Genomic DNA, 70848 nt, shown 5'->3' with positions numbered 1-70848 from the left:
CTATAAAGACAGAGGTTCAACTTGTGAAGCACACAAGGCTAAACCTAAGTTAGTGTGATTTGTGTTTTCTAAACTCTGGGTACAATCACTTAAGTGTATTTACAAATCTCCTTCTTGCCAATCTTCCCTTATATTCCCACAGCTACAATTAGAGTCATGCTCAGTATAAAGCTGGAGCTGACATTTCTGGCTGGTTATTTTCGTTAGTTCAGATCTGCCAGGTACTTTGGTTAGTTTAGTTTGGAAGTTGCGTTCTGTTGGGAGTTTTGAGTGAGTTTTTTGCTGTTCTGCCATTTTGCAGTTGGCCCTTGGGCCGTTTTGCTCTGTCTTGCTGGGATTGGTTGTTTGGGACCAAGGTGCTCCCTTCTCCAGGACTGGCTGTTCTGTGTGACTGGAGTTACATGAGGGAATGCACAGAGTGTATTTTCTTAATTTAAATTAATTTATTTTTTTTATATTTCATTTTAGTTTTTTATTTTAATTTCAATTTATTATATACATAGTAGTAGTATATTATACTATACTATTTTTATTATCTTATTAAAGTGCCTTTTCTGAACCCACAGGTTTCTCCCTTCCCTTCAGTTATCTTCTGTATCGCACTTAATAGGTTCGGGGACTACGTGAGCAGCTATTGTGGTCTTAGTTGCTGGCTGGGGTAGAACATTGACAGGTAAGAATAGTAGTGGCTCTAGAACTCTTGAAAATCACTTTCCAAGATGATGGCACTTTTTTTTTTTTTTTTTTTTTTTTGTAGTGGGAAACAGCACGAGAAAGGAAAACCATCAGAAACTGCAGCTCTGGAGGTCCAGAGTGGAGCTCAGGATAAAGAAACGTCATTCTGAGTGCAGTGCTGTGGTCATTCAGAAGAACTCTGGATCAGCCATGACTTTGTGTTTCAAGAACAGCTGGTGAGGATGGAGAGACAGCAGCACAGGTGGGGACACAGTGGGCTGAGAACAAGGTGGGGAAGCACATGGGGTGTCTGTAGCCTGTGGGGAAACAGCCACAGGCCTGGGACAGTGCAGGATGGACTGTGGTGGAGATGGCCAAGGGCACTGGCAAGGCTGGATGTCCCTGAAAGAGCCAATGTCTTTGTCCCCTTGGCTATGGCTGATGTCCCTGCCAGTGAGGTCTTAGAGGAGACACATGGTTGTCATGGCCATGGCACCCCATTGCCTCCTTGCATCCCCAGGGAGTGTCACACCATTGTCCTGCACTGGGCATCGCGCTCCCCACAGCCCCAGGAAGAACCTGAGCCACACGTGAGGGACAGGATCTCCCTTCCCAGGGGCAGGGGCTCAAGGCTTGGCCATTGTCCTTCATCAGACAAGCCAAGGGCTTTCTCAGCATCAGAGCTGCTGCACTTTGCCTTTTCCTGATGCAATCACAGCCTCCAATTATCTGCTCTAACGAGTCCCTGGGGAGGCTTTGTCAGTAACAGCCCTCAGTGGGGCCCATTAATGCTTCAAGGTACTTTGGAGTTTGTTCTGGCTTGGACTTCTTGAGCAGATTCTTCAGTCTGTCCTTGGCATCTGAGGTTCATGGACTCAGCACCAAATACGCCACGGGGCTCATTAAAACACAGAAAGCCCTAACGAGCTATGTTTCTTTCTGTAATTTCCTTCACATCTTCCAGACATGTAGAACTAACTGGTGAGGTTTCAATGGGACACTTGCTGATGAATGTTTCAAAGAAGATTTCATAAAGGAGGGTTTTTTCTTTCCAGGGTGTTTTCTATCATTTTCCAGTGTATAGAAGAAGCGACAGCAGCATTCTACACTGGACATTGATCCCGAGGGTCTCCTGAAGACATCTGGACAGGCAGGAGAACAGTCCTTGAGGCTGGACACTGTATGGACAACCTGGCTCCTCACCCCCACCCCCAGTCTGCCGGTTCCCTCATTGGCCACCAGAGATTGCATCACTTTTCCCACATCAGTTTAATAAACAGCAAAACACTTTCCTCAGCTGTGTGTGTAAGCTGGATCTGATGAGGTCCAGCATCCACAAGGGACACCCACACAAGAACTGGTTTAGACAGAGAGGTAGGAGAGGATAGAAATAAACACAATGAACGTGTTGACTGCCATGTTAATTAGAACTCTGAAGAATGGGGCAAGTTTGTAACTCCCTGAAGCTCAAAGCAGAAACCAGACAGTTGAGAGGCCACTGAATGACCAAAGAGCAAGTGGAGGAGAAACCTGAGAGCACTGGGAAGGGCAAACGTCCAGACAGTGCTGGAAAGTTGTCCTTGGGCAGGGACATTTAATCAGGAGAGGTGGGAACTCCTGAATGACGAGGGAGATGAAATCATAGAGTGCTGGTAATAGAAGTACAGGGGAAGGCCAGTATTTCTTCTCCTTCCCTTAGTACATCTTTCATCAGCTGTCTCACCATAAACAGCCAGGGCCATTTTAGGGCCCCAGTGTACCTGAGGTGCTGGCCTGGGATTGGCATCTCTCACACAGGACCTGGGGAGACCAGAGCACCTTGCAGTGCAGGTGGAGCCTGGGCAGGGGTTCCCGGGGCATCTACACTGGCACCAGGTGTTTGTGTCCCTGGAGCTGAAGACATTTGTGTCCTAAACCCATGCCCAGTTCTGGAGAACTCTTTCCTTTTCGAAGAAAAGAAACTCCCCTAAAAGGACCTTAAAATAAATAGAAAAATAAATAAATAAATAGAAAAATAAATAAATAAATAGAAAAATAAATAGATAGATAGATAGATAGATAGATAGATAAATAGAAATATGTTGACACCATCCTCTGCTTTGGATCTTTGTCTTCAGTTCCTCTTATTTTAATTTTCATTGACATTAACTGACATCTGATGGGCCTGCAGGCATGAAGCCAAGATCATGTTGTGTCTTGCACAGCGCCCCATGCCCTCTGAACCTTCCCTGCCCAGGACTCCTCACACGTTGCCCAGAGCGAGTCACACTGAGGTGTTGGCTGGTTCCCTGGCTGAGATGTTGGTTTAGATGGTCACCAACAGCACAGGTGGATCCTGCCCCATCATCACCTGCTCTGCTCCAGTCTGAAACAGAGCCCAACATCACAATGGGATCATGAGAGAACTGAGGTTGAAGGGACCTCAGGAGTCTGCAGTCCAGCCTGTCACCAACTGGGCCACACCAAGGTGTTCAAGCCTTGATTCAATCAGAGCTTTAGCAGGACTGGAGAAGTGATCAGCCCTTTGTACTGGGCACTGGTGAGGCTGCACCTTGAATCCTGGGGTCAGTTTTAGGCCCCTCACGGCAAGGAAGACATTGAGGTGCTGGAGAGAGTTCAGAGGAGGTGACAAGGTTAATGAAGGGTCTGGAGCACCAGTCTGACGAGGAACGGTTGAGGGAGCTGGGGCTGTTCAGCCTTGAGAACAGGAGGCTGAGGGGAGACCTTATTACTCTCTACAACTGCCTGAAAGGAGGTTTTATCATGGAGGGTGTTGGTCTCTTGTCCCAAGTAGCAAGTGATAGGACAAGAGGAAATGGCCTCAAGTTGCACACGGAGAGGTTTACATTAGATATGAGGAAAAAATTCTTCACGGAAGCCACCAGTGATGTTCCTTAGGACTCAGTCCTAGGGCCAGGTCTGTCCAATATTTTTATCAATAATCTGGATGCAGGAAATTAATGCACCATTAGCAAATTTTCTGATCATACCATCCTCGTAGGTGCTGATGATTATCCTGAGGGACAAGGAGCCTTGCAGAACGATCTAGATAGATTGGAGCATTAGGCAATAATCAACGGCATAAAATCTAACAAGTCCACATGCCGGATTCTGCACCTGGGATAAAGTAATGCCAAGCACAAGTCTAAATGGGGAGAGGATTGGCTGGAGAGCAGCCCTGCAGAAAGGAGCCTTGGGGCGCTGGTTGACAGGAGGCTCAACAAGAGTCAGCAGTGTGTGCCCTGGCAGCCAAGAGTGCAAATCCCATCCTGGGGTACATCAGACAGAGCAGAACCAACCGCTCAAAGGAGGTGATTATCCTGCTGTATTCAGAGTTGCTGTGGCCTCACCTTGAGTGCTGTGTGCAGTTCTGGGCCCCACGATTTGACGAGGATGTTGAAGTATTCCAATGTGTCCAGAGAGCAACAAAGCTGGTGACCGACCGGAAGGCATGTCCTCTGAGGAGTGGCTGAGCAATCTGGATTTCTCAGGTTTGGAGAGAAGGAAGCTGATGAGCAAGCTCATTGCCCTCTAAAGGTTCCTGAGGAGGGAAGTGTATAGGGAAGTGCTGGTCTCTTGTCCCTGGTATCCAGTGACAGGACATGTGTGAATGGTGCAAACCTGGGTCAGAGGAAGTTCAGACTTGACCCTCTACTGAGAGTGTGGTCAAATACTGGAACAGCCTTCGGAACGATAGGATGAGGGGCAACGGGCACAGCATAGGAGGTCCCATCTGAATATTAGGAAAAACCTCTTTACTGTGAGGGTGCCTGAGCACTGGAACAGGCTGTCCAGAGAGGTTGTGGAGTGTCCTCCTCTGGAGACATTCAAAACCCGCCTGGACACCTTCCTGTGCCATCTGCTCTGGGCGAACCTGCTTTAGCAGGTGGGTTGGGCTAGATGATCTCCAGAGGTCCCTTTCAAGCCCAACCATTCTGTGATTCTGTGACAGCTGGTTGATGCCCCAAGCCTCAGCATTCAAGAGGCATTTGGCCAATGCACTTACTACCCTGTTTTAACTTTAGATCAGCCTTGAATTGGTCATGCAGTGGGACTAGATGGTCATTATAGGTCACTTACAGCTGAACTATACCTCACTTCCCTTCTTCCCTTTCTCCTCCTTTCCCTAGCAGGGGGAAGCTGCAAAGCCCCCCCACCACAGCCCCACCCAGCACCCTTTGCAGGAAGCCTTTGAGGTGCTGGCCCCAAGGCAGTCCCGGTGCCCAGGAGTTCCAGGGGGCTGTCCCTGCCCTTGGTGGCCACGTGCTGGGCACAGCTGCTGGCGGTCCCTGATGCCTTCTCTGCCCTTTGGCTCTCCAGGACAAAGCTCCTGCTCTTCTCTCCAGTCATGGCAGAAACCAGCCCTGCAACCAAGAGAAGAGCCCTGGTAGCTGTCCCCTCTCTGCACCAGAGCTGATGTCCATGAGGCCCCACAGCGAGGAGGACCAGGCTCACAAAGCCTTTTCTGAGGGGATAACAGGATGGTTTCAACCACTGCAGCGTGGAGAAAATCCCCAGTGTGACCAGAGCCATATGCTGCGCTGGACAGTGCCAACAGACCGCCATGGAAATAAGACTCGCTTTGAATCCATTCCCAAAGCACAGCCAGGCAAATGATGACGCTTCCCAAATGAGCAAAAAGAGTCCATTGCTGCTACTGCAGTCATGTTTCCTTTTCTACCCAAAGCAAGATCCACCGTTGGCCATCTGTACAGGGGATGCAAAATGCACTTCAGCCGCAGGGTAAACCTTCCACACCTCCTGTGTGACTTGCACCTTTCTCGGAGTTATTTGCCTACCTTGATTGGTGGGAAGAGGTTCAGAACTTCTGGAAAGCCTTTAAGAGATACTCTTTGGAGTACTGAAAGAGTAAGGAAGCTACTGCCATTTTGGACATTTGCGTCAAAACTCACACACACATGGGATAGTGTGTGGTGTGTGACATGGATTTCTTTTTCTCCTTGTTCTCCTTTTTAGTAATGCCGAGATCTTTGCTTTGGTAAAAACGTACCTAAACAAAAGAATCTGAGAACAAAAGTCCTGATCAGAGAGAAGGTCCATCTGGGCCAAGACTCAGTCTCCAAAGCTGCCAGCCATCCGTGTCTACAGGGTCTTGGGGTGCTCAAAGGCCTCAGTGGCTGGGACCGGCCTCCCTGGGGACCATCTCCTGCAGGGGCCCAGGGGCCGTGTCTCAGCTCAGCCTGGGACCTCTGGTGCCTGCCTGAGCCATGTTGTAGGTGTGTGTGCCTGTCTCTGCCCCATCTCCTGGACGGGCCTGGGCCCTGCCCTGCAGAGAGCGGCTCTCCTGGATGGAGTCCTCAGGCCTGGCTCAGAGCTCATCGTGCTCCAGGCACAGCTACTGAGCACAACCATGCTGTGCTGTGCTGTGCTGCTCTGTTCTGTACGCTCACAAGGAGTCCAATAAAGATGTGACTGTTCGACTGAAATGCCAGAGAGGTTTTAGATCCAAAAACAGTTTTGGGGACACATACACAAAGGATACAACTGGAAATAGAATTTTTTTTTTTTTTAATATTTATTTTATTAAAATTACAATTTTTAATAGAAGAAGGAGAAGGAGGAGAGCTGGCTCCTGCTGCAAACTTGCCCTGGGAGAAAGAACCCGAGAAAGCCAGGGCACGAGTGGTGCCTTGGAGGGCAAGAGCAGTGGGCATGAACCGAGCCAAAAGGGCCCAGAGGAGCTCTGACAGGTGGTCATGCTCAATGCTGCAGAGGAAGGCAAAAAAACCCCGGGGACCAGGGCCAGTCTGCCCCGGGGGAAAATTCCTTCCTGACCCCAACACTGGCGATTGGCTGTTCCCTGAGCATTTGAGCAAGACCTGGCTCCTCGGCCCACAGGCTGGTCATGCCTCCCAGAAGACCACAGAATAATAGAAGGATAGAATGATAGGATGATGATGTCTTCTCTCTTCTCTTCTCTTCTCTTCTCTTCTCTTCTCTTCTCTTCTCTTCTCTTCTCTTCTCTTCTCTTCTCTTCTCTTCTCTTCTTTCTCTTCTTCCTCTTCCTCCTCCTCCTCCTCCTCCTCCTCCTCCTCCTCCTCCTCTTCCTCTTCCTCTTCCTCTTCCTCTTCCTCTTCCTCCAGCTGCCTCGTCCAGGTCTTCCTCCTTCAGGCCCTGTCAAGGGATTCCACCGGCTCCTCAAGGACTTCCTCTCCGATGTCTTCAGGCTGCCTCCAGGCCAGCTCTGGCAGCAGACACGGGACGCTGCTCCCTTTTATACTGCCCCGGGGCATTGTGACATCAGCATTGCCCCGTGGTCGCATTGTGACATGGAGGTGACATGGGCCCCCAGTGTCCCACCCCACCCACTGCCCATGCACCCAGCACTCCTTGGAGGAAGGACTTCGGGGTGCTGCTGGCCCCGAGGCTGTCCTTGTGCCCAGGAGGCCCAGGGCGCTGTCCCTGCTCTTGGTGGTCACGCACTGGGCATGGCTGAAACCACCTGGGAATGGCGGTGGCATGAAATTACTGAGGGAGTTATTCACATACAAAGGAACTTCTTCTCTTTGCCTTTAAAGTTACTAAAAGAAACTATGAAAAACAATCCTCTAGTACATGATGGTAATGAATTGCTCTGCGAAAGTTCTGCCATGGGTGCAGGAACCTGCCAGCCTACGTCTATTCCATTAAAGAATCTCAACATTTTGGTGCCGGCTCCATGTGTTTGGCATGTGGCCTCTCTCACCTCCTAGATGTCCAGGTAGGAAAACAGGTGGGGGAGCAGGTCTCAGCTAAACCCCAGGGCACCTGTTATGGAAAGCATAGGTGTGAAAGCATAGGCATAGCCTCTGGGCTCAGGCACCAGGTTCTGTGGGCTGGCAGATGGCTGCCTGACAGCTCAGACATGGTAATTATCCCTAATTCAAGCATTCGGGGTAATGCAAGGTGGTGCCGTGTTGGAAGCGCTTCATTAACTGCAGAAGAGTAAAGACATGCCCATGGGCAGATCCTCTGCTGCAAAGGGTCTTCACATCCTTTGGTCTCACCGTGAACCTGTGCCCTCACATTCTGGATTTAAGTGACTCTAATTAGACTTAGTTTAATTCTCCCTAGAAACAAAGTAAGACCCTACCCAGTCTACTCAGCCAGTTCCGCTGTCCTAAAAGTCCCCAGGCAGATGAATCTCCAAAACCAGAACATGGGCGGCTGCTCATCCTGTTGGTTATTTTTCTATCACATGCCATTTATTGCGTGTTATTGACAACAAGGACATTTTTGCCCCCAGCCGTGGGAACAGAAGCAGGAGAACAGTATGAACCTTACAAATCCTCTTCCCAAATTGCTGCCAAACTGATTCCCAATTTACATTCTCACTTAGTGATGTCCAGAGTTGACTAATTCCTAAACCAAAATTGAGATGGCGTGGTCAGTTCTTGCAATACTATCATGCATCGCGACATAACTTGTGATTTCCCTCCAGTTCGTATCATTACAAAACTAAGCATCTCTGTTTTCCTTACAAATGTGTTGCTTCCATGCTCACCGAGAGAACTTGCAAGTGTAACACTTTAATTTTTTGAAGTGAGTGGGAAAATGAAAACCAACCTCGTTTCTTATGTGTCTTATTTTTAACTTCAGGGGGATGATTTTTTAAGCTCCTCCTTTAGTGCATTCACTAATGACAGATATGGACTCACCTTGATGTGCTGATCAGGTGCTGGAAAAATTTTCAGCAATAGCACAAAACTTGGGGTTACACCCTCTGCTGTGTCTGCCTGCAAAGTGTCCTTTTTTTCCAATGAAAACTGCCCTGTGCTTGCACTAGATCTGACTTTTAATAGACCTATTTTCCCCTCCCCAGGCCACAGGAGGACATTAACCCACTTCCCCCTGAGCAGCCTGGTTTAGAGCTTCAACAACCCCTCAGCTGGTCTGTTTAGGAGACGCCCCAGCCGCGATTCACCACCCTCTATGAGGAGGAGATTTGCACTTGCCGAGATAAGTGCCTCTCACAAGCAAGCAAATCACTTTCTCTAGGAACTTTCTATAGATCAAAACACTTGAGGTGAGTCCTGAGAACATAAGACACAAAGCAAGACAAAGCGCCTGGGCTAATCCTGACGAGCAAGAGTTGCTCTGCACGGAGTAGTCTCTTCTGTCTTCGAGCAAAGGAAAACCCTACATAATATCAGCCTCATCCTAGACACTGGCAAACACTTTGCCAATCAAAAGCATGCTTCTGTAGATCCTTTCAGCATTTCTTCTTCCACCAATAATGCAACTTCCGTCAGGTAACTTGCTTATGCAGACTATGCACAGGGTTGCCTGGGGCTTTCCATACTGAGCAAACAAAAGGACATTCCTATTTCCATTTCCAGCAGCTGTGCAGACTCATGACAATGATCAAAATGTTCACAAGTTAAATTGTCCATTTTGAGATGTGAAAGACCTGCCTGGTTTAGATTTTTGTGGGGTTTTTGAGGGCGTATCGTATTTTCATAACACCCCCCCCCCCCGCCTCAACTGACCCAGTTGCGGGTGGAAATGAATCTGTGAATCTGATCCTAGATGTAACACGCTGGATCTCCAGAAAACAAGGAGACCCAAGTTAAGGTCGGTAAGGGAGAAGGGGAGGGGGAGGGGAATTCAAATTGTAATGGCTAGGAGGAGGGCCAGTATAGGGGTTATGATAAAAGGAATTGGAGAGGAGGTAGACGGGCGGATAGGCTCTTTAATGAATAGTTTAACACCATCTGCCACTGGTTGAAGAAGTCCAAAAGGCCCTATAATGTTTTGGCCTTTTGAGCTTGTATATAGCTTAGTTCTTTCAGTTCTACTAGTTTTAAGAACGCTACGGCGATTAGGATTGGTACTGCATATGATAGTGATATGATAAGGTAGGCTATGATCATGGAGGATAGTGAGGTAGGGAGAGGACTTGAACCTCTGGGTAAAGGGCTTAAGCCTTTTGCATTTACCGAACTCTGCCACGCTAGCGATCCTTTTCTAGGATTGGGTGTCGGGTGGGATCTCTTTGTAATTTAGTTGAGTTCAGTACTTAGGGAGGGGGTGTGCGTTGAAGCATTGGCCTCACTTTTACGGTCCTTTTGTACTAGGAAAAGTTCAACATAGATAGAAACCGACCTGGATTACTCTGGTCTGAACTCAGATCACGTAGGACTATTAATCGTTGAACAAACGAACCCTTAATAGCGGCTGCACCATTAGGATGTCCTGATCCAACATCGAGGTCATAAACCTCCTCGTCGATATGGGTCTTGGAGGAGATTGCGCTGTTATCCCTGGGGTAGCTTGGTCCATTGGTCAATTATATTGGGTCTGGTTACTGTTAGTACATTGAGGCGTTGCTCTTAGTTAAGAGGTGGTGTCTTGTTTTTGGAGGGTTTGTTTTTCTCCAAGGTCGCCCCAGCCGAAAAATGCGAGCCAGCATCTTGTTAGCGGTGAGCCTAGTGGGTTAAGTTTTGTTACGAGGTGGCTGCTGGTTTTTAAGTTCCACAGGGTCTTCTCATCTTATAGTGAAATATGTAAATCTTGTTGTAGTAGGAGTATTAGTTATCTGTTAATAATGCGTGGATGTAAGTTTGCGCTTGAGAGGGGGGTCTACCCTAGTTACTCATTTTAGCATTAACTCTCCTATGGATATAGGTTGACCTGTTAGTGAGAAGGGAGTCATATGAGTTTAGGATTTTTGTAGAAATGGAGCTTTGACACACTCTTTGTTGGTGGCTGCTTAAAGGCCCACAATTGTTATGTACAAGGTTGTTAATTATCCACTAGGGGAGGTTGTACCTTTTTTTAAAGGAGCTGTACCCCTTTTAAATTACTCTTGATAATCTTCATTGGGGTGGCTGAGGGTTCCTGGAGGAGATATCAAGGTTGAACTTAGATTCGTTTTACAGGTAACCAGCTATCACCCAGCTTGATTGGCTTTTCACCTCTACTAGCAAGTCACTCTTTTGCAACAGAGACGGGTTTACTCAGGCATAGCTGCTTACAAGTAGCTCACTTAGGTTTCGGGGTGGCAAGCTTAAGTCCGCTTTACTTGGTTGTTCTGGCTAGATCATGATGCAAGAGGTACAAGGGTTTATCTTTGCTGTTTGTTGCTTGGCTTTTTAATTGTCATTTCATCTTTCCCTTACGGTACAGATCTCTATAGCACCTAATGACCTTTCTATCACCTATACTGAGTTGGAAGAATGTTTTAGTGTAAAGATTTAGTAGATTTTTTTTATGCATGTCTGGTTGTGGGGGATTGGGCTAGAGTTGGCTTCAAGATGACCTGATGTGTGGCAGGCAAACCCCTGCACTACGGGACCCTCCTGGGCAGCAGAGCTTGTGTCCACATGGCAGCAGCTGCCTGGGCCATTGGGTTTCTCAATGCTCTGCTGCACACGGCCAATACATTTTCACTGCCCCTGTGCACAAGGTGCTGAACCTGCCTTGGCACAGCCCTGCACTCTCCAGTTCCTCCCTGCTGCTCCAAACTGGGAAGCTGCACACTGGCACACACCCGTGTGTGTGGGTCACACCAGTGCTGAACCGAATGGGAAGAGAACTGCAGGTGTCTGGGTCCCCACGCTCCTCCTCATGCAGCCCCGTGTGCAGCTGCCTTGTTCATGGTGAGCGTGCACCACGGGCTGGTGTGGGGACCTTGTAGTGCCCAGGCCCTTCTCCCCAGGGTCACTGCTCAGTGTGTCAGGTCCTGCTCTCTCCTGCCCCAATACAGAACTGGTCACTTTATCTTGTCAAAATTCAGAGCTTTCTGATGGATGAATGCCAGATTTTCTCAAGGTCTGGACTCTCCCTGGCCTGAAGCTCCATTTGCTCACCTGTTAATGTTTGCATGCAGTCAGCTTATCCTGATAAGGATTTCTCTCCCAAGATAACAACATGAGGAGTTACAGGACGCTGCAAATACGACCTCCTGGAGAAACCGTGGGGTCTTGTGCATCTGATACTCATAATGTCAGAGGTCTGGAGTAAGAGGAGAAGTTTCTTTTCAAGTGGAAGAGCAGCAGGAATGCGTGGAGCTCTGTCTGGGGGCAGACAATGTCACCTGAAGGTTGAGGAGTCAGCATGAGAGGGCAGAACAACATGGGCAATGTTGTGGTGACTGGACATCAGGTACAGACTCACTGATGAGGAAGAGGAATGAGATGAGGCCTCCTTCAGACAAATGAAAGAAGCCTCATGTTTCCAGGGCCGTGTCCTCATGGCAGACCTGAGATACCCCAATATCTGCACGGTACCGGCTATCCAGGAGGGTTTGGAGCCCATTGATAACATTTCCTGACACAGGTGACTGAGGAGTCAGTGGGGTGAGGTGCCCTGTGGGACTTCACACTTACAAACCAGAAAGAGTTGGTCAGGATGGAACAGTCAGGGGTGGCAAAGTGGAGCTGAGGCTCCTGGGAGATGAGAACAAGGCCAAGAGCAGGATTTCAGGAGAGCAAGCTTTGGCCTGCTGAGGGACCTGCTTGGGTCCTATGGGATATGACCTTGGTGTCTGCAGAGCTTTTCTCTCCCATCTCCTCCCTCCTCTCTCCCACCTGCTGTTGTGCAGCGTTTTTTACCCTTTCTCAAATACAATATCCCAGAGGTGCTGCCAGCATCACTGAGTGGCTCAGATTGGGCAAGAAGTGGGTCCATCTTGGAGCAGCTGAAATCGGCTCTGTCTGACATTGGTCAAACTCCTGTTGTCTTCCCGGAGAGGTGACAACTGTAGCACACCCACACCTACCCCCAGTTCCAAGACTTTGTCATGTAAACCCAATAGAGAGTGACAATGTGTTGGGTGTTACAAACTACATGATCATGTAGAAGAAATGGACAAGATCTTCTGTCAGCAACTCAAGGAGGAAGTCACCAGTCAATGAGCAGGTTCCTATGGGGAACTGTAATTGCTCTGACATTATCTGGCCTGGCAAAGTGGCAGGTGCCATCAGTCCAAAGGATCTTGGGCCAACTGCTTAACGTGTCTGCATTGTGGGCCAATGAGAGTGATGCTCAACTGGATCTGGAACTGGGAAACAAGGAAGAGCTGGTGAGGGATATGAACATGAGTGTCCACCTTGGCTGTTGTGACCAGGACACAGTGGGGTCCCAGGCACCAGAGGGGAGGGAGGAAGGCCAGCAGCAGAGCACAGGCTGGTGGGCTCCAGAGGAGAAGACTTTGACATACTGGGGGATGGTGGGCAAAGTGGTGACATGGAAGTAGGTCTGAAGGGTGAAGGAGCTCAGGAAATCTGATAATCCTTACAGAACAGCCTGCTCCAAGCACAAGAATGATCTCTTCAAATACCCTTGAAAAGAACCATTTATCTCTTGAGACTGTTTGCCTGAACTGTTGGAGCTCCAGGGCACAAAGGCAGCACAGAGGAGGTGGGGGCAGGTGAAGCTACAAAGGAGGAATTTAGAAACCTTGTCCATGGATGTGGGGATGATGCCAAAGCTGCCCTGGACTTGATACCTGCACAGGAATGGCAGCAAGATGAGCTGACAGAGCTTCACTTGCAGTAAGAGAATAGACAGGGTGAACGTCGTCCTGCTGCTGAACTTCGTAAGAGTAGAATCAGCCAGGACTGAGGTTCTTCATGGCTTCTTTGCCTCCATCTTCACCAGCAAGGTCTCCTGGGACTTTGTTCCTGAAGGCAGGAGTCTGGAGAACACCCAGCAGTGGATGGGGCTCAAGTCAGGGGTGACCTGAGCAAACTCAGACACCATTACAGAACAGGAGATGGGTCATTTGACCAGCTCCTGAACACAAGTATCGCTGTGCTGTGGCACCTGAGATTGCCAGGAACAGCCACCTCTTGGTCCAGAGGAGTGTGACTCCTCTTGAGGTGTCCTGGCCAGTCTCCTCACTCACATGGTGATTTAGGCACCCACTTTTCTGACATATTCAGTCTTTATCAGGAGATGCAAAACATTAATATGAACTGGAGGCTGCTGATGCCACCTGTTCTGGAAAGGGAGGGAAGGGAGAGCAGGGAATAAAACAGAAGAAATTGGTCTTTATTGCTATTTATTATGGAAATGCTCTCTGTTTGGCTATTCCTGAAATCTCTCTAATCATCCACACCTGACTTGAAGCCTTTAGGAAAATGCTGCACAGAGCCTTGGCTTGTAAGAGCATTTTAGATGTTAATGAGCCCTCTGGGGTCCTGATCCTGAACTGCAGATGCTGAAAGAATGAACAAACCTCTAGTGAAGTGAAAGGCAGAAGCAAACCCCAAGTTTCTGAGGGTGTTTGGACCCCATGAAGGGCCATCACTGACACAGCTGTGAAGGAAACAACCAGTGCAGGTCCCTGTCCCTGGAGGCTGCTGAAGGAAAGACTTGGAGACACTGGTTCCAGGTGGTGAGGGCCATGTGGAGGTGGCTCTGGTGCCATGTCAGCCCTTGATGCTTGTTCATCACCAGAATGGCTGAGCCCTGACCCCTGGGACCTGGTAGATCTTTCTCCAATGTTTTTCAAGGCTTTTCCTGTGGTCACTGTGAGTGTTTTGTGTTTTGGGGTGGGTTTTATGTCGAGTGCTGTTGCTTTAACTGGTTGTGTTTTTATGATAATTTGTGCAGAAAGGGCAGTCACAGGACAGCACCCCATATGTCAAAACTGATGCCCAGTGAAATGCCGTAAAGCCCTGATGAGTTCCCCCTGTGTCTGTGTCTCTCCTGGAAGGAGTCTGTCCCGAGAAGGGGATCCAGCTCCTGCCACTCTCTGCAGAGGCACATGAGCAGTGTCCATCACCTGGGGACACAAAGGGTGATGTTTGCCAGACCACCCTTCATCTCACCACCAAGAGCAGGGGCAGCGCCCTGGGCCTCCTGGGCACAAGGACAGCCTGGGGGCCAGCAGCACCCCGAAGTCCTTCCTCCAAAGAGTGCTGGGTACATGGGTGGGGTGGGACACTGGGGGCCCATGTCACCTCCATGTCACAATGTGACCACGGGGCAATGCTGATGTCACAATGCCCCGGGGCAGTATAAAAGGAGCAGCGTCCCGTGTCTGCTGCCAGAGCTGGCCTGGAGGCAGCCTGAAGACATTGGAGAGGAAGTCCTTGAGGAGCCGGTGGAATCCCTTGACAGGGGCTGAAGGAGGAAGAGCTGGACGAGGCAGCTGGAGTTTCTCCACTGCAAGGCCATCTCCCAGCAGGGCAACCTTCCAGGTTCATCTGATGGATGAACATTCTTTTCAGCTGGATAGCAGTAGCCAAATGGAGGGAATGCCTTCTTGAGGAGCACTGCAGAGCTCACCGTCCTGATGGAGTGGGGAGCTAGGGTCAGCAGCTGTAGGAAGTGGAATGCAGAGTGGTTTGAAGGGGGCCCGGTGCTCTCCCGGCCACCAGAAGGTAGATGCATCATTGGCACAAGGTGATGGAGCGAATGGGTAAGCAGGGCAAGGTTATTAGTGTTTGTCAGCAATTTCTTTAGCATGTACTGCTAGTGAAAGGAGGGAGAAGGAAAAGAAGGAGAGGGAAGAGGAGAGGAGAGGAGAGGAGAGGAGAGGAGAGGAGAGGAGAGGAGAGGAGAGGAGAGGAGAGGAGAGGAGAGGAGAGGAGAGGAGAGGAGAGGAGAGGAGAGGAGAGGAGAGGAGAGGAGAGGAGAGGAGAGGAGAGGAGAGGAGAGGAGAGGAGAGGAGAGGAGAGGAGAGGAGAGGAGAGGAGAGGAGAGGAGAGGAGAGGAAGGGAAGGGAAGGGAAGGGAAGGGAAGGGAAGGGAAGGGAAGGGAAGGGAAGGGAAGGGAAGGGAAGGGAAGGGAAGGGAAGGGAAGGGAAGGGAAGGGAAGGGAAGGGAAGGGAAGGGAAGGGAAGGGAAGGGAAGGGGAGGGAAATGGAGGGAAGGGGAGGGGGAGGGGGAAGGGGAGGGGAGGGGGAAGGGGAAGGGGAAGGGGAAGGGGAAGGGGAAGGGGAAGGGGAAGGGGAAGGGGAAGGGGAAGGGGAAGGGGAAGGGGAAGGGGAAGGGGAAGGAGGAGGGAAGGGGGAGGGAAGGGGAAGGGAAGGGAAGGGAAGGGAAGGGAAGGGAGGGAAGGGAAGGGAAGGGAAGGGAAGGGAAGGGAAGGGAAGGGAAGGGAAGGGAAGGGAAGGGAAGGGAAGGGGGAAGGGGAAGGGGAAGGGGAGGGGGAAGGGGAAGGGGAAGGGGAGGGGGAAGGGGAGGTGAGGGGAGGGGGAAGGGGAGGTGAGGGGAGGGGGAAGGGGAAGGGGAAGGGAAGGGGAAGGGGAAGGGGAAGGGGAAGGGGAAGGGGAAGGGGAAGGGGAAGGGGAAGGGGAAGGGGAAGGGGAAGGGGAAGGGGAAGGAGGAGGGAAGGGGGAGGGAAGGGAAGGGAAGGGAAGGGAAGGGAAGGGAAGGGAAGGGAAGGGAAGGGAAGGGAAGGAAGGGAAGGGAAGGGAAGGGAAGGGAAGGGAAGGGAAGGGAAGGGAAGGGAAGGGAAGGGAAGGGAAGGGAAGGGAAGGGAAGGGAAGGGAAGGGGAGGGAAGGGGAAGGGGAAGGGAGAGAAGAAGAAATCATCATCCTATCCTTCTATTATTCTGTGGTCTTCTGGGAGGCATGACCAGCCTGTGGGCCGAGGAGCCAGGTCTTGCTCAAATGCTCAGGGAACAGCCGATCGCCAGTGTTGGGGTCAGGAAGGAATTTTCCCCCGGGGCAGACTGGCCCTGGTCCCCGGGGTTTTTTTGCCTTCCTCTGCAGCATTGAGCATGACCACCTGTCAGAGCTCCTCTGGGCCCTTTTGGCTCGGTTCATGCCCACTGCTCTTGCCCTCCAAGGCACCACTCGTGCCCTGGCTTTCTCGGGTTCTTTCTCCAAGGGCAAGTTTGCAGCAGGAGCCAGCTCTCCTCCTTCTCCTTCTTCTATTAAAATCTTTAATTTTAATAAAATAAATATAAATATACATTAAAAAATAAAATAAAATTCTGTTTCCAGTTGTATCCTTTGTGTATGTGTCCCTGAAATATTATTTGGATCTAAAACCTCTCTGGCATTTCAGTCACTGGTGGCATCCATAAAGAATTTTTTCCTCATATCCAATCTAAACCTCTCCGTGTGCAACTTGAGGCCATTTCCTCTTGTCCTGTCACTTGCTACTTGGGAGAAGAGACCAACACCCTCCATGATAAAACCTCCTTTCAGGCAGCTGTAGAGAGTAATAAGGTCTCTCCTCAGCCTCCTGTTCTCAAGGCTGAACAGCCCCAGCTCCCTCAACCGCTCCTCGTCAGACTGGTGCTCCAGACCCTTCACCAGCCTTGTCACCCTCCTCTGAACTCTCTCCAGCACCTCAATGTCTTCCTTGCCATGAGGGGCCTGAAACTGACCCCAGGATTCAAGGTGCAGCCTCACCAGTGCCCAGTACAAAGGGGTGATCACTTCTCTAGTCCTGCTAAAGCTCTGATTGAATCAAGGCTTGAACACCTTGGTGTGACCCAGTTGGTGACAGGTTGGACTGCAGACTCCTGAGGTCCCTTCAACCTCAGTTCTCTCATGATCCCATTGTGATGTTGGGCTCTGTTTCAGACTGGAGCAGAGCAGGCGATGATGGGGCAGGATCCACCTGTGCTGTAGGTGACCATCTAAACCAACATCTCAGCCAGTGAACCAGCCAACCCCTCAGTGTGACTCGCTCTGGGCAACGTGTGAGGAGTCCTGGGCAGGGAAGGTTCAGAGGGCATGGGGCGCTGTGCAAGACACAACATGATCTTCGCTTCATGCCTGTAGGCCCATCAGATGTCAGTTGATGTCAATGGATATTAAAATAAGAAGAAATGAAGACAAAGATCCAAAGCAAAGGAAGGTGTCAACATGCTTGCTTTCTTTCTTTCTTTCTCTTTCTTTCTTTCTTTCTTTCTTTCTTTCTTTCTTTCTTTCTTTCTTTCTTTCTTTCTTTCTTTCCTATTTTCTTTTTATATATGTATGTATTTATGTATGCATGTATTTATTTATTTATGTATTTATTTACTTATTTACTTGCTTATATTTATTTATTTATTCACGTATTTACTTACTTTTTTATTTACTTATTTATTTACTTATTTACTTGCTTACTTACTTACTTACTTACTTACTTATTTAAAAGTCTTTGTAGGGGAGTTTCTTTTCTTTGGAAAGGAAAGAGTTCTCCAGAACTGGGCATGGGTTTAGGACACAAATGTCTTCAGCTCCAGGGACACAAACACCTGGTGCCAGTGTAGATGCCCCGGGAACCCCTGCCCAGGCTCCACCTGCACTGCAAGGTGCTCTGGTCTCCCCAGGTCCTGTGTGATAGATGCCAATCCCAGGCCAGCACCTCAGGTACACTGGGCCCCTAAAATGGCCCTGGCTGTTTATGGTGAGACAGCTGATGAATGATGTACTAAGGGATGGAGAAGAAATATTGGTCTTCCCCTGTACTTCTATTACCAACACTCTAGTATTTCATCTCCCTCATCAATCAGGAGTTCCCACCTCTCCTGATTAAATGTCCCTGCCCAAGGACAACTTTCCAGCACTGTCTGGACGTTTGCCCTTCCCAGTGCTCTCAGGTTTCTCCTCCACTTGCTCTTTGGTCATTTAGTGGCCTCTCAGCTGTCTGGTTTCTGCTTTGAGCTTCAGGGAGTTACAAACTTGCCCCATTCTTCAGAGCTCTAATTAACATGGCAGTCAACACGTTCATTGTGTTTATTTTGATCCTCTCCCATCTCTCTGTCTAAACCAGTTCTTGTGTGGGTGTCCCTTGTGGATGCTGGACCTCACCAGATCCAGCTTACACACACAGCTGAGGAAAGTGTTTTGCTGTTTATTAAACTGATGGAGGAAAAGTGATGCAATCTCTGGTGGCCAATGAGGGAACCGGCAGACTGGGGGTGGGGGTGAGGAGCCAGGTTGTCCATACAGTGTCCAGCCTCAAGGACTGTTCTCCTGCCTGTCCAGATGTCTTCAGGAGACCCTCGGGATCAATGTCCAGTGTAGAATGCTGCTGTCGCTTCTTCTATACACTGAAAAATGATAGAAAACATCCTGGAAAGAAAAACCCTCCTTTATGAAATCTTCTTTGAAATCTTCATCAGCAAGTGTCCCATTGAAACCTCTCCAGTTAGTTCTACATGTCTGGAAGATTTGAAGGAAATTACAGAAATAAACATCGCTCGTTATGTCTTTCTGTGTTTTAATGAGCCCCGTGGCGTATTTGGTGCTGAGTCCATTAACCTCAGATACCAAGGACAGACTGAAGAATCTGCTCAAGAAGTCCAAGCCTTGAGCCCCTGCCCCTGGGAAGGGAGATCCTGTCCCTCACAGGTGGGTCAGGTTCTTCCTGGGGCTGTGGGGAGCGTGATGTCCAGTGCAGGACAATGGTGTGACACTCCCTGGGGGTGCAAGGAGGCAATGGGGAGCCATGGCCATGACAACCATGTGTCTCCTCTAAGACCTCACTGGCAGGGACATCAGCCATAGCCAAGGGGACAAAGACCTTGGCTCTTTCAGGGACATCCAGCCTTGCCAGTGCCCTTGGCCATGTCCACCACAGTCCATCCTGCACTGTTCCAGGCCTGCGGCTGTTTCCCCACAGGCTGCAGACACCCCATGCGCTTCCCCACCTTGTTCTCAGCCCAGTGTGTCCCCACCTGTGCTGCTGTCTCTCCATCCTCACCAGCTGTTCTTGAAACACAAAATCATGGCTGATCCAGAGTCCTTCTGAATGACCACAGCACTGCGCTCAGAATGACGTTTCTTTATCCTGAGCTCCACTCTGGACCTCCAGAGCTGCAGTGTCTGATGGTTTTCCTTTCTCATGCTGTTTCCCACTACAAGAAAAAAAAAAGTGCCATCATCTTGGAAAGTGATTTTCAAGAGTTCTTGAGCCACTACTGTCCTTCCCTCTCAATGTTCTACCCCAGCCAGCAACTAAGACCACAATAGCTGCTCACGTACTCCTCCAACCTATTAAGTGCGATATGGAAGATAACCGAAGGGAATGCAGAAACCCGTGGGTTCAGAAATACCATTTTCATAAGACAATAAAAATAGTATAATATACTACTACTACTACTTATATAATTAAATGAAAGGAAACTTAAAATTTAAAATGATTCTATGAAACACTAGGTCAAAAATCTATGTTTTCATTGTACAGATGAGATGTAAACACACGGCTCAGGGCTCTTCCTGGGACCGTGGGATGTGGGTGTGCAAGGCCCAGGGAAGGACAACACTGGGACAACAACTTCCAGCTTCCCCATGGGGCTGCAAGGAGGCACCGAGGCCCCAGTGCCATGGGGACAACATGTCTTGTCCTGGGCCTCAGTGGCAGAGACAACTGCCCTGGCCAAGGGGACACAGACCTGTGTTCTGTGGGTCCCTTCCAGCCTTACAGCGCCCTTTGCCATCTCCACCACAGGCTGTTCTACATGGTGCTACCCCTGCCCCTCTTTCCCTGCAGGCTGCAGACACCCATCTCGCTTCCCCACCTGCTCTCACCCAGCATTTCTGCACCTTCACTGCTGTGTCTGCACCCTCACTGGCTGCTCTTTGGAACACAAACCATGGGCTGATCCAGCTCCCTCTGGGTCACCTCTTGCCCCACAGCACTGCCCTTCCAGTGACATTTCTTCCTCCTGATAACCAGTCTCTACTTCCCCATCTGCACTTAGTGGCTTTGTTTTTTTTTTCTCTGCTGCTTTTTCCCACTACTTTGGAAGCTTCACCACCTCAGAAACTGCCCATCAAGTAGAGATCCCAACCTGTTATTCTTCTAGTCGTCTTGCACTTGACCAGAGAGAAGTAACCTCCCCATGATCTCCTAAATCCCATGAGTGCTGCTGGCCTTTCAGCTTCTGTGATACACAGAACCATGTCCCTGCTGCTGTCCCATCATGTTCTCAGGTGGGATGGATGTGGCAACCTGTCTCCAAGATCTCTTCCTGGGTAGGATCTGTCATACTTGGGCAGAGGTTCTTTCCCAGCCATGTCCCTGCTGCTGGGCTGTCACCACCAGAGACAGAACTGACCTCACTGTCCCCTTCACAGCCACAGGATTCTGACTGGATTATGAGTGTCTGAGACACAACTGAACTCATAATACCGTAACTATCCATCACCTTTTTTATGGCCCAATCAGATAAATGTATACTCGTTTTATCAAATTTATCAAATATATTCCCTACTAGAGATTTGAGTTGAAAAACACTCTTCAGAGCAACTGCTGGTTTTCTGTTGACAACATTTAGAACTCCTTTTCTGTCTTTTATTCTTTTTATTCTTCCTCTGCCTATTCTGCCTTCAAAATCCTCTCCAAGGGAAAGACTCATTGAATCGCAGAATAACTTGAGGTTTGAAGAAAGCCCTTATCTCACTTGTCTCACTGTCCTGCTCCAGGCAGGGTGAACCAGGCGAGGTTGTTCAAGGGTTCCTCACAACTATGCCTCATCCACAGAGAAGCTGAAAGTGCACTCGTCACATCATGGAGAGGGAGAATAAAGACGTTTAACAGTGTTGGTCCAAGTGCTGCTCACTGAGCAATGCTACTAGTAACTGGCGGCACGGAGGGCTTTGTACCGCTGATGACATTTGGCTTGACTGTCCAGCCAGCTTCCCACCCAGCTTCCAATTCTCCAGCCCAGAGATCACTGATCTGGCTACTAGGACACCAAGGAACACCATGTCTGTGACCCTGCAAAATTCTGGGTATGGCGGCAGGTTGACCAGCTGTTAATTCTCCTTCTTACCACTTTGTCTTACTTTTGAGAGCACAACCCAGAATCACAGGCAAGGGTGACAGCAGACAGGAGCACTTGCAATGAGCCTGTCCCAGCAGCTGAGATGAATCTCACTGGGACATTGAGGTTTGTTCCTGGAGTCACACACAGAAATGCCAGGGTTCCGTCAGGCATCCATATCTGAGTTGGTCTCAGGACCCCTTCTGCACCCAGGGATGCTCAGAGACAGTCTGTCCCTTTTACACACAAAGGTAGGAGTCACACTGTCCCTCTGGCCTCCCGTTGCCACTCCAAAGGGGTGGGAGACACCTCAGCTATGGTGAGTCACCCTGCTCTGCACTAATCTGAGATGTCCCACGTCATGAGGAATGGACACGGGGAGCTCAATTAAGGAAGCACAACCCAGTGCTGCATTCAGACAGTTTCCCATGAGGTGTTACTTCCAACAGGAAGTGACCTCAGGACCTTGTGTGTGCCACAGGTTTTCATGGAACCCCAAGGAACAGTTGATGGTGTTTGTGTTCACTCATGTTCATGTCACCTCACATACATGATGTGCATGCTCACATCTCATCTGTACAAAGCAACACAGACTGCTGAACTATTCATTGAGTGTCCATTCATGGAGGGAAGAAAAACCTCTGTGGGTGAGAAGCGAGTGCTGGAACTAGTGGTTGTGAGGGGCCAGTCCATGGTGATTGACCTGGGGCTCCTTCCATGGGGTGTCCAGTGCACAGGGGCACAGCCCAGCCCCTGCTCTGCTGGTCCTGCAGGTCTCTGGCAGGAGCCTGGCTGTGAGAGGACACTGCTGTGTGCCAGCCCTGCACACACACACCGTTCAGCTGCACACTGGTGTTTAATCTGTGGGTGACTTTTGTAGGAATATGATTGAGAGAAACTTCGCAAGAAGATATAAACCATCATGTACTGCCCACCTTTGTATCTGGAAAGGCTGTTGTGAGGCCAGCTCTGTCACAGCAGTGCCCATTGCCTGTCCCTGCCTGCGCTCACAGCACTGACACACAGCAGGACGGTGACCAAGCTGCCAGAGCACTCAGGCCTTGCACCAACACCAGGGATGAGAAGGAGAGTGTGGGAGTGGAACCAGAACAGCTCTGGAAGAACAAGCGCTGCTGCTCCCTGGCAGGGCTGCCAGGATGGACTCTTTTCCCTCCTCCCATGAACACAGGAACTGTCCCTGCAGTTCCATAAGACCTAGCAGGAAGGATATAGTGAAAAACAAGTCACTAAAGAGCCTTTTATTTTGTTTAGAGACAAGGAGAGCACGGCTCCTCATTTACACAGCCAGTGGTTATAAAAGAAAAGCAGACAGTGAATTAAGAAATGGGATGACAATATGATCACAATAAAAAAACTACCAACAACAGAAAATCCAGATGACAGGCTGGGCCTGTAATTAGTTACTCTAAAACTCCTATGTAGAAGCAGATGGGCAGTTTAATGCTTTAGGAAATTGTAAGATATGAGTTTCCACAAGGCATCCTTGAGCTCCTGGTTCCTCATGCTGTAGATGAGGGGGTTCACTGCTGGAGGCACCACTGAGTACAGAACAGACACCACCAGGTCCAGGGATGGGGAAGAGATGGAGGGGGGCTTCATGTAGGCAAACATGGCAGTGCTGACAAACAGGGAGACCACGGCCAGGTGAGGGAGGCAGGTGGAAAAGGCTTTGTGCCGTCCCTGCTCAGAGGGGATCCTCAGCACGGCCCTGAAGATCTGCACATAGGACAGGATGATGAAAACAAAACACATGAAAACTAAACAGGCACTAAACACAATAAGCCCAAGTTCCCTGAGGTAGGAGTGTGAGCAGGAGAGCTTGAGGATCTGGGGGATTTCACAGAAGAACTGGCCCAGGGCATTGCCCTTGCACAGGGGCAGTGAAAATGTATTGGCCATGTGCAGCAGAGCATTGAGAAACCCAGTGGCCCAGGCAGCTGCTGCCATGTGGACACAAGCTCTGCTGCCCAGGAGGGTCCCGTAGTGCAGGGGTTTGCAGATGGCAACGTAGCGGTCGTAAGACATGACTGTGAGCATAGAATACTCTGCTGTGATCAAGAAGGAAAACGAAAAGAGCTGTGCAACACATCCTGAGTATGAGATGGCCCTGGTGTCCCAGAAGGAATTGGCCATGGATTTGGGCACAGTGGTGGAGATGGAGCCCAGGTCGAGGAGGGCGAGGTTGAGCAGGAAGAAGTACATGGGGGTGTGGAGGTGCTGGTCCCAGGCTATGGTGGTGATGATGAGGCCGTTGCCCAGGAGGGCAGCCAGGTAGATGCCCAGGAAGAGCCAGAAGTGCAAGAGCTGCAGCTCCCGTGTGTCTGTGAACGGCAGGAGGAGGAACTGGGTGATGGAGCTGCTGTTGGACATTGGCTGCCTGTGGGCATGAGGACCTGTGCAAGGAGGAAAAGACAGTGACATGTTGTGGAAGACTTCTCTGAGAAAAATAAACATGCTGTTTCTCATGGAAAGCCTCCTCCCTGATGGAGGGATGTTTCAGCTCATTCTCTCTTTCTATCAATTGAAAAAACAGTTCATCACAGTTTAAAATACAGCTTGGGCACCTAGTTTCCAAGAACACACCTCTGGGTCAAGACCCCCTGAGTTGGTGTCAGAACAAAAACTGACCCACATACCCAACCCAACCCCAGAGAGCAAGGGCACCCGGGACAGGTGGAGAAACAGGGAAGGACACTGCAGTGCTACCAGAAAATAAAGCAAGGACAGAAAGGCAGACGGGCATGCTGTGAAACCTTCTCCTTACCTGGCGGTGCTCACTACCACTGACATGATGACACTGTAGAGCAAGTACTTTTAGCACCTTTTCTGTGTAACACATTCCAGGAAGGCCTCACCTGGAGGTCCAGCTGCTGAGGTGGAGACTTGTGACCTGGACCCCATGGCTTTCGGGCAGAGGGTCTGCTGGGGAGGAGAGGAGACCAGGGGTTGCACTTGGAAATGTGTCTGCACGGTGGAGGAGGGCAGGGAGGGTTCTGAATCCTGTCTCAAGCACTCCTGGTAGCAGCTCCCTCTCCCTGCTCATGTCTCTGTTGCCTGCATCTGTGTCTCTGTCCCTGGTCTGCTCCCTTACGGTGTCACAGACCCCGTTCCACCCGCTGTGTGCTCAGCTCTGTCCTGCTCACACCTCCTGGCACTGCCCAGGGGCAGCTCTGTGTGTGCAGGGGCTCAGGAGCAGCTCAGACACGTCCTAACGAGAACTGGGGTCTCAGTGTCTGCTCCAAAGAGAGAAATAAATCCCCGTCTCCCACTGCACACCCAGCCAACCAAGAGTGGAAAACTGAAAGAACAGACTCCTTTCCTGGTAGCTGTTTCTCTCTCAATGTTGTTGTTCATGAGGACCCTCTGCCATGTCTGTGGGGGGATCTGGAGCTCTGAGCAGCCCTGTCCCACACAGCCCCCTTCAACCCCACAAGCTCCCTGCCTGCCCTGCCGGGGGTCGCTCCTTCCCCCCACAGCTGCTGCCATGGGATCTCCCGGGCAGGCTGAGCGCTGACCCTGGCAGGCGGCAGAGTCCCTGCCCGGCACAGCCCTGGGGTGCAGGGACCCTGCTCTGCAGGACAGCCCTGGGCACCCCTGGGTGCTCACCCGGCTTCACAGCTGTTCAACATGGCCTGACAAGAGCCCCGTCCTTACAGACCCCACAAGCTGTGCCTGTGCCAGTTTGAGGAGATGCCTCCAGGAGCTAAAGCTGCACTGCCCCGCACCCAGAGACTTACCATGGCAAGGGCTGCAAAGGTTTCTCCTCCAGTGAGCTCTCAGTCATCCTCCCAGTCCTGACCACCTTTAATCTCTCTCTGCCTTGCTCGTCTCCTGAGATCCCCAGGCAGAGCCCTCAGCCCTGCTGCGTGTGCAGAGGAGCTGCTCCTGGGCAGAGCTGTCTCTCTGCAGCGCTGCCGCTGCCATGAGCTCCCTGTGTCCCAGGAGCCCAGCCCAGCTCAGCAGCACAGGAGCAGCACAAGGCGCTTTAATGACCCCTCTGTTGGAATTGGTGCTGACTGCATGGACCTCAGACTCTGAGGGGAACATGAAGAAATTCTCAGGAAGTCAAACTCACATGCAAACTCCAAAGTTTCCTGTAATATTAATGGGTCCCACTGAGGGACACAAATGAAGAACAGACCCCAGAGTTTGGTTAGAGCAGAAAACTGGAGGTAGAGATGACAGGTCAGGAAAAGCAAAGTAAAGGTCTCTCTAATGCTCAGTATCCCTGGATGTGTTTCATTAACTAAGGACTAAGCCCTGACCCCCAACCCTGGGGAGTCAGATCCTGTCCCTCCCATGTTGCCCAGGGCCCTTCCTGGGACAGTGTGATGTGGGGCTGTGCAGGGCCAAGGGCAGGACTATGGTCCCACACCTCCCAGGTTCCTGGCTGGGGACAAGTAAGGTTTTGGAGCTCATTGACAACGTCTTCCTGACACGGGTGACTGAGGAGTCAGTGAGGTGAGGTGCACTGTGGGACTTCACACTTACAAACCAGAAAGAGTTGGTCAGGATGGAACAGTCAGGGATGGGAAAGTGGAGCTGAGGCTCCTGGGAGATGAGAACAAGGCCAAGAGCAGGATTTCAGGAGAGCAAGATTTGGCCTGCTGAGGGACCTGCTTGGGTCCTATGGGATATGACCTTGGTGTCTGCAGTGCTTTTCTCTCCCATCTCCTCCCTCCTCTCTCCCACCTGCTGTTGTGCAGCGTTTTTTACCCTTTCTCAAATACAATATCCCAGAGGTGCTGCCAGCATCACTGAGTGGCTCAGATTTGGAAAGAAGTGGGTCCATCTTGGAGCAGCTGAAATCAGCTCTGTCTTACATTGGTCAAACTCCTGTTGTCTTCCCAGAGAGGTGACAACTGTAGCACACCCACACTCACCCCCATTTCCAGGACTTTGCCATGTAAGCCCAGTACAAGGTGACAATGTGTTATTTCTTGCAAACTACTTGATCACGGAGAAGAAATGCCCACAGTTCCGTGGGCAACTGAAGGAAGTCACCAGTCAATGAGCAGGTTCCTATGTGGAAATGTAATTGCCCTGGCATTCATTGACCATTCAAAGTGGCAGGTGCCAACACTCCAGAGGATCTTGGGCCAACTGCTTAACATGGCTGTCTGGTGGGCCAACAAGGGTGATGCTCACCTGGATCTGGAACTGGAAAACAAGGAAACCCTGGTGAGGGATGTGAACATCAGTGTCCACCTTGGCTGTTGTGACCAGGACACAGTGGGGTCCCAGGCACTAGAGGGGAGGGAGGAAGGCCAGCAGCAGAGCACAGGCTGGTGGGCTCCAGAGGAGAAGACTTGGACATACTGGGGGATGGTGGGCAAAGTGGTGCCATGGATTTAGATCTGAAGGCTGAAGGAGCTCGGGAAATCTGATAATCCTTACAGGACAGCCTGCTCCAAGCACTAGAATGATCTCTCCAAGTACCCCTGAACAGAAGCATTTATCTTGTGAGGCTGCTCCTCTGCACTGATGGAGCTCCAGGGCACAAAGGCAGCACACAGGAAGTGGAAGCAGGGGAAGCTGCAAAGGAGGAATTTAGAAACCTTGTCCATGGATGTGGGGATGATGACAAAGCTGCCCTGGACTTGATACCTGCACGGGAAGGGCAGCAAGATGAGCTGACAGAGCTTCACTTGCAGTAAGAGAATAGACAGGGTGGACGTCGGCCTGCTGCTGAACTTCATAAGAGTAGAATCAGATGGGACTGAGGTTCTTCATGGCTTCTTTGCCTCCATCTTCACCAGCAAGGTCTCCTGGGACTTTGTTCCTGAGGGCAGGAGTCTGGAGAACACCCAGCAGTGGATGGGGCTCAAGTCAGGGGTGAGCTGAGCAAACTCAGACACCGTTACAGAACAGGAGATGGGTCACTTGACCAGCTCCCTTAACACAAGTATCGCTTTGCACAGCACCTGAGATTGCCAGGAACACCCACCTCTTGGTCCAGAGGAGTGTGACTCCTCTTGAGGTGTCCTGGCCTGTCTCCTCACTCACATGGGGATTTAGGCACCCACTTTTCTGACATATTCAGTCTTTATCAGGAGATGCAAAACATTAATATGAACTGGAGTCTGCTGATACCACCTGTTCTGGAAAGGGAGGGAAGGCCAAGCACGGATGGAAACAGAAGAAATTTGGCTTTATTGCTATTTATGATGGAAATGCTCTCTGTTTGGCTATTCCTGAAATCTCTCTAATAATCCACACCAGACTTGAAGCCTTTAGGAAAATGATGCACAGAGCCTTGGCTTGTAAGAGCATTTTGGATGTTAGTGAGCCCTCTGCTGCCATGATCCTGAACTGCAGCTACTGAAGCTGAACAAACCTCCAATGAAGTGAAAGGCAGAAGGAAACCCCAAGTTTCTGAGGGTGTTTGCACCCCATGAAGGGCCATCAGTGACACAGCTGTGAAGGAAACAACCAGTGCAAGTCCCTGTCCCTGGAAGCTGGTGAAGGAAAGACTTGGAGACACTGGTCACAGGTGGTGAGGGCCATGTGGAGGTGGCTCTGATGCCATGTCAGCCCTTGATGCTTGTTCATCACCAGAATGGCTGAGCCCTGACCCCTGGGACCTGGTAGATCTTTCTCCAGCGTTTTTCAAGGCTCTTCCTCTGGTCAGTGTGAGTGTTTTGTGTTTTGGGGGTGGTGTTTATGTCAAGTGCTGTTGCTTTAACTGCAAGGCTCTGGTGTTCTGTGGAGTTGGAAATGCCTGTGAGCTCCTCACAACTCATCCAGCTTCTTTCATACACCTGGCAATGGTCACCAATCACCTCAATGTCCCAATCCCACACTTGCTTGAATCCCCTATTTGGATCCATCCCCATCACTCCAGGAGGTTCATGGATCCACCAGGCTCATGGATGATTCCTGAGGACCATCCAAGTGTGGGCAGTGTAAGAGAGGAGCAGAGCAGGGTCAGCTCATGGGCCATGACTGAGCACAGCCACCCCAGCAGCAGCCGTTCCCCATCTCCCAGGCACAGCCATGCCCACAGCATGCAAATGGCACTGCCATACATGATTAGCCCAAGAGAGTCCTTTCTTCCTTCCCTGTTCCCAGGAAAATCTTCCTCATGTTCCTCCTCCACCTGCAGACATCAACTGCTTTCCATTTCTGGGCTCAGACATGGCTGGAAGGGTTCACTGAAGCCATCAGCCATCTCATTGCTTCTCCCTGACATGCCCTGACCCTCTCCCACACCTACAATGGCCAATCACGGCTGCTCATGGGTCCTGCTCTTCAGAAGAGGCCTCGAGATTCTTGGTTCTTCCTGGTGCTTATTATGAGCTTCCTCGCTCTCTCCAGAGTTCATGATGAGCTTTCTTGTCCATAACAGCCCCTTTATGACCATGTCTCACTAAATGGTTGTGTTTGTATGATCATTTGTGCAGAAAGGGCAGTCACAGGACAGCACCCAATATGTCAAACTGATGCCCAGTGAAATGCCGTAAAGCCCTGATGAGTTCCCCCTGTGTCTGTGTCTCTCCTGGAAGGAGTCTGTCCCGAGAAGGGGATCCAGCTCCTGCCACTCTCTGCAGAGGCACATGAGCAGTGTCCACCACCTGGGGAAACAAAGGGTGACGTTTGCCAGACACCCTTCATCTGAACCACTTAGGTGTGTGCTTGTGGATGAGGTATGGAGCCTTATAGTGCAAATACCTATTTAATTGTCATTGCCAGAGGGGTGACCACAGATGCAGTGTACTATTTTACAGATATGTAAATATAAGCATATACGACTGACATTCCTAGACATGTTACACAAACAATTGAAGGATTATTCATGCCTTTTAACATGATTACCCACAGAAGCCCAACGAGCTTTGCATCTCAGGAAATGGGATCCAGAGTCCAAGGGCAGGATGGTTTGGGCTCTGTGCTGGGATCTGGAAACTGAAACGTGCTCCCATCTCCCAGCCCCCTGCCCTCCTCAGTGAGGGTGTGAGACATTCTGCCAGCGAGGGCTGAACTCACAGCCATGACCAGTATCTTATGTCCAACTGCAGCCAGTGGTGTCCTGCCAGCTCAGGATTGAGCTTCCATTGCTGGAGGTGTTTTAAAGACGTGGAGATGTGGCACTTTGGGACATGGTTTAGTGATGGACTGGGCAGTGTTTGATTTACGGTTGGACTGCATGTTCTTAAGGCTCTTTTCCAGCCTAAATGATTCTCTGATTCTCTGATTTGGGTTGAAACCGTTTCAATCCCATCACCTCCAGCTTCTCTCAGAGGCGGCTGTTGTGTGGCACAACTGTCCTGGCTCTCCAGGCAGGTTGGGCACTGGGTTGGTGCCTGCATTGGCAGTTTTCCCCTTCCTGGGGTAAAAGGCTGTTGAGCAGAGACAGTTGTAGAGATTTGGGTCACAGGGGTTTGCAGCAATCCTGTCAAACTCTGAGCAGGATGAGCTTTGGAGCCCAGGAACAATGGAGATGCTCTGAAGGATGTTTGTGAACAGTGGTGCTGGCACTAGTAACAGTAACAGGGAACTCCTTATTCTCACTGATGATGAGGATGAACTAAAGCTCTTTAATTTCATTCCTAACAGTCATTCTTGCTTTTCTAAGCATCTACTACACCTGAGCAGTTGTGTCTTGGAATAAGTTTTTAGAACATGCTTTTTCTCTCACTTGTTTTTTGTTTTAATCATTTAAAGAGTACACCTCTTAGACAGAATTACTCCCAAATTGTGTTTCTTTCATTATTTTTCTACCTTTTAATTATTTCTTACGTGGTGTGATAGAGGTTGCATAGGAGAACAGTTTACTTTTGAGACAAAGAAGGCCAAGGAACAGATCCCAGGTCAGTGCAAAGGCCCAAAGGAAGCCAGAATCTTTATGTGTGTGCACTGACACACACTGTCACCTGCATTTCCAGTCTCTGCAGTCCCAACCGTGCAGCAGAGTCTGGAGTTCTGAGCTCCCTTCATCTGCCCCGTGTGACACGTGTAAAATGGAACTGCCCCAGTCCAATGGCTGGTTTTGATTCTCTTCACAGCCTGAAGCACCACATGGGTCAGGAGACAAGCCAGGATACCCAACCAGGACTCACATGCTCTGCTTTTACAGCTCAGGTGTTCCCGGGAATCTCAGCAGACATGTCACGCTGATATCTGGGTGCAAGGAGCTGGTCAAGTGTCTCGTCTGCATTTCTGTAACGATGGCTTTGCTGCCTGGCTGATGTGCAGACTCTGTAAATGGATGCTGACACCTCTTGAACAACCTGCTATGGAAGGATTAGCAAGATGGGCTGTTAATTCGTAAAGGGTATAAGACAGCGAAAAATAAGACACTGGGTGGGGACATATGGAAAGGGATGCACAAGATGTGGTCAGGGCCATTTGGCGGCCCTTGTAAAGCAGCTCTGGACCCTCTGTGAATTATTCCTGTGGTCAGGGAGAACCTGAGAGCTTTCTCTAAATTGAAAACATAAAGGAGAAGGAAGGACAGCGTCATTCAGGCTCCAAGGGAGCTCAGGACATGTCTTGACCAACCTCCTGCTCACAGCAGGGTCAGACCAGATTGCTCAGGGCTTGATCCAAACACATCTTGGTCACTTTCTGGGACAGAGTGGGTGCGCACTCCTGGGAAACAGCTTCCAGTGCTGGACTGTCCTCAGGACTGGAAAGTTTCTCCCTTTCTACAGCACCTTTCCAAGCCCAACCATCCAGATTGTTTTTACTCATCTACTTACACACTGACACAGACCAGAATTTACTGCCTTGGACACAAGAATATTGCAGGGGATGACACTGAATGTCTTGCTGACTTCCAGGTAACAGACCACCAATGTTCTCTCCACATCCACAACCCTGTCCTTTCCTCACAGAAAGCAAAGAGGATGGACAGGCACAACCTGCCCTGGGAAAACCCCATCACCTTCTCTTCCAGACACCCAGAAATGGGGTCCCAGTGGACATGCTCTGGGGCACAGCCCTTAGTTCCCCTGCTCACCCACTGGCCATTTTGAAAAGTGCACACACTGTGTGAGAGCTGCCAGTGGTCAGGGAGTCCCCCCAGTCTCCATGAGCTTTCACAGATGATGGAGAGTGGCCTCACTGTGACACCGTCCTGCTGTCGCAGCTCCTGGGATGCTGCCCCTGCTGTCCCATAGACTGGAGAGGATTGTGTTAGTTCCAGTCACCCATGACTTGATCCACATCCACCTCTGTATTTTCTGTCTCCAGCCACAGAGGCCTGGGACACATGGCTGGGGAAGAGGGAGGACAAGAGAACACAGGGATTCTCACCTCTTTCCCTTATTAAATTCATCAGTCACCACACAGGGTCTTTGTTTGTCCTTTAACTGTTCCTGCAGTAGTAACAGCTCATTATGGGGCCCTTGAATTGCCTTACAGGTCTGGACTGAGCTTTGATCTGGACTGTTGCTGTGCTTGGAGGCTGCTGTCCTTGAGACCAGATGAACTCACTCCTGCCACCCTGCCTGGCAGTTCATTCCATCCGTGTCACAGCTCTGTCTGCAGCACTGACAGCTCCAGCTCCCCAGTCAGGTCCCTGGCTGAGGACATTGCCTCACATCTGGGCTGAGCCACCCCAGCTGTGGCACCAGCCCAGCTCTGACCTGCCACAAGAAACCTGGTACCAAGTGTCCAAGAGCCCATGTGTGCAAAGGCTTTGAATCAGAGCACAGACATGACATGGCCAAAGACTGATGAATGTCTCTCTAGACCGAGGAGTGTAAAACCAGAATGAAATGCCTAAGTTCATTCAACTGAAGATATTCCTCCCCTAGCCTGGAGAAATTAGATCCTTTGCTGTAACATTCCTGGTGTCCTGTCTAATGATGGGACAAGAAAGATGATTGTCATACCGATTTATTTTTTAAAATGAAAAATACAATGCTGGCAAGAAGTGTCTCTGAAGAGGAGAGAGAATCAACATCACTGATTACTTCAGGTTGTTTCAAAGGATGTGCTCCTGAAGCCCCAAGGACACCTGGAGGAGCCCAGAGGGGACAGAGAAAGGGACATCATGGGCTGCTCCTGTGCTGCTGAGCTGGGCTGGGCTCCTGGGACACAGGGAGCTCATGGCAGCGGCAGCGCTGCAGAGAGACAGCTCTGCCCAGGAGCAGCTCCTCTGCACACGCAGCAGGGCTGAGGGCTCTGCCTGCAGCACCGAGGGCACAGGAGCTGGGCAGAGAGAAGGAAACACAACCTGGGGTGGGAGGATGCTGAGATGTCACTTGGAGAGAAATCTTCAGAGATATAAAGCCTGTGGCTACAGGTCATTTCATCTGCAAATCATGGTAGGATCTCAGAAAGCTGTCACATTGCAGAGCCTGCGAGAGATGTAAGTACAGCTCTCAGAGGTTCTCTGATCAGAGGAGAGGATGTGCTGCAGAGCAGGGATTGCCTTCTGCACTGTCAGAGTGACAAGACGTGAATGCTGCGTTCTCCCCAGGGTGGCTGTGGGGTGTAAATGGAAATGTGCAGGCAGGGGTGCCCAGGGCTGTCCTGCAGAGCAGGGTCCCAGCACCCCAGGGCTGTGCCGGGCAGGGACTCTGCCGCCTGCCAGGGTCAGCGCTCAGCCTGCCCGGGAGATCCCAGCAACACTGAGGGGAGAAGATGTGGTGGAGGAGCAAACCCTATTGGGCAAGAAAGGTGCCTCTGCTGTGGAGAGGGTGCTGTGTGGGTCAGGGTTGCTCACACATTCAGATCAGCCCCAGCATTTTTCCAAGTGGTTGCCTCAAGGAGAAGATCAATGCAAGGATTGCCAGACAGATAAGGAGCTTTCCTGAGCCTGTCTTTTCAGTTTCCTCTCCCAAGGGCTGGGGGGTGCAGGAAAGAATAAAATGAAAATGAGCTCTCATGCTTAAACAAGTCACTGAGACTCCTGAACTGCAACTCTGAGTGATCAGTACATCTGCCAGAAGGCTCATGACATCCCTTCACCACCCCTCTGCCTGTGCACAGCACCTGCATCACCTTGGCTGGACCCGTCAGCCTTAGTCTGACCTGTCCTGTTTTCCAGCCTGCAGACAGGAAGATGCCCCCAGGCAGTGCCCTGTGAACAGGCAGGATCTGTAGGGCCGGGGGGAGGGCACAGAGGGTGGGATGGTCTGTGAGCACTGACAGGGAAGAGACATGGACAGGGAAACACCTCCCAGGGGAGAATCTCCAGGCAGCAGGGAAATGATCAGAAATGAGAGGAAACCAAACCCGGAATGGTTATGGGAGGGAGAACAGAGAAAAGTCCTGTGATCCCCTGCAGTGCAGATCCCTCCTGTGAGCAGCCCCCTGGCCTCCTGTCCCACCCAGCAAAGCCTCTGCCCTCAGGGCCAGGGGCTCCAAGGCATGAAGCAGCTCCTGTGCAGCCAGAGCTCCAGTTCCTCTGCAGAGCACAGGGGCTGAGAGCAGCTGCCCGGCAGTGTTGGTGTCTGGGAGGTGCTGCACAGCTGGGGAAGGGTGACGCTGTCTGAGTGCCCGGCTGCCTCTGCCCTGGCCTCTCTCACACCCACCCTCACCGCATTTTCCTTCTTGCTCCCCTGCTCTGGGTCACTGCTGTTGGGATCTTGTTCTTGCTGTCAGGCTCTCTGGGGATGGCAGTTTCAGCTGCAGAGTCACAGCCTGAGCTTGTGGGTCCTTTCCTGCAGGTGTGTCCATGGGCACACGTGTCCCAGCTTTGCTCTGACCTGTGGGGTGTGGGCAATGCAGTCTGTGGGGCTGGGGACTGAGCTGAGTCTTCCTCAATCAAATGCCATCATCAGGACACTTGGATATCTCCCTGGGTTTCCTTCCAAGCTGTGAGCTTCCCTTCATGATGTAAACCTTTCCTACAGCATCTGTGTGTCATCTGAAAGCCCCACGGAAAAGCAAAGATTCTACAACAGATAAAATGCTGTTTGGTTTGTGAAATGAGACGTGTCTGTCCTGTGCTAAATGTGGGGTGCTGAGACCTTTGGAAAGGGTGAGACCTGTCATGTTCTGAGGTGGATCCCTCTGCTCTCAGCAGTGCCTGGTGGCTTTTCAGGGTAACATGGGAGTGTGATCAGTCCCCATCTCAGAAAGGTGCCAGCCCAGGGCAGCTGGAGCAGGACAGAGGGACAGAGCAGCTGCCCTCACTCTGCACTGACCCACAGGCACCCTCTGGTCTCGCAGGACTCGCTCTGTTCTCCCTGAGTGCAGCAGAAATGCTGCGGGTTTCTGACACACAACAACACTCTGCAGTGAATATGGAGGGAGGTGTAAAAAAATCTGGAAAGCCCAAACTACCTTCACCATCTCTGTTCCCTATCACTGGGAAAGCAAGTGCTGACAGCCCTTCTGTATTAGCAGAACCAGGACAGTCCCCATGGTTCCTGTGGCCCCACTTCTGCAGAGCTGGGCTGACTTAACGTGAGCCCATGGGCAGAGGCCCTGCTCTTGGTTGCACATTTTCCAGCCCCAAGCAGGGCTGCAGCCACAGTGCTGGAGAAAGTTCTCCTAGGAAAAGAAAAGGATGTCCGTGTGTGACAGGGGAGGGTCTATGGGACTTGGTTTCATTTTTGTCGCAGAACTCTTCCCTGGCTTCTCACTGTCTTTTTTTTCCTCATGACAGCGCCCCATGCTCAGGAAAAGCAAATGTCCAACAGCAGCTCTATCACCCAGTTCCTCCTCCTGCCGTTCACAGACACACGGGAGCTGCAGCTCTTGCACTTCTGGCTCTTCCTGGGCATCTACCTGGCTGCCCTCCTGGGCAACGGCCTCATCATCACCACCATAGCCTGGGACCAGCACCTCCACACCCCCATGTACTTCTTCCTGCTCAACCTCGCCCTCCTCGACCTGGGCTGCATCTCCACCACTGTCCCCAAGTCCATGGCCAATTCCCTCTGGGATTCCAGGGCCATCTCATACTTGGGATGTGCGACACAGCTCTTTTTGTTTCTCTTCTTGATTACAGCAGAGTTTTATCTCCTCACCGTCATGTCGTACGACCGCTACGTTGCCATCTGCAAACCCCTGCACTACGGGACCCTCCTGGGCAGCAGAGCTTGTGTCCACATGGCAGCAGCTGCCTGGGCCACTGGGTTTCTCAATGCTCTGCTGCACACGGCCAATACATTTTCACTGCCCCTGTGCAAGGGCAATGCCCTGGGTCAGTTCTTCTGTGAAATCCCCCAGATCCTCAAGCTCTCCTGCTCACACTCCTACCTCAGGGAACTTGGGCTTATTGTGATCAGTGCCTGTTTAGGTTTTACGTGTTTTGTGTTCATTGTGGTGTCCTATGTGCAGATCTTGAGGGCCGTGCTGAGGATCCCCTCTGAGCAGGGACGGCACAAAGCCTTTTCCACCTGCCTCCCTCACCTGGCCGTGGTCTCCCTGTTCCTCAGCACTGGTGTGTTTGCCTACCTGAAGCCCCCCTCCATTTCTTCCCCATCCCTGGACATGGTGGTGTCTCTTCTGTACTCGGTGGTGCCTCCAGCAGTGAACCCCCTCATCTACAGCATGAGGAACCAGGAGCTCAAGGATGCCTTGTGGAAACTCATATCTTACAATTTCCTAAAGCATTAAACTGCCCATCTGCTTCTACATTGGAGTTTTAGGGTAACTAATTACAGGCCCAGCTTGTCATCTGGATTTTCTGTTGTTGTTGGTAGTTTTTTTTATTGTTCTAATGTTGTCATCCCATTTCTTAATTCACTGTCTGCTTTTCTGTTATAACCACTGGCTGTGTAAATGAGGAGCTGTGCTCTCCTTGTCTCTAAATAAAATAAAGGGTTCTTTAGTGACTTATTTTTCACTATATCCTTCCTGCAAGGCCTTTTGGAGCTTCAGGGACAGTTCTTGTGATGGCTGAAGGGTAAAAGAGTCCATCCTGGCAGCCCTGCCAGGGAGCAGCAGCGCTTGTTCTTCCAGAGCTGTTCTGGTTCCACTCCCACACTCTCCTTCTCATCCCTGGGGTTGGTGCAAGGCCTGAGTGCTCTGGCAGCTTGGTCACCGTCCTGCTGTGTGTCAGTGCTGTGAGCGCAGGCAGGGACAGGCAATGGGCACTGCTGTGACAGAGCTGGCCCCAGAACAGCCTTTCCAGATAGAAAGGTGATCTCCTTAGGGCAGAGAATGAAGGTTTAGTTCTTATTACAAAGATTCTCTCAAGAACATGCCCAAGAAAGTGACCTATATATGAAACCTCATTATACAGCTGAGCAGTGTGTGTGTGCAGGGCTGGCACACAGCAGTGTCCTCTCACAGCCAGGCTCCTGCCAGAGACCTGCAGGACCAGCAGAGCAGGGGCTGGGCTGTGCCCCTGTGCGCTGGACACCCCATCAAATCTGCCCCAATCATCATGGACTAATCCCTCACAGCCTTCATTTCCAGCCCGGACCTCTCGCCCCAGTTCAGAGAGGTTCTTTGTCCTTACCTGTAAAGACACTGAATGAGTAGGTCAGATGTCCATGTTTGCATTGTACAGATGAGATGTGGGTGTGAACATCATGTATGTGAGGTGAGATGAACCGAAGTGAGCGCCAATGCTGTCAGATATTCAGGGGTGCCATTTTGCACCTGGGACACGTCAACCCTGTCTGTACATACAGACTGGGAGATGAGATGCTGCAGAGCAGCTCTGCAGAGAGGGATCTGAGGGTCTGGTCAACAGCAAGTTGAACATGAGCCACCAGTGTCCCTGGAGCCAAGAGGGACCGTGTCCTGGGTGCAGCCAGCACAGCACGGCCAGCCGGGCAGGGAGGGGATTGTCCCGCTCTGCTCTGTGCTGGGGTGGCCTCACCTGCAGCATTCACTGTGTGCAGGGATGGGGACACAGGGTAAAAGGAGATAAAGCTACTGGAGAGTGCCCAGAAGAGGCTACAAATTTGTTGAAGGGTTTGGAGGAAAAGCCGTATTAGGAGCAGCTGAAGTCCCTGGCTTTGCTCAGGCTGGAGAAGATGTGATTGAGGGCAGAGCTCATGGGGCTGCAGGTTCCTCAGAAGGGAGCTGAGCTCTTCTCTCTTGTCTCTGGTGACCAATGACAGAACCCAAGGGAACGGCATGAAGATGTGCCGGGGTCAGACATGAGGAAAAGGTTCTTCACCCAGAGGTGCTGGACACTGAACAGGCTGCCCAGGGAGGTGTCACAGCCCCAACCTGACCGTGTTCAAGAAGAGACTGGACAACGTCCTCAGACACACGGGGTGACCTGTGGGGTGTCCTGTGTAAGGACAGGAGTTGGACTCCATGGTCCTTGTGGGGCCCTTCCAGCTCAGGACGTCTATGAAGGCCTGTGGGACAGACAGCGTCCCGAGGTCATTTTACATTGGGAGGAACCTCACATGGAAACTAAATGCAGCACTGGGCTGTGCTTCCTTTAACCAATGTCCCCGTGTCCATTCCCCATAACGTGGGACATCTCAGATGAGTGCAGAGCAGGGTGACACACCACAGGGCTGAGGTGCCTCCCTCAGGAGGCCAGAGGGACACTGTGACTCCTGCCTCTGTGTGTGAAAGGAACAGACTCTGTCTCTGAGCATCCCTGGGTGCATAAGGAGTCCATGAGGTCAGCTCAGACATGGATGCCTGACAGACACTGACATTTCTGTGTGTGACTCCAGGAACAAACCCCACTGGCCCCGGCAGATCAATCTCACCTGCTCCTGTTTGCTACACCATCCTTACCCATGACTCTGGATTGTGGTCTCAAACATGCCAGAGCCATCAGAGAGGTTCTGAGGTCCTTGGAAAAGGCAGTTGTCAAACCTGCCTTCAAGAAGGGCAGGAATGAGAATTGTCAGAATTACAGGCTACTCAGCCCAGCTCCATCCCTGGGAAGGGAATGGGACAAGTCTTCCTGCAGCCATGTCCAGACACTTGGAAAACAAGGAAGGGATTGCTGAACCCAAATGTGCAGGGAAAGAAGGGCACATCGTGCACATGGAAATTCGCAAGGTGTCAGACATGGTTTCCCGTGGTGTCCTTATAATGCGATTGGTGCTTTCTGTGCTAAAGAAGTGGATGTTTGGTGTAAAGTTGGCTGGATGATGAAGCCCAAACGTCACCAGTGGTACAAAGTGCCCACAGAGCCAGTTACCAGTGGGATCCCTCAGGGACCAGCACTTGGGCCAACACTGTTGAACGTCTCTGTTCTCCCCCTGTATGATGTGACACAGTGAACCTTCAGCTCCTTAGTGGATGGTGCAAAGCTGGGCAGAGGCCTTGGACAAGCTCACCTGGGTCACCCTGCCCTGAGCAGGACAGTGAGACAAGATGGTGTTCACACCTGAGTTGCTCTGTGATTCCAGGAATCTTTCCCTTGGAAACGTTTTGGAGAAGGAAGAGATGGAGGAACAAGAAAATAAAAATCCAGGCAGAGGAGGAAACCTCAAAGGTGTCAAATAAACAGAGCAGTTCTGTGAAGAATGTTTCTCTACTCAAACTGTTAGCAGGAAATCTATAACCAGCTCCCCAAACTCCCTGTTCTGCTCATTGGCCCCTGGGATTTCCAGCACATTTCTTTACATCAGATTCTGCACTGAAGTTTGCACTGATTGTTACAGCTTCTTCGCAGAATTGCTTCATGTTTCCTTAGAGAACTGGATGTAAACAGGCACCGGGGAATTTTTAATTAGAGGAAACAACAAAGGAAAAAAAAAAAAGAAAACACAATAGAACTTAATGATGTTTCTCAGTTCTGTGGTTAAATTAAGCAGTTTCCACTGAGGTCCATTGCCATAACTCAAGAGTTGCCTGTAGGGAGTAGGAGAGCAACTGCTGAAAGACTTGACCTGCCTGAAGCTCCAAGCAGAGTGAGAGCTGAGAGGCTCTGAATGAGCCAAGAGTGAGAGGTGAAGAACCTCTGGGGAGCGATGGAAAGTGCAAATGTCCAGACAGGCTTCTGAAGAGATGAGTTCAGACACGGGGAGCTGGGTGAGGACAGGTGGAAACTCCTGGATGTGCAGGGGATTAAATACACATAGTGATAGACAGAGTCCTGGCACTGCAAGCACAGGGAAAGGCCAACGTTTCATCTCCCACAGTCCGTACACAATCTGAAAATTCATATTTTGGCAGGATAGAAATTCCACAGATATTTTATTAGAAATATTGAATTATTTCATCTGATGAAAAAAAGAGTGTGGGGTTTTTTGTTCTTTTTTTGTTGTTGGTTTGGTTTTCAGTTTTGAGGGGAGTTCTCAGGTTTTTGGGCTGAGCTCCATGGTCTCTCTATAAGCACCCAGTGCAAACCTCGAGAGGCCCAGTGTACCTGAGGTGTTTGCCTGGGACTGGCGGGTATCAGACCAGACTGATAGAGCGATGGTGCTTTCATCATTTAGAATTAGTATTCAACACTTGTGCATCTAATTAGATAAGTTTCAGGACTGTAGATGAAGAGTCAGATATGTGAAGAGCACTTAGAAGATGTGATAGAAGAATATTCCAGTTGATAATAGAGAATCATAGAATTATTTCAGTTGGAAGAGACCCTCAGGACCATTGAGTCCAACCACAACCTAAATCTAGAACTAAACCGTGTCCCTAAGAACCTCGTCTAAACATCTTATAAACCCCTGCAGGAATGGTGACTCCACCACTGCCCTGAGCTGCCTGTTCCAACGCCTGACAGCCCTTTCCAGGAAGAATTTTTTCCTAATATCCAATCTGAACCGTCCATGGCACAATTTGAGGCCATTTCCTCTTGTCCTATCACTTGCTACTTGGGAGAAGAGACCAACCCCCTCCATGCTCCAACTTCCTTTCAGGCAGTTGTAGACAGTGATAAGGTCTCCCCTCAGCCTCCTGTTCTCCAGACTGAACCCACCAGTTCCCTCAGCCGCTCCTCATCACACTTGTGCTCCAGCCCCTCAGCAGCTTTGTTGCCTCCTCTGCACTCTCTCTAGTGCCTCAATGTCCTTATGATAAGGACCAGATTCAAGGTGCAGCCACACCATTTCCAAGTACAGTGGCACAATCACTTCTCTAGTCCCGCTGGCCACACTATTCCTGATAAAAGCCTGGATACTATTGGTGGCCTTTTTGGCCACCTGGGCACACACTGGCTCCTGTTCAGCTGCTGCCGACCAACACGCCCGTATCCTTCTCCACCAGGCAATTTTCCAGCCGCTCGTCCCTGAGCCTGTAGCGCTGCCTGGGGTTGTCGTGACCCACGTGCTGCACCCGGCAATTGTTAAAATTCAGACAACAGACCTCAGCCCAATGATCCAGCGGGTCCAGATCCCTCTGCATGGCCTTCCCATTCTCCAGCAGATCAACACTCCCACCCAGCCTGGTGTCATCTGCAAACTTACTGAGGGTGCACTCGATACCATCATCCAAATCATTGATAGAGATTAACAGAACTGGCCCCAATACTGAGCCCTGGGGCCACCACTCATGACCGGCCACCAACTGGATTTGGCCACAACTCTATGGGTGCGGTCCTCCAGCCATTTCTTTACCCATCGCAGATACACCATCCAGGCCATGAGCTGCAGCTTCTCCAGGAGATGCTGTGAGATACAGTGTCAAAGGCTTTACTGCAGTCTAAGTACACAACATCCACAGCCTTTCCCTCATCCACTAATTGGGTCATCTTGTCATAGAAGGACATCAGATTGGTCAAACAGGACCTGCTTTTCTTAAACCAATGTTGACTGGACCTGATCACATTGTTCTCTGGTATGTGCTGTGTGATGTTACTCAAGATCATCTGCTCCATGACCTTGCCCAGCACAGAAGTTACACTGACAGTAGTTCCCCAGATCCTCCTTTTGGCCGTTCCTGTAGATGGGCATCACATTTGCCAACTGCAGAAAAGCTGTAACAACCAGGCGCAAACTTCAGTAGAGAATCTGATGTAAAGAAAAGTGATGTAACTCCCAGGGGGAGTTTGCTTGGTTTGCTTTCTGAAGCAGAAAGGAGGAGCCATGACCTGCAGGCAATGGGAAGGGGGATCCTGTTCCTCACACACGGCTCAGGGCTCTTCCTGGGACCGTGGGATGTGGGTGTGCAAGGCCCAGGGAAGGACAACACTGGGACAACAACTTCCAGCTTCCCCATGGGGCTGCAAGGAGGCACCGAGGCCCCAGTGCCATGAGGACATGTCTTCTCCTGGGCCTCAGTGGCAGAGACAACTGCCCTGGCCAAGGGGACAGAGACCTGGGTTCTGTGTGTCGCTTCCAGCCTTACAGCGCCCTTTGCCATCTCCACCACAGGTTGTTCTACACGGTGCTACCCCTGCCCCTCTTTCCCTGCAGGCTGCAGACACCCATCTCGCTTCCCCACCTGCTCTCACCCAGCATTTCTGCACCTTCACTGCTGTGTCTGCACCCTCACTGGCTGCTCTTTGGAACACAAACCATGGGCTGATCCAGCTCCCTCTGGGTCACCTCTTGCACCACAGCACTGCCCTTCCAGTGACATTTCTTACTCCTGATATCCAGTCCTCACCTTCCAAGCTGTACTTTCTGACATTTTTTTGTCTTTCCTGCCTCTTCCCACTACCAAGGGAGGCTCAGCCACCTCGTAAACTGCTCTTCATGCAGGGAAACCAACACATTATGCTTCTTGAGGTCTTTTACCTGACCAGAGAGAAGTAACCTCCCCATGATCTCCTAAATCCCATGAGTGCTGCTGGCCTTTCAGCTTCTCTGATACACACGACCATGTCCCTGCTGCTGTCCCATCATGTTCCCAGGTGGGATGGATGTGACAACCTGTCTCCAAGATCTCTTCCTGGGTAGGATCTGTCATACTTAGGCTGAGGTTCTTTCCCAACCATGTCCCTGCTGCTGGGCTGTCACCACCAGAGACAAAACTGGCCTCACTGTCCCCTTCACAGCCACAGGATTCTGACTGGATTATGAGTGTCTGAGACACAACTGAATTCATAATACCATAACTATCCATCACCTTTTTTATGGCCCAGGACCTGATCAGATAAAAGTACACTTGTTTTATCAAATTTATCAATTATATTCCCTACTAGAGATTTGAGTTGAAAAACACTCTTCAGAGGAACTGCTGTATTTTTGTTGACAACATTTAGAACTCCTTTTCTGTCTTTTATTCTTTTTATTCTTCCTCTGCCTATTCTGCCTTCAAAATCCTCTCCAAGGGAAAGACTCATTGAATCACAGAATAACTCGAGGTTTGAAGAGAGCCCTTGTCTCACTTGTCTCACTGTTCTGCTCCAGGCAGGGTGAACCAGGCGAGGTTGTTCAAAGGTTCCTCACAATTATTCATCATCCACAGAGAAGCTGAATGTGCACTCGTCACATCATAGAGAGGGAGAATAAAGACGTTTAACAGTGTTGGTCAAAGTGCTGGTCACTGAGGGATGCTACTAGTAACTGGCTGCACGGAGGGCTTTGTACCGCTGATGACATTTGGCTTGATTGTCCAGCCAACTTCCCAGCCACCTTCCAATTCTCCAGCCCAGAGATCACTGATCTGGCTACTAGGACACCAAGGAACACCATGTCTGTGACCCTGCAAAATTCCGTGTATGGCGGCAGGGTGACCAGCTGTTAATTCTCCTTCATGCTTTTCATGCAGATGGGTTCGATATCTGCCTTTCCAAAGACCTCAGAAACCCTCTTACCACTTTGTCTTGCTTTTGAGAGCACAACGCAGAATCACAGGCAAGGGTGACGGAGCAGACAGGAGCACTTGCAATGAGCCTGTCCCAGCAGCTGAGATGAATCTCACTGGGACACTGAGGTTTGTTCTTGGAGTCACACACAGAAATGCCAGGGTTCCATCAGGCATCCAGATCTGAGTTGGTCTCAGGACCCCTTCTGCACCCAGGGATGCTCAGAGACAGTCTGTCCCTTTTACACACAGAGGCAGAAGTCACATTGTCCCTCTGGCCTTCTGTTGCCACTCCAAAGGGGTGGGAGACACCTCAGCTATGGTGAGTCACCCTGCTCTGCACTAATCTGAGATGTCCCACGTCATGAGGAATGGACACGGGGAGCTCAATTAAGGAAGCACAAGCCAGTGCTGCATTCAGGCAGTTTCCCATGGGGTGTTACTTCCAAAAGGAAGTGACCTCAGAACCTTGTGTGTGCCACAGGTTTTCATGGAACCCCAAGGAACAGTTGATGGTGTTTGTGTTCACTCATGTTCATGTCACCTCACATCCAAGATGTGCATGCTCACATCCCATCTGTACAAAGCAACACAGACTGCTGAACTATTCATTGAGTGTCCATCCATGGAGGGAAGAAAAACCTCTGTGGGTGAGAAGCGAGTGCTGGAAATAGTGGTTGTGAGGGATCAGTCCATGGTGATTGACCTGGGGCTCCTTCCATGGGGTGTCCAGTGCACAGGGGCACAGCCCAGCCCCTGCTCTGCTGGTCCTGCAGGTCTCTGGCAGGAGCCTGGCTGTGAGAGGACACTGCTGTGTGCCAGCCCTGCACACACACACTGTTCAGCTGCACACCGGTGTTTCATCTGTGAGTGACTTTTGTAGGAATACGCTTGAGAGAAACTTTGCAAGAAGATATAAACCATCATGCACTGCCCTGAGGAGATCACGTTTCTATCTGGAAAGGCTGTTGTGAGGCCAGCTCTGTCACAGCAGTGCCCATTGCCTGTCCCTGCCTGCACTCACAGCACTGACACACAGCAGGACGGTGACCAAGCTGCCAGAGCACTCAGGCCTTGCACCAACACCAGGGATGAGAAGGAGAGTGTGGGAGTGGAACCAGAACAGCTCTGGAAGAACAAGCGCTGCTGCTCCCTGGCAGGGCTGCCATGCCAGAGCTGTTTTCCCCTCCACCCACGCACAGTAACTGTCTCTGCAGCTCCAAAAAGCACTTGCAGGAAGGATACAGTGAAAAACAATCACTAAAGAGCCCTTTATTTTGTTTAGAGAAAAGGAGAGTACTGCTGCTCATTTAAGCAGCCAACAGTTATAAAAGAAAAGCCAACAGTGAATTAGCAAGGGGATGATAACATTATCACAATAAGAAAACAACCAACACCACCAGAAAATCCAGTTGACAGGCTGGGCTTGTAATTAGCTACATTAAAACTCCTGTATAGAAGAAGATGGACAGTTTATTGCTTCAGAAAACAGTGGGATATGAGTTTGCACAGGGCATCCTTGAGCTCCTGGTTCCTCATGCTGTAGATGAGGGGGTTCACTGCTGGAGGCACCACCGAGTACAGAACTGACACCACCAGGTCCAGGGATGGGGAGGAAATAGATGAGGGTTTCAGGTCAGCAAATATGCCAGTGCTGAGGAACAGGGAGACCACGGCCAGGTGAGGGAGGCAGGTGGAAAAGGCTTTGTGCCGTCCCTGCTCAGAGGGGATCCTCAGCACGGCCCTCAAGATGTGCACATAGGACACCACAATGAACACAAAACAGCCAAATGCTAAACAGACGCTGACCACAAGAAGCCCAAGTTCCCTGAGGTAGGAGTGTGAGCAGGAGAGCTTGAGGATCTGGGGGATTTCACAGAAGAACTGGCCCAGGGCATTGCCCTTGCACAGGGGCAGTGAAAATGTATTGGCCGTGTGCAGCAGAGAATAGAGAAACCCAGTGGCCCAGGCAGCTGCTGCCATGTGGACACAAGCTCTGCTGCCCAGGAGGGTCCCGTAGTGCAGGGGTTTGCAGATGGCAACGTAGCGGTCATAGGACATGATGGTGAGAAGGTAAAACTCTGCACCAAGCAAGAAAAATACAAAGAAGACCTGGATAGCACATCCTGCATAGGAAATGACCCTGGAATCCCACAGAGAGATGGCCATGGATTTGGGGACAGTGGTGGAGATGGAGCCCAGGTCGAGGAGGGCGAGGTTGAGCAGGAAGAAGTACATGGGGGTGTGGAGGTGCTGGTCCCAGGCTATGGTGGTGATGATGAGGCCGTTGCCCAGGAGGGCAGCCAGGTAGATGCCCAGGAAGAGCCAGAAGTGCAAAAGCTGCAGCTCCCGTGTGTCTGTGAACGGCAGGAGGAGGAACTGGGTGATGGAGCTGCTGTTGGACATTGGCTGCCTGTGGGCATGAGGACCTGTCATAGGAGGAAAACATAGTGAAGGTTTAGATGAGACTTCTCTGGGAATCATCAAAACCATTTCCCACAGACCCTCCCACAAAGAGACACTTTTCTTTTTCCAGGAGAACGTCCTGGCTGAGCCCTCGTATGTGCTTGATGAGTGTGCAATGAAGAGCAGGGTCTCTGCCCAGGGGCTCCTGAGGACTCAGCCTGGCCCTGTGTGATCGGGTGGGCAGGGGCCAGTCCTGGGGTTCAGCTTTGTCAGCTGGAACCGCTCCTGGTGCAGAAGGGACTGTCAGCATCTGTACCCACAGGCCTGAGAAACTGAGTTTGAGAGGTTTGGTGTTTCTACAGCTCCTTCTGCCCTCCCACCCTGGGGAGTGTTGTTGGGTGTCAGAAACCCTCAGCATTTCTGCTGCACTCAGGGAGAACAGAGCGAGTCCTGTGAGACCAGAGGGTGCCTGTGGGTCAGTGCAGAGTGAGGGCAGCTACTCTGTCCCTCTGTCTTGCTCCAGCTGCCCTGGGCTGGCACCTTTCTGAGATGGGGGCTGATCACACTCCCATGTTACCCTGAAAAGCCACCAGGCGCTGCTGAGAGCAGAGGGATCCACCTCAGACCATGACAGGTCTCATCCTTTCCTAGGGTCTCAGCACCCAACGTTTAGCCCAGGACACACTCAGCTCATTCCCCAGCCCCACAGACTGCATTGCCCACAGCCCACAGGTCAGAGCAAAGCTGGGACACGTGTGCCCATGGACACACCTGCAGGAAAGGACCCACAAGATCAGGCTGTGACTCTGCAGCTGAAACTGCCATCCCCAGAGAGCCTGACAGCAAGAACAAGATCCCAACAGCAGTGACCCAGAGCAGGGGAGCAAGAAGGAAAATGCGGTGAGGGTGGGTGTGAGAGAGGCCAGGGCAGAGGCAGCCGGGCACTCAGACAGCGTCACCTTCCCCAGCTGTGCAGCCACCTCCCAGACACCAACACTGCCGGGCAGCTGCTCTCAGCCCCTGTGCTCTGCAGAGGAACTGGAGCTCTGGCTGCACAGGAGCTGCTTCATGCCTTGGAGCCCCCGGCCCTGAGGGCAGAGGCTTTGCTGGGTGGGACAGGAGCCCAGGGGGCTGCTCACAGGAGGGAACTGCACTGCAGGGGATCACAGGCACTTTTCTCTCTTCTCCCTCCCATAACCATTCCGGGTTTGGTTTCCTCTCATTTCTGATCATTTCCCTGCTGCCTGGAGATTCTCCCCTGGGAGGTGTTTCCCTGTCCATGTCTCTTCCCTGTCAGTGCTCACAGACCATCCCACCCTCTGTGCCCTCCCCCTGGCCCTACAGATCCTGCCTGTTCACAGGGCACTGCCTGGGGGCATCTTCCTGTCTGCAGGCTGGAAAACAGGACAGGTCAGACTAAGGCTGACGGGTCCAGCCAAGGTGATGCAGGTGCTGTGCACAGGCAGAGGGGTGGGGAAGGGATGTCATGAGCCTTCTGGCAGATGGACTGATCACTCAGAGCTGCAGTTCAGGTGTCTCAGTGACTTGTTTAAACATGAAAGCTCATTTTCATTTTATCCTTTCCTGCACCCCCCAGCCCTTGGGAGAGGAAACTGAAAAGACAGGCTCAGGAAAGCTCCTTATCTGTCTGGAAATCCTTGTATTGATCTTCTCCTTGAGGCATCCACTTGGAAAAATGCTGGGGGTGATCTGGATGTATGAGCAACCCTGACCCACACAGCACCCTCTTTTCTGCAGAAGCACCTTTCCTGCCCGATAGGGTTTGCTCCTCCACCACATCTTCTCCCCTCAGTGTAGTTGGGATCTCCCGGGCAGGCTGAGCGCTGACCCTGGCAGGCGGCAGAGTCCCTGCCCGGCACAGCCCTGGGGTGCAGGGACCCTGCTCTGCAGGACAGCCCTGGGCACCCCTGCCTGCACATTTACATTTACACCCCACAGCCACCCTGGGGACAACGCAGCATTCACGTCTTGTCACTCTGACAGTGCAGAAGGCAATCCCTGCTCTGCAGCACATCCTCTCCTCTGATCAGAGAACCTCTGAGAGCTGTACTTACATCTCTCGCAGGCTCTGCAATGTGACAGCTTTCTGAGATCCTACCAAGATATGCAGATTCAATGCCCTGCAGCCACAGGCTTCCTATATCTGAAGATTTCTCTTCAAGTGACATCTTAGCATCCTTCCACCCCAGACTGTGTTTCCTTCTCTGTGCCCGGCTCCTGTGCCCTCGGTGCTGCAGGCAGAGCCCTCAGCCCTGCTGCGTGTGCAGAGGAGCTGCTCCTGGGCAGAGCTGTCTCTCTGCAGCGCTGCCGCTGCCATGAGCTCCCTGTGTCCCAGGAGCCCAGCCCAGCTCAGCAGCACAGGAGCAGCCCTTGATGTCCCTTTCTCTGTCCCCTCTGGGCACATCGAGGTCTCCCTCGTGCTCCAGTGGCACAACTTCGAAGTTGAAGTAATCAGTGATGTTGATTCTCTCTCCTCTTCAGAGACATTTCTTTCCAGCATTGTATTTTTCATGTCAAAAAATAAATTGGTATGACAACCATCTTTCTTGTCCCATCATTAGACAGGACACAAGGAATGTTACAGCAAAGGATCTAATTTCTCCAGGCTAGGGGAGGAATATCTTCAGTTGAATGAACTTAGGCATTTTGTTCTGGTTTTGCACTCCTAGGTCTAGAGAGACATTGACCAATCTCTGGCCATGTCATGTCTGTGCTCTGATTCAAAACCTTTGCACACATGGGCTCTTGGACACTTGGTACCAGGTTTCTTGTGGCAGGTCAGAGCTGGGCTGGTGCCACAGCTGGGGTGGCTCAGCCCAGATGTGAGGCAATGTCCTCAGCCAGGGACCTGACTGGGGGAGCTGGAGCTGTCAGTGCTGCAGACAGAGCTGTGACACGGATGGAATGAACTGCCAGGCAGGGTGGCAGGAGTGAGTTCATCTGGTCTGCAAGGACAGCAGCCTCCAAGCACAGCAACAGTCCAGGTCAAAGCTCAGTCCAGACCTGGAAGGCAATTCAAGGGCCCCATAATGAGCTGTTACTACTGCAGGAACAGTTAAAGGAGAAACAAAGACACTGTGTGGACACTAATGAATATAATAAGAGGTGAGAATCCCTGTGTCCTCTCGTTCTCCCTCTTCACCTGCAAGGTCTCTGAGATCTCTGTGGCTGGAGTCAGAACAAGCAGCAGTGCATGGGGATCAAGTCAGGGGTCACTGGAACTAACACAATCCTTTCCAGTCTATGGGACAGCAGGGGCAGCATCCCAGGAGCTGGGACAGCAGGACGATGTCACAGTGAGGCCACTCTCCATCATCTTGGAAAGCCCATGGAGACTGGGGGGACTCCCTGACCACTGGCAGCTCTCACACAGTGTGTGCACTTTTCAAAATGGCCAATGGGTGACCAGGGGAACTAAGGGCTGTGCCCCAGAGCATGTCCACTGGGACCCCATTTCTGGGTGTCTGGAAGAGAAGGTGACGGGGTTTGCCCAGGGCAGGTTGTGCCTGTCCATCCTCTTTGCTTTCTGTGAGGAAAGGACAGGGTGGTGGATGTGGGGAGAACATTAATGGTCTGTTACCAGTGGTGGTCTGTTACCTGGAAGTCAGCAAGGCATTCAGCATCATCCCCCACAACATTCTTGTGTCCAACGTAGGATATTATGGTCTGTGTCAGTGTGTAAGTAGATGGGTAAAAACAATCTGGATGGTTTGGTTTGGAAAGGTGCTGTAGAAAGGGAGAAACTTTCCAGTCCTGAGGACAGTCCAGCACTGGAAGCTGTTTCCCAGGAGTGCGCACCCACTCTGTCCCAGAAAGTGACCAAGATGTGTTTGGATAAAGCCCTGAGCAATCTGGTCTGACCCTGCTGTGAGCAGGAGGTTGGTCAAGACACCTGGCGAGGTCCCTTTGAGCCTGAATGGCACTGTCCTTCCTTCCCCTTCATGTTTTCAATTTAGGGACAGCTCTCAGATTTTTCCCTGAGCACAGGAATAATTCACATGTGCAGGGCTGCTTTGCAAGTGCCCCCAAACTGTCCTGACCACAACTTTTGCATTCCTTTTCATTTGCCCCAATCCAGGGTCTAATGCCCTTGCAGAAAGAACATCCCCCCTTGTTAATCTGTTCATAGCAGGTTGTTCAAGAGGTGTCAACATCCATGTACAGAGTCTGCACAGCAGCCAGGCAGCAAAGCCACCGTTACAGAAATGGAGATGAGACACTTGACCAGCTCCTTGCACCCAGATATCAGCGTGACATGTCTGCTGAGATTCCCGGGAACACCTGAACTGTAAGAGCAGAGCATGTGAGTCCTGGTTGGGTATCCTGGCTTGTCTCCTGACCCATGTGGTGCTTCAGGCTGTGAAGAGAATCAAAACCAGCCATTGCACTGGGGTAGTTCCATTTTACACGTGTCACGCAGGGCAGATGAAGGGAGCTCAGAACTCCAGACTCTGCGGCACTGTTGGGACTGCAGAGACTGGAAATGCAGGTGACAGTGTGTGTCAGTGCACACACATAAAGATTCTGGCCTCCTTTGGGCCTTTGTACTGACCTGGGATCTGTTCCTTGGCCTTCTTTGTCTCAAAAAGAAACTATTCCCCTACATCACCTCCACTGCACACCAGGATAAAAAAAAGAAGAAAAGTTATGAAAGAAGGATGATTTTGGGGTAATTCTGTCCAAGAGTTGTAGTCTTTAAATGATTTTTAAAAAAAGTGAGAGAAAAATTCTTGTTCTAAGAACTTCTTGCAAGACACAGCTACTGAGATATAGGAGATGTTTTGAAAAGTAAGAATGACTGTTAGGAATGAAATTAAAGAGGTTTAGTTCATCATCATGATCATCATTGAGAATAAGGAGTTCCCTGTTACTGCTACTAGTGCCAGCACCACCATTGACAAACATCTTCAGAGCATCTCCATTGTTCCTGGGCTCCAAAGCTCATCCTGCTCAGAGTTTGACAGGATTGCTGCAAACCCCTGTGACCCAAATCTCTACAACTGTCTCTGCTCAACAGCCTCTTACCCCAGGAAGGGGAAAACTCCCAATGCAGACACCAACCCAGTGCCCAACCTGCCTGGAGAGCCAGGACAGTTGTGCCACACAACAGCCACCTCTGAGAGAAGCTAGAGGTGATGGAACTGAAACGGTTTCAACCCAAATCAGAGAATCATAGGATCATTTAGGCTGGAAAAGACCCTTAAGAACAAGGAGTCCAACCATAAATCAAATACTGCCAAGTCCACCACTAAACCGTATCCCTAATCGCCACATCTCCACATCTTTTAAACACGTCCAGCAATGGAAGCTCCAATCCTGAGCTGGCAGGACACCACTGGCTGCAGTTGGACATAAGATACTGGTCATGGCTGTGAGTTCAGCCCTCGCTGGCAGAATGTCTCACACCCTCACTGAGGAGGGCAGGGGGCTGGGAGATGGGAGCACGTTTCAGTTTCCAGATCCCAGCACAGAGCCCAAACCATCCTGCCCTTGGACTCTGGATCCCATTTCCTGAGATGCAAAGCTGTTAAAAGGCATGAATACTCCTTCAAGTGTTTGCATAATTTGTCTAGGAATGTTGGTTTTATATGCTTATATTTAAATATCTATAAAATAGTACACTGCATCTGTGGTACCCCCTCTGGCAATGACAACTGAATAGGCATTTGCACTGTAAGGCTCCATACCTCATCCACAAGCACACATCTAAGTGGTTCAGATGAAGGGTGGTCTGGCAAACGTCACCCTTTGTGTCCCCAGGTGATGGACACTGCTCATGTGCCTCTGCAGAGAGTGGCAGGAGCTGGATCCCCTTCTCGGGACAGACTCCTTCCAGGAGAGACACAGACACAGGGGGAACTCATCAGGGCTTTACGGCATTTCACTGGGCATCAGTTTGACATATTGGGTGCTGTCCTGTGACTGCCCTTTCTGCACAAATTATCATACAAACACAACCATTTAGTGAGACATGGCCATAAAGGGGCTGTTATGGACAAGAAAGCTCACCATGAAATCTGCAGAGAGAGAGGAAGTTCATAATAAGCACCAGGAAGAACCAAGAAGCTCGAGGCCTCTTCTGAAGAGCGGGAGGCCTGAGCAGCTGTGATTGGCCATTGTAGGTGTGGGAGAGGGTCAGGGCATGTCAGGGAGAAGCAATGAGATGGCTGATGGCTTCAGTGAACCCTTCCAGCCACGTCTGAGCCCAGAAATGGAAAGCAGTTGATGTCTGCAGGTGGAGGAGGAACAGGAGGAAGATTTTCCTGGGAATACGGAAGGAAGAAAGGCCTCTCTTGGGCTAATCCTGTATGGCAGTGCCATTTGCATGCTGTGGGCATGGCTGTGCCTGGGAGATGGGGAACGGCTGCTGCTGGGGTGGCTGTGCTCAGTCATGGCCCATGAGCTGACCCTGCTCTGCTCCTCTCTTACACTGCCCACACTTGGATGGTCCTCAGGAATCATCCATGAACCTGGTGGATCCATGAACCTCCTGGAGTGATGGGTAAGGATCCAAATGGAGGATTCAAGCAAGTGTGAGATAGGCACATTGAGGTGATTGGTGACCATTGCCAGGTGAATGAAAGAAGCTGGGTGAGTTGTGATTTGCTCACAGGCATTTCCAACTCCACAGAAAACCAGAGCCTTGCAGTTAAAGCAACAGCATTTGACATAAACACCACCCGAAAAACACAAAACACTCACCCTGACCACAGGAAAAGCCTTGAAAAACATTGGAGAAATATCTACCAGGTCCCAGGGGTCAGGGCTCAGCCGTTCTGTTGATGAACAAGCATCAAGGGCTGACATGGCATCAGAGCCACCTCCACATGGCCCTCACCACCTGGAACCAGTGTCTCCAAGTCTTTCCTTCACCAGCTTCCAGGGACAGGGACCTGCACTGGTTGTTTCCTTCACAGCTGTGTCAGTGATGGCCCTTCGTGGGGTCCCAAACACCCTCAGAAATTTAGGGTTTTCTTCTGCCTTTCACTTCATTGGAGGTTTGTTCTGTTTCAGTAGCTGCAGTTCAGAATTACGACACCAGAGGGTTCACTAGCATCTAAAATGCTCGTGGAAGTCAAGGCTCTGTGCATCATTATCCTAAAGGCTTCAAGTCTGGTGTGGATGATTAGAGAAATTTCAGGAATAGCCAAACAGAGAGCATTTCCATCATAAATAGCAATAAAGCCAAATTTCTTATATTTCCTTCCCTGCTCTCCCTTCCCTCCCTTTCCAGAACAGGTGGCATCAGCAGGTTCCAGGTCATATTTATGTGGAGCAGCTCCTGACAGACACTGAATATGTCAGAAAAGTGGGTGAAGATGGAGGCAAAGAAGCCATGAAGAACCTCAGTCCTGTCTGATTCTACTCTTATGAAGTTCATCAGCAGGCCCACGTTCACCCTGTCTATTCTCTTACTGCAAGCGAAGCTCTGTCAGCTCATCTTGCTGCCATTCCTGTGCAGGTATCAAGTCCAGGGCAGCTTTGTCATCATCCCCACATCCGTGGACAAGGTTTCTAAATTCCTTCTTTGCAGCTTCCCCTGCTCCCACCTCCTGTGTGCGGCCCTTTGCCCTGGAGCTCCATCAGTTCAGAGGAGCAGCCTCACAAGATAAATGCTTTTGTTCATGGGTACTTGGAGAGATCATTCTAGTGCTTGGAGCAGACTGTCCTGTAAGGATTATCATATTTCCTGAGCTCCTTCACCCTCCAGATCTACTTTCATGTCACCAATTTGCCCACCATCCCCCAGTATGTCCAAGTCTTCTCCTCTGGAGACCACCAGCCTGTGCTCTGCTGCTGGCCTTCCTCCCTCCCCTCTGGTGCCTGGGACCCCACTGTGTCCTGCTCATGACAGCCAAGGTGGACACTGATGTTCACATCCCTCACCAGGGTTTCCTTCTTTCCCAGTTCCAGATCCAGGCGAGCATCACCCTCGTTGGCCCATCAGGCAGACATGTTAAGCATTGACCCAAGATCCTTTGGACTGTTGGCAGCTGCAGCTCTGCCTGGCCAGTGAATGTCAGAGCAATTACAGTTCCCCATAGGAACGTACTCATTGACTGGTGAGTTGCTCGAGTTGCCGACAGAAGATCCATTTCTTCTCCATGATCAAGTAATTTGTGGCACACAACATGTTGTCACGCTGTACTGGGCTTACATGGCAAAGTCTTGGAACTGGGGGTGAGTGTGGCTGTGCTACAGTTGTCACCTCTCTGAGAAGACAACAGGAGTTTGACCAATGACAGACAGAGCCGATTTCAGCTGCTCCAAGATGGACCCAGTCCTTGCCAAATCTGAGCCACTCAGTGATGCTGGCAGCACCTCTGGGATATTGTATTTGAGAAAGGGTAAAAAATGCTGCACAAAAGCAGGTGGGAGAGAGGAGGGAGGAGATGTGAGAGAAAAGCACAGCAGACACCAAGGTCATATCCCATAGGACCCAAGCAGGTCCCTCAGCAGGCCAAATCCTGCTCTCCTGAAATCCTGCTCTTGGCCTTGTTCTCATCTCCCAGGAGCCTCAGCTCCACTTTCCATCCCTGACTGTTCCATCCTGACCAACTCTTTCTGGTTTGTAAGTGTGAAGTCCCACAGGGCACCTCACCCCACTGACTCCTCAGTCACCGATGTCAAGAAGATGTTGTCAATGGGTTCCAAACCCTCCTGGAATGCTGGTACCTTGCCGATATTGGGATATCTCAGGTTTGCCACGAGGACATGGCCTGGAAACATGAGGCTTCTTTCATTTGTCTGAAGGAGGCCTCATCTCATTCCTCTTCCTCATCAGTGAGTCTGTACCTGATGTCCAGTCACCTCAACATTGCCCATGTTGTTCTGCCCTCTCATGCTGACTCCTCAACCTTCAGCTGACATTGTCTGTCCCCAGGCAGAGCTCCACGCATTCCTGCTGGTCTCTCATATGAAGGGAAACTTCCCCTCAAAGTCCAGACCTCTGACATTATGAGTATCAGACGCCCAAGGCCCCACAGTTTCTGCAGGAGATGGTATTTGTAGTGCCCTTCAACTCCACATCCTGGTATCTTGGGAGAGACACCCTTATCAGGATAAGCCGTCTGCATGCAAACATTATGAGCTGAACAAATGGAGCTTCAGTCAAGGGAGAGTGCAGACCTTGAGAAAATCTGGTGTTCACCCATCAGAAAGCTCTAAAGATTTAAAAAGGGAAGTGACCAGTTCTGTATCAGGGCAGGAGAACAACCCCATCCATCAGGACAGAGCAGGACCTGACACGCTGAGCAGTGACCCTGAGGAGAAGGGCCTGGGCACTACAAGGTCCCCACACCAGCCCGTGGTGCACGCTCACCATGAACAAGGCAGCTGCACACGGGGCTGCATGAGGAGGAGCGTGGGGACCCAGACACCTGCAGTTCTCATCCCATTCGGTTCAGCACTGGTGTGACCCACACACACGCGTGTGTGCCAGTGTGCGGCTTCCCAGTTTGGAGCAGCAGGGAGGAACTGCAGAGTGCAGGGCTGTGCCAAGGCAGGTTCAGCACCTTGTGCACATGGTGTGGGGTGCTGAGGGACCTGGGCTGCTTTGGCCCAGCAGCGCTGGGGAGGCTGCAGCAGTGCAGGAGTAGCCTGAGAGTGCTTGAAGGGCGGTTTCAGAGATGGAGGATGTTTCTCCACAGTGGGAAAGAGCATGAGAAAGAAATAATGGCCAAAGTGCGGCTGGGGAGGTCCAGGCTGGACATGAGCAGAAAGGAATGTGATGGAAGGGCAGTGCTGTGGGGGAGCAGGTCAGCAGAGGGAGTCTGCATCAGCCCAAGGCTTTGTGCTTCAAGGACCAGCTGGGGAGGATGGAGAGATCTCAGCAAAGGAAGGAAGATGCTCAGACAAGAGCAAGGTGGGGCAGCAGGGGGGATGTCTCCAGCCTGCAGGGACAGAGGTGCAGGGGATGCCACAGCACAGGACAGGCTGTCGTGGAGATGATCAAGGGATGTAAAGAGGCTGAAAGCCCCACCAGACATGAGCTCCTTCTCCCCTTGGCTGTGGCTGTTGTCTGCACCTCTGATGCCTGTGAGGAGACACCTTGTCCTTGCAGCACAGGGGCCTCATGGCCTCCTTGTCCCAAGGCAGGAACCTGGGAGGGGTGGGACCATAGTCCTGCCCTTGGCCTTGCACAGCCCCACATCACACTGTCCCAGGAAGGGCCCTGGGCAACGTGGGAGGGACAGGATCTGACTCCCCAGGGTTGGGGGTCAGGGCTTAGTTCTTTGGTTAATGAAACACATCCAGGTTTACGCAGCATCAGAGAGACCTTTACTTTGCTTTTCCTGACCTGTCATAATTGCCTCCAGTTACTTCTCTAACCAGATCCTGGGAACAGTTTCTCAGTTGTGTCCCTCAGTGTGACCAATTAACATTACAAGAAACTTTGGAGTTTACATTTGACTTTGACTTCCTGAGAAGTTTCTTCAGCTTCCCCTCAGGGTCTGAGGTCCATGGACTCAGCACCAAAGCCACCAGAGGGGTCATTAAAGTGCCTTGGGCTGCTCCTGTGCTGCTGAGCTGGGCTGGGCTCCTGGGACACAGGGAGCTCATGGCAGTGGCAGCGCTGCAGAGAGACAGCTCTGCCCAGGAGCAGCTCCTCTGCACACGCAGCAGGGCTGAGGGCTCTGCCTGGGGATCTCAGGAGACGAGCAAGGCAGAGAGAGATTAAAGGTGGTCAGGACTGGGAGGATGACTGAGAGCTCACTGGAGGAGAAACCTTTGCAGCCCTCGCCATGGTAAGTCTCTGGGTGCAGGGCAGTGCAGCTGTAGCTCCTGGAGGCATCTCCTGAACCTGGCACAGGCACAGCTTGTGGGGTCTGTAAGGACGGGGCTCTTGTCAGGCCATGTTGAACAGCTGTGAAGCCGGGTGAGCACCCAGGGGTGCCCAGGGCTGTCCTGCAGAGCAGGGTCCCTGCACCCCAGGGCTGTGCCGGGCAGGGACTCTGCCGCCTGCCAGGGTCAGCGCTCAGCCTGCCCGGGAGATCCCATGGCAGCAGCTGTGGGTGGAAGGAGCGACCCCCGGCAGGGCAGGCAGGGAGCTTGTGGGGTTGAAGGGGGCTGTGTGGGTCAGGGCTGCTCAGAGCTCCAGATCCCCCCACAGACATGGCAGAGGGTCCTTCTGAACAACAACATCAACACAGGAACAGCTGCAAGGGAAGGAGTCTGTGCTTTCAGTTTTCCACTCTTGCTCGTCTGGGTGTGCAGTGGGAGATGGGGATTTATTTCTCTCTTTGGAGCAGACACTGAGACCCCACTTCTCGTTAGGACGTGTCTGAGCTGCTCCTGAGCCCCTGCACACACAGAGCTGCCCCTGGGCAGTGCCAGGAGGTGTGAGCAGGACAGAGCTGAGCACACAGCGGGTGGGACGGGGTCTGTGACACTGACAGGGAGTAGACCAGGAACAGACACACAGCTGCAGGCAGTACAGACGTGGGCAGGGAGAAGGAGCTCCTACCAGATATGCCAGGGGCGGGATTTAGGAACCCCCTGCAATCACCCGCAGTTCAGACACATTTCCCAGTGCAACCCCTGGTCTCCTCTCCTCCCCAGCAGACCCTCTGCCCCAAAGCCATGGGGTCCAGGTCACGAGTCTCCACCTCAGCAGCTGGACCTCCAGGTGAAGGGTTCCTGCAACGTGGTACTCAAAAAAGGTGCTAAAGGTACTTGCTCTACAGTGTCATTATGTGAGTGGCAGCAGCACAGCCGGGTCAGGAGAAGGTTCCACAGCATGCCCGTCTGCCTTTCTGTCCTTGCTTTATTTTCTGGTAGCACTGCAGTGTTCTTCCCCGTTTCTCCACCTGTCCCTGGCGCTCTTGCTCTCTGGGGTTGGGGTGCGAGTGGGGGTCAGTTTTTGTTCTGACACCAACACAGGGGGTTTTGACCCAAAGGTGTGTTCACGGAAACCAGATGCCCAAGCTGCATTTTAAACTGTGATGAACAGTTTTTCTCAATTGGTAGAAAGAGAGAACGAGCGGAAACATCCCTCCATCAGGAAGGGGGTTTTCCATGAGAAACAGCCTGTTTATTTTCCTCAGAGAAGTCTCCCCTAACCTGTCACTGTCTTTTCCTCCTATGACAGGTCCTCATGCCCACAGGCAGCCAATGTCCAACAGCAGCTCCATCAGCCAGTTCCTCCTCCTGCCGTTCACAGACACACGGGAGCTGCAGCTCTTGCACTTCTGGCTCTTCCTGGGCATCTACCTGGCTGCCCTCCTGGGCAACGGCCTCATCATCACCACCATAGCCTGGGACCAGCACCTCCACACCCCCATGTACTTCTTCCTGCTCAACCTTTCCCTCCTCGACACGGGCTCCATCTCCACCATTCTCCCCAAGTCCATGGCTAATTCCCTCTGGGATTCCAGGGCCATCTCATACTTGGAATGTGCGACGCAGCTCTTTTTGTTTCTTTTCTTGATCACAGCAGAATATTGTCTCCTCACAGTCATGTCGTACGACCGCTACGTTGCCATCTGCAAACCCCTGCACTACGGGACCCTCCTGGGCAGCAGAGCTTGTGTCCACATGGCAGCAGCTGCCTGGGCCACTGGGTTTCTCAATGCTCTGCTGCACACGGCCAATACATTTTCACTGCCCCTGTGCAAGGGCAATGCCCTGGGCCAGTTCTTCTGTGAAATCCCCCAGATCCTCAAGCTCTCCTGCTCACACTCCTACCTCAGGGAACTTGGCCTTATTGTGGTCAGTGTCTGCTTAGCATTTGGCTGTTTTGTGTTCATTGTGGTGTCCTATGTGCAGATCTTGAGGGCCGTGCTGAGGATCCCCTCTGAGCAGGGACGGCACAAAGCCTTTTCCACCTGCCTCCCTCACCTGGCCGTGGTCTCCCTGTTCCTCAGCACTGTCATGTTTGCCTACCTGAAGCCCCCCTCTATATCTTCTCCTTCCCTGGACCTGGTGGTGTCTGTTCTGTACTCGGTGGTGCCTCCAGCAGTGAACCCCCTCATCTACAGCATGAGGAACAAGGAGATCAAGGATGCCCTGAGGAAACTCATATCTTAGTGTTTTCTGAAGCAATGTACTGCCCATCTGCTTCTACACAGGAGTTTTAATGTAGCTAATTACAGGCTCAACCTGTCATCTGGATTTTCTGTTGTTATTTGTTATTTTCTTATTGCGATGATGTTTTCAGCCCCTTTTTAATCCACTGTCTGCTTTTCTTTTATAGCCACTGGCTGTTTAAATGAGGAACAGTACACTTCTTGTCTCTAACCAAAATAAAGATTCCTGTAGTGACTTGTTTTTCACTATATCCTTCCTGCAAGGCCTTTTTGCACATTCAGGGACAGTTCCTGTGCGTGGGTGGAGGGGAAAACAGCTCTGGCATGGCAGCATCCGCGAGGGAGCAGCAGCGCTTTTTCTTCCAGAGCTGTTCTGGTTCCACTCCCACACTCTCCTTCTCATCCCTGGTGTTGGTGCAAGGCCTGAGTGCTCTGGCAGCTTGGTCACCGTCCTGCTGTGTGTCAGTGCTGTGGGCGCAGGCAGGGACAGGCAATGGGCACTTGTGTGACAGAGCTGGCCTCAGTAACAGTACTTCCACAAGAAAAAGTGATCTTTTTTGGGTGGTGCATGATGGTTTATATCTTCTTGCAATGTTTCTCTCAAGCATATTCCTACAAAAGTCACTCACAGATGAAACACCGGTGTGCAGCTGAACAGTGTGTGTGTGCAGGGCTGGCACACAGCAGTGTCCTCTCACAGCCAGGCTCCTGCCAGAGACCTGCAGGACCAGCAGAGCAGGGGCTGGGCTGTGCCCCTGTGCACTGGACACCCCATGGAAGGAGCCTCAGGTCAATCATCATGGACTGGCCCCTCACAACCACCATTTTCAATACTGGCCTTTCACCCAGAGAATCTGTTCTTCCCTCCATGGGTGGACACTCAATGAATAGTTCAGCAGTCTGTGTTGCTTTGTACAGATGGGATGTGAGCACGCACACCATGGATGTGAGGTGACATGAACACGAGTGAGCACAAACACCATCAACTGTTCCTTGGGGTTCCATGAAAACCTGTGGCACACACAAGGTCCTGAGGTCTCTTCCTGTTGGAAGTAACACCCCATGGGAAACTGCCTGAATGCAGCACTGGGTTGTGCTTCCTTAATTGAGCTCCCCGTGTCCATTCCTCATGATGTGGGACATCTCAGATTAGTGCAGAGCAGGGTGACTCACCATAGCTGAGGTGTCTCCCACCCCTCTGGAGTGGCAACGGGAGGCCAGAGGGACAATGTGACTCCTGCCTCTGTGTGTAAAAGGGACAGACTGTCTCTGAGCATCCCTGGGTGCAGAAGGGGTCCTGAGACCAACTCAGATATGGAGTCCTGATGGAACCCTGGCATTTCTGTGTGTGACTCCAGGAACAAACCTCAGTGTCCCAGTGAGATTCATCTCAGCTGCTGGGACAGGCTCTTTGCAAGTGCTCCTGTCTGCTGTCACCCTTGCCTGTGATTCTGGGTTGTGCTCTCAAAAGTAAGACAAAGTGGTAAGAGGGTTTCTGAGGTCTTGGAAAAGGCAGATATCGAACCCATCTGCATGAAAAGCATGAAGGAGAATTAATGGCTGGTCAACCTGCTGCCATACCCAGAATTTTGCAGGGTCACAGACATGGTGTTCCTTGGTGTCCTAGTAGCCAGATCAGTGATCTCTGGGCTGGAGAATTGGAAGCTGGGTGGGGAGTTGGCTCGACAATCAAGCCAAATGTCATCAGCGGTACAAAGCCCTCTGTGCAGCCAGTTACTAGTAGAATCCCTCAGTGACCAGCACTTGGACCAACACTGTTAAACGTCTTTATTCTCCCTCTCTATGATGTGACGAGTGCACTTTCAGCTTCTCTGTGGTGAGGCATATTTGTGAGGAACCCTTGAACAACCTCGCCTGGTTCACCCTGCCTGGAGCAGGACAGTGAGACAAGTGAGATAAGGGCTTTCTTCAAACCTCAAGTTATTCTGAGATTCAATGAGTCTTTCCCTTGGAGAGGATTTTGAAGGTAGAATAGGCAGAGGAAGAATAAAAAGAATAAAAGACAGAAAAGGAGTTCTAAATGTTGTCAACAAAAAAACAGCAGTTCCTCTGAAGAGTGTTTTTCAACTCAAATCTCTAGTAGGGAATATATTTGATAAATTTGATAAAACAAGTATACTTTTATCTGATCAGGGCCTGGGCCATAAAAAAGGTGATGGATAGTTACCCTATTATGAGTTCAGTTGTGTCTCAGACACTCATAATCCAGTCAGAATCCTGTGGCTGTAAAGGGGACAGTGAGGTCAGTTCTGTCTCTGGTGGTGACAGCCCAGCAGCAGGGACACGGCTGGGAAAGAACCTCAGTCTAAGTATGACAGATCCTACTCAGGAAGAGATCTTGGAGACAGGTTGTCACATCCATCCCACCTGAGAACATGACGGGACAGCAGCAGGGACATGGTCGTGTGTATCAGAGAAGCTGAAAGGCCAGCAGCACTCATGGGATTTAGGAAATCATGGTGAGATTACTTCTCTCTGGTCAACTGCAAGACGACTAGAAGAATAACAGGTTGGGATCTCTGCTTGATGGGCAGTTTCTGAGGTGGTGAAGCTTTCTCAAGTAGTGGGAAAAAGCAGCAGAGAAAAAAAAACAAAGCCACTAAGTGCAGATGGGGAAGTGGAGACTGGATATCAGGAGTTAAAAATGTCACTGTAAGAGCAGTGCTGTGGGGCAAGAGGTGACCCAGAGGGAGCTGGATCAGCCCATGGTTTGTGTGCCAAAGAGCAGCCAGTGAGGGTGCAGACACAGCAGTGAAGGTGCAGAAATGCTGGGTGAGAGCAGGTGGGGAAGCGAGATGGGTGTCTGCAGCCTGCAGGGAAAGAGGGGCAGGGGTAGCACCGTGTAGAACAGCCTGTGGTGGAGATGGCAAAGGGCGCTGTAAGGCTGGAAGGGACCCACAGAACCCAGGTCTGTGTCCCCTTGGCCAGGGCAGTTGTCTCTACCACTGAGGCCCAGGAGAAGACATGTTGTCCTCATGGCACTGGGGCCTCGGTGCCTCCTTGCAGCCCCATGGGGAAGCTGGAAGTTGTTGTCCCAGTGTTGTCCTTCCCTGGGCCTTGCACACCCACATCCCACGGTCCCAGGAAGAGCCCTGAGCCATGTGTTTACATCTCATCTGTACAATGAAAACATAGATTTTTGACCTAGTGTTTCATAGAATCATTTTAAATTTTAAGTTTCATTTCATTTAATTATATACATAGTAGTAGTATATTATACTATTTTTATTGTCTTATTAAAATGCTATTTCTGAACCCACGGGTTTCTCCATTTCCTTTGGTTATCTTCCATATCGCACTTAATAGGTTGGAGGAGTACGTGAGCAGCTATTGTGGTCTTAGTTGCTGGCTGGGATAGAACATTGAGAGGGAAGGATAATAGTGGCTCAAGAACTCTTGAAAATCACTTTCCAAGGTGATGGCACTTTTTTTTTTTTTGTATTGGGAAACAGCATGAGAAAGGAAAATGATCAGAAACTGCAGCTCTGGATGTCCAGAGTGGAGCTCAGGATAAAGAAATGTCATTCTGAGCGCAGTGCTGTGGTCATTCAGAAGGACTCTGGATCAGCCATGGCTTTGTGTTTCCAGGAACAGCGGGTGAGGATGGAGAGACAGCAGCACAGGTGGGGACACACTGGGCTGAGAACAAGGTGGGGAAGCACATGGGGTGTCTGCAGCCTGTGGGGAAACAGCCACAGGCCTGGGACAGTGCAGGATGGACTGTGGTGGAGATGGCCAAGGGTGACACTGGATGTCCCTGCAAGAGCCAAGGTCTTTGTCCCCTTGGCTATGGCTGATGTCCCTGCCACTGAGGCCTAAGAAGAGACACATCATTGTCATGGCCATGGCTCCCCATTGCCTCCTTGCACCCCCATACAGGCCAGGAGGTGTCACACCATTGTCCTGCACTGGGCATCGCACTCCCCACAGCCCCAGGAAGAACCTGACTCACACGTGAGGGACAGGATCTCCCTTCCCAGGGGCAGGGGCTCAAGGCTTGGCCATTGTCCTTCATCAGACAAACCAAGGGCTTTCTCAGCATCAGAGCTGCTGCACTTTGCCTTTGCCTGATGCAATCACTGCCTCCAATAATCTGCTCTAACGAGTCCCTGGGGAGGCTTTGTCAGTAACAGCCCTCAGTGGGCCCATTAATGCTTCAAGGTACTTTGGAGTTTGTTCTGACTTGGACTTCTTGAGCAGATTCTTCAGCCTGTCCTTGGTATCTGAGGTTCATGGACTCAGCACCAAATCCGCCACGGGGCTCATTAAAAGAGAGAAAGCCCTAACGAGCAATGTTTCTTTCCGTAATATTATTCAAATCTTCCAGACTTGCAGAACTAACTGGAGAGGTTTCAATGGGACACTTGCTGATGAAGATTTCAAAGAAGATTTAATAAAGGAGGGTTTTTTCTTTCCAGGGTGTTTTCTGTCATTTTTCAGTGTATAGAAGAAGCGACAGCAGCATTCTACACTGGACATTGATCCCGAGGGTCCCTGAAGACATCTGGACAGGCAGGAGAACAGTCCTTGAGGCTGGACACTGTATGGACAACCTGGCTCCTCACCCCCACCCCCAGTCTGCTGGTTCCCTCATTGGCCACCAGAGATTGCATCACTTTTCCTACATCAGACTTCTCCACTGAGCTCTGCAGGAGATGCTGCAGCTCCTGTGCACCAGCTCCACCTGCTCTGCTGGGCAAACACTGCACAGTTTAATAAACAGCAAAACACTTTCCTCAGCTGTGTGTGTAAGCTGGATCTGATGAGGTCCACCATCCACAAGGGAAACCCACGCAAGAACTGGTTTAGACAGAGAGATAGGAGAGGATAGAAATAAACACAATGAACGTGTTGACTGCCATGTTAATTAGAGCTCTGAAGAACGGGGCAAGTTTGTAACTCCCTGAAGCTCAAAGCAGAAACCAGACAGTTGAGAGGCCACTGAATGACCAAAGAGCAAGTGGAGGAGAAACCTGAGAGCACTGGGAAGGGCAAACGTCCAGACAGTGCTGGAAAGTTGTCCTTGGACAGGGACATTTAATCAGGAGAGGTGGGAACTCCTGAATGACGAGGGAGATGAAGTAATGGAGTGTTGGTAATAGAAGTACAGGGGAAGACCAGTGTTTCTTCTCCAATCCTTAGTACACTTCCAGACAGACATCAGTCATCAGCTGTCTCACCATAAACAGCCAGGGCCATTTTAGGGGCCCAGTGTACCTGAGGTGCTGGCCTGGGATTGGCATCTCTCACACAGGACCTGGGGAGACCAGAGCACCTTGCAGTGCAGGTGGAGCCTGGGCAGGGGTTCCCGGGGCATCTACACTGGCACCAGGTGTTTGTGTCCCTGGAGCTGAAGACATTTGTGTCCTAAACCCATGCCCAGTTCTGGAGAACTCATTCATTTCCAAAGAAAAGAGACTCCCCTACAAAGACTTTAAAATAAATAAATAAATAAATAAATAAATAAATAAATAAATAAATAAATAAATAAATAAATAAGCAAATAAATAAATACGTAAGTAAATAAATAAATAAGTAAGTAAATAAATAAATAAATAAATCAGTAACTAACTAACTAACTAAATAAATAAGTAAATAAGTAAATAAATACTTAAATACATACATGAATAAATAGAAAGAAAGAAAGAAACAAACAAACAAACAAAGAAACAAAGAAACAAAGAAAGAAACAAACAAAGAAGGTTGACACGTTCATTTGCTTTGGATCTTTGTCTTCAGTTCTTCTTATTTTAATATCCGTTGACATCAACTGACATCTGATGGGCCTGCAGGCATGAAGCCAAGATCATGTTGTGTCTTGCACAGCGCCCCATGCCCTCTGAACCTTCCCTGCCCAGGACTCCTCACACGTTGCCCAGAGCGAGTCACACTGAGGGGTTGGCTGGTTCACTGGCTGAGATGTTGGTTTAGATGGTCACCTACAGCACAGGTGGATCCTGCCCCATCATCGCCTGCTCTGCTCCAGTCTGAAACAGAGCCCAACATCACAATGGGATCATGAGAGAACTGAGGTTGAAGGGACCTCAGGAGTCTGCAGTCCAACCTGTCACCAACTGGGCCACACCAAGGTGTTCAAGCCTTGATTCAATCAGAGCTTTAGCAGGACTAGAGAAGTGATCATCCCTTTGTACTGGGCACTGGTGAGGCTGCACCTTGAATCCTGGGGTCAGTTTTAGGCCCCTCATGGCAAGGAAGACATTGAGGTGCTGGAGAGAGTTCAGAGGAGGGTGACAAGGCTGGTGAAGGGTCTGGAGCACCAGTCTGACGAGGAGCGGTTGAGGGAGCTGGGGCTGTTCAACCTTGAGAACAGGAGGCTGAGGAGAGACCTTATTACTCTCTACAGCTGCCTGAAAGGAGGTTTTATCATGGAGGGTGTTGGTCTCTTGTCCCAAGTAGCAAGTGATAGGACAAGAGGAAATGGCCTCAAGTTGCACACGGAGAGGTTTAGATTGGATATGAGGAAAAAATTCTTCACGGAAACCACCAGTGATGTTCCTCAGGACTCAGTCCTAGGGCCAGGTCTGTCCAATATTTTTATCAATAATCTGGATGCAGGAATTTAATGCACCAGTAGCAAATTTTCTGATAATACCATCCTCGGAGGTGCTGATGACTATCCTGAGGGACAAGGAGCCTTGCAGAACGATCTAGATAGATTGGAGCATTAGGCAATGATCAACAGTATAAAATCTAACAAGTCCACCTGCCGGATTCTGCACCTGGGATAAAGTAATGCCAAGCACAAGTCTAAATGGGGAGAGGATTGGCTGGAGAGCAGCCCTGCAGAAAGGAGCCTTGGGGCGCTGGTTGACAGGAGGCTCAACAAGAGTCAGCAGTGTGTGCCCTGGCAGCCAAGAGTGCAAATCCCATCCTGGGGTCCATCAGACAGAGCAGAACCAACCGCTCAAAGGAGGTGATTATCCTGCTGTATTCAGAGTTGCTGTGGCCTCACCTTGAGTGCTGTGTGCAGTTCTGGGCCCCACGATTTGACAAGGATGTTGAAGTATTCCAATGTATCCAGAGAGCAACAAAGCTGGTGACCGACCGGAAGGCATGTCCTCTGAGGAGCGGCTGAGCAATCTGGATTTCTCTAGTTTGGAGAGAAGGAAGCTGATGAGCAAGCTCATTGCCCTCTAAAAGTTCCTGAGGAGGGAAGTGTATAGGGAAGTGCTGGTCTCTTGTCCCTGGTATCCAGTGACAGGACATGTGTGAATGGTGCAAACCTGGGTCAGAGGAAGTTCAGACTTGACCCTCTACTGAGAGTGTGGTCAAATACTGGAACAGACTTCTGAATGATAGGATGAGGGGCAACGGGCACAGCATAGGAGGTCCCATCTGAATATTAGGAAAAACCTCTTAACTGTGAGGGTGCCTGATCACTGGAACAGGCTGTCCAGAGAGGTTGTGGAGTGTCCTCCTCTGGAGACATTCAAAACCCTCCTGGACACCTTCCTGTGCCATCTGCTCTGGGCGAACCTGCTTTAGCAGGTGGGTTGGGCTAGATGATCTCCAGAGGTCCCTTTCAAGCCCAACCATTCTGTGATTCTGTGACAGCTGGTTGATGCCCCAAGCCTCAGCATTCAAGAGGCATTTGGCCAATGCACTTACTACCCTGTTTTAACTTTAGATCAGCCTTGAATTGGTCATGCAGTGGGACTAGATGGTCATTCTAGGTCCCTTACACCTGAACTGTGTCAAAGGCTTTACTGAAGTCAAGGTAGACCACATCCACCGCCCTGCCATCATCCATCCACCTTGTTACCTTCTCATAAAAGGCTATGAGGTTGGTCAAGCACGACTTACTCTTGGTAAAGCCATGCTGGCTGTTCCGTTACTTTCCCAGGGACAGAGGTGAGGCTGACCGGTCTATAATTACCTGGGTCCTCCTTCTTGCCCTTTTTGAAGACTGCAGTGACATTTGCTTTCCTCCAATCCTCGGGCACCTCTCCCGTTTCCCAAGACTTGGCAAAGATGTTGGAGAGTGGTCCAGCAATTACTTCAGCCAGCTCCCTCAGCACCCGCGGGTGCATCCCATCCGGACCCATGGATTTATGGATGTCCAGACTATTTAATTGCTCCCTAACCCAGTCCTCATCGACTAAAGCAAACTCCTCCATTGACCTGGCTTCATCGGGGGTCTCAGGGGTACAGGGCTCCCCAGGACAGCCCCCAGCAGAGTAGACAAAGAAGGCTTTCAGTAATTCTGCCTTCTCTGTATCTTCTGCCACCAGGGCACCCACCCCGTTCATCAGTGGGCCTACATTGCCTCTGGTATTAGTTTTATCTGCTATGTATTTGAAACAGTTCTTCTGGCTGTCCTTGACCCCTCTCGCCATCTGTAATTCTAGGAGGCCTTGGCTATCCTAGCTGCCTTCCTACATCCTCTAACAGCAGCCTTATATTCTTCCCAAGTGGCCAGCCCCTGCTTCCACGACCTGTAAACTCTCCTCTTCTGCTTGAGCATACCCAACAGGTCAGTGTTCAACCACACAGGCCTCCTGGCTCCCTTCCTTGACTTCCTACGTGTGGGGATGCTCTGATCCTGAGCGTGGAAGAAGCAATCTCTGAATGCAATCCAGCTATCTTGGGCCCCTTTTCCTTCAAGCAGTCTTGCCCATGGGATTTCCCCCAGCAATTGCTTGAAAAGGCCAAAGTTAGCCCCGCTAAAGTCCAGGGTTGCAATTGTACTTGCTCTTCTGTTCCTGCCACACAAGATGCTGAACTCCACCATCTCGTGGTCACTGTAGCCCAGGCAGCCCTCAACCTTTACTGCTTCGACCAGACCCTCCTTGCTAGTGAGGATGAGATCCAGCAGTGCACCTCTCCTGGTCGGCTCCTCCACCATCTGCATGAGGCAGTTCTCACCGATGCACTGGAGGAACCTCCTGGACTGTGGCTGGCTGGCTGAACGGTCCTTCCAGCAAACATCAGGGAAGTTAAAATCCCCCACAACAACCAGGGCCTGTGACTGTGAGGCCACTCTCAACTGCCCATAGAAGGCCTCATCAACTTCCTCAGCCTGATCTGGTGGCCTGTAACAGACGCCCACAGCAGTGTCACCCCTGCCAGCCTGCCCCTTGATCCTGACCCATACACTCTCAACTCGCTCGCCATCCACTCCTGGGCAGAATTTAGTACACTGTAGTTGCTCTCTCACATAGAGAGCAACTCCACCACCACGCCTGGCTGGCCTGTCTTTCCTGAAAAGGGCATAGCCATCCATGACCACATTCCAGTCATGAGAACTGTCCCACCATGTTTCTGTAATTGCCACCAGATCATAATCTCCCGACCGAACACAGGATTCTAACTCCTCCTGCTTATTCCCCATGCTGCGTGCATTGGTGTGCAGGCATTTCAGGGAGCGAGCAGAGCACACCAGTTTATCCCTGGGGGCATAGGAGGCCACCCGGTCCTCATCAGTTTTAGAATGCTGCCCCACTGGAACAAGCCCAGCTACAACCCCATCCCCCTTCGAGCCTAGTATCTAGGATACTGTGTCCAGGATGCTGTCTCTGGGATGCTGTATCTAGGATGCTGTATCTGGGATGCTGTATCGGGGATGCTGTATGTAGGATGCTGTATCTGGGATGCTGTATCTAGGATATACCATCTGTGATGCTGTATATAGGATGTTATATTTTGGATGCTATATCTAGGATGGTGTACCTGGGATGCTGTACCTAGGATGCTGTATCGGATATGGTGTACCTGGGTTGCTGTGTTTAGGATGCTGTATCAGGAATGCTACATCTAGGATGCTGTATCTAGGGTGCTGTATCCGGGATCGTGTATCTGGGATGCTATATATAGGATTCTGTATTGGGGATCCTGTATCTAGGATGCTGTGTATAGGATGCTGTATCGGATAAGTTGAATCTGGGTTGCTGTGTTTAGGATGCTGTATCTAGGATGCTGTATCTAGGATGCTGTATCTGGGATGCTGTATCTGGGATGCTGTGTCTAGGATGCTGTATCTGGGATGCTGTATCTGGGATGCTGTATCTAGGATGCTGATTCTGGGATGCTATATCTGGGATTCTTTCTCTAGGATGCTGTATCTGGGATCCTGTATCTGCGATGCTGTATCTAGGATGCTGATTCTGGGATGCTATATTTAGGATGCTCTATCCGGGATGCTGTATCTGGAATGCTGTATCTAGGATGAACTATCTATGATGCTGTATCTGGGTTGCTGTATCTAGGATGCTGTATCTGGGATGCTCTATCTAGGATGCTGTATCTGGAATGCTGTATCTGGGATGCTGTATTTAGGATGATGTATCTAGGATGCTGTATCTGGAATGCTGTATCTGGGATGCTGTATCTGGGATGCTGTATCTGGGATGCTGTATCTAGGATGATGTATCTAGGATGCTGTATGTAGGATGCTGTATCGGGGATTCTGTATCTAGGATGCTGTATCTGGGATATTGTATCTAGGATGCTGTATCTGGGATTCTGTATCTAAAATGCTGTATCTGGGATGCTGTATCTGGGATGCTGTATCCTGTTCATTCATTAGCACTGCAGCAATCTGTTTTTATACGACGTGTCAACAGAGGCGATTGAAAAACCCCAGACAAACTTATTGAAGCCCACGGACCCCCCGCCCTCCCTGCCCCCCTCACCCTGAGCCCCACGATCAGCACCTGGTGCGGGAGAGGAGCAGAACTCGACAGACAGAACCAGAAATGCGACTGCGGGGAGAAGGAAACACCAAGGGAGCTACAGCTTCCTTAACGTTCCAAATCTGATGTCTTCCAAACCAAAGCTTGCGAGCGGCGGAGGAAAAAGCTGAGACAACTCAATGTGAGTGACAGACCATAGTTGACTTCATTGGTCCAGGGTACACATATTTATATAGATAACCTAGATAAAGCATCTTAGATACAGCATCCCAGATAAAGCATCCCGTATACAGCTTACTAGATACAGCACCCCAGATACAACATCCTAGATACAGCATCACAGATGCAGCATCCCAGATACAGATTCTGAGGTACAGCGTCCCGGATACAGCATCCTGTATACAGCATCCAAGATACAGCATCCTAGATCGAGCATTCCAGATACAGCATCCCGGATAGAGCATCCCGGATACAACATCCTATATACAGCATCCTAGATAAAGAATCCTAGAAACAACATCCCAGATAAAGCACCCCAGATACAACATCCTAAATACAGCATCCAATATTCAGCAACCTAGATACAGCATCGCAGACACAGGATCCCAGATCCAGTATCCTAGATACAGCATCCCAGATACAGCATCCCAGATACAGCATCATAGATATTGCATCCTAGATACAGCATCGCAGATACAGCATCCCAGATACAGCATCATAGATACAGCATCCCAGATACAGCATCCCAGATACAGGATCCCAGATACAGGATCCCCAATACAGAATCCCAGACACAACATCCCAGATACAGCATCCCAGATACATCATCCAGGATACAGCATCCTAGATACAGCATCCCAGATACAGCATCCCAGATACAGCATCCCATATACAGCATCATAGATACAGCATCCTAGATACAGCATGCTAGATACAGCATCATAGATACAGCATCCTAGATAAAGCATCCCAGATACAGGATCCCCGATACAGAATCCCGGATACAGCATACCAGATACAGCATCCTAGATACAGCATCCTAGATAAAGCATCCTAGATACAGCATCCTAGATACAGCATCCCAGATACAGCATCCTAGATACAGCATCCTAGATACAGCATCCCAGGTACAGCATCACAGATACAGCATCATAGATATTGCATCCTAGATACAGCATTCTAGATACAGCATCCCAGATACAGCATCCTAGATACAGCATCTCAGATACAGCATCCTAGATAAAGCATCATAGATACAGCATCATAGATATTGCATCCTAGATACAGCGTCCTAGATACAGCATCCCAGATACAGCATCCCAGACACACCATCATAGATAGAGCATTCTCGATAGAGCATCCCAGATACAGCATCCCAGATACAGCATCCTAGATACAGCATCTCAGATACAGCATCCAAGATAAAGCATCATAGATACAGCATCATAGATATTGCATCCAGGATACAGCATCCCAGATACAGGATCCAAAATACAGAATCCCAGATACAGAATCCTAGATACAGCATCCTAGACACAGCATCATAGATACAGCATCCTAGAGACAGCATCCTAGATACAGCATCCCAGATACAGCATCCTAGATACAGCATCCAAGAGACAGCATCCCAATTACAGCATCACAGACACAGCATCATAGACACAGCATCCTACATACAGCATCCCAGATACAGCATCCCAGATACAGCATCCTAGATACAATATCCCACATACAGCATCCTAGATACAGCATCCTAGATACAGCATCCCAGATACAGGATCCCAGATACAGGATCCTAGATACAGCATCCCAGACACAACATCCTAGATAT

General features: G+C 50.7%; 4 protein-coding genes across 4 annotated transcripts; 2 read left to right on the top strand and 2 right to left on the bottom strand.

The window, feature by feature from the left end:
• Window positions 1-22798: 22798 nt before the first annotated feature.
• LOC135577813 (olfactory receptor 14J1-like) lies at window positions 22799-23909 on the bottom strand. Its single transcript, XM_065047934.1, has one exon. The coding sequence runs from the start codon at window positions 23825-23827 to the stop codon at window positions 22799-22801; it is 1029 nt and encodes a 342-aa protein (XP_064904006.1). The 5' UTR covers window positions 23828-23909.
• Window positions 23910-34948: 11039 nt separating this feature from the next.
• Window positions 34949-36222, top strand: LOC135577805 (olfactory receptor 14A16-like). The gene has a single exon (XM_065047926.1). The coding sequence runs from the start codon at window positions 34949-34951 to the stop codon at window positions 35879-35881; it is 933 nt and encodes a 310-aa protein (XP_064903998.1). The 3' UTR covers window positions 35882-36222.
• Window positions 36223-40363: 4141 nt separating this feature from the next.
• LOC135577778 (olfactory receptor 14A16-like) lies at window positions 40364-44914 on the bottom strand (the record flags this gene model as incomplete). The annotated part of the gene is made up of 2 exons (XM_065047900.1): window positions 40364-40468; window positions 44450-44914. Coding segments are annotated over 2 exons (570 nt in total), but the record flags the coding sequence as incomplete, so codon positions are not given.
• A 12891-nt stretch (window positions 44915-57805) lies between these two features.
• On the top strand, window positions 57806-58291 carry LOC135577815 (olfactory receptor 14J1-like; the record flags this gene model as incomplete). Its single annotated transcript, XM_065047936.1, has 1 exon — window positions 57806-58291. A coding segment is annotated over one exon (486 nt), but the record flags the coding sequence as incomplete, so codon positions are not given.
• Window positions 58292-70848: the final 12557 nt, after the last annotated feature.

Source organism: Columba livia, unplaced genomic scaffold (genome assembly GCF_036013475.1).
Source record: "Columba livia isolate bColLiv1 breed racing homer unplaced genomic scaffold, bColLiv1.pat.W.v2 Scaffold_140, whole genome shotgun sequence".
Lineage (NCBI taxonomy): Eukaryota > Metazoa > Chordata > Aves > Columbiformes > Columbidae > Columba > Columba livia.
This window is presented reverse-complemented; position numbering and strand designations above follow the sequence as displayed.

Coding starts and splice junctions, on each gene's coding strand:
- LOC135577813 (XM_065047934.1), bottom strand. CDS start 23,827: ATGAGAAACAGCATGTTTATTTTTCTCAGAGAAGTCTTCCACAACATG.
- LOC135577805 (XM_065047926.1), top strand. CDS start 34,949: ATGTCCAACAGCAGCTCTATCACCCAGTTCCTCCTCCTGCCGTTCACA.